The sequence below is a fragment of the Scyliorhinus canicula genome, chromosome 3 (genome assembly GCF_902713615.1).
Source record: "Scyliorhinus canicula chromosome 3, sScyCan1.1, whole genome shotgun sequence".
Lineage (NCBI taxonomy): Eukaryota > Metazoa > Chordata > Chondrichthyes > Carcharhiniformes > Scyliorhinidae > Scyliorhinus > Scyliorhinus canicula.
Window position 1 is genome coordinate 224896978 of NC_052148.1, and position 72089 is coordinate 224969066.

Here is a 72089-nt window from a genome sequence, read left to right on the forward strand (position 1 = left end):
GGGAGACCGCAAGCGGAGGTCTGCTGGATCCCAGGACTCAGCTGGATCCCAGCCAGATGCCGAGCTTCTGGACAAGGTTCTCCCAGAGCTAACACAGATGATAGAACATAGCCGTGACATTCAGAAGGGAATATTAGCTGCACTCCAGCAACTGCAAGGCCGTTTGGAGGAGTCCCAAAGGCTGTAGGCACAGGAGATGGTGCCGACAATGCGTGGCACCAGGATAACACTACTAGGTTGGTGACCGCAGTGGAAAACCTGGCGCTTGAGGTCCGCTCTTTGACTACTGATGACCAAGGTATGGCTCAGTCCGTGATGGCAATGGCTGAGGGCCCCAACATCATGCCCTGTTGCTGAGGTACATGTCCTAGACTCAGGTGGACATTGCCGAGGCACTGCAGAGCATGTCCCAGTCACACAGGACCATCACTGAGGGTGTCGATACCATGGTTCAAACAATGGCGAGCCTCCAAGACTGGCAGCACCTGATGACTCAGAGGCCTCTGGAGCTCACTCTTCTGTCCCATTGAGTCCCTCAGGGCACTATGGGAACTGTCAGGGAGGAGGAAGTGCTGGAGGTCAACCTGGGATATGAACAAGGAGTCAATGATGGTCTCCAGCTCTTCTGAATCCCCCCACCCCCACTCACCCTCACTGACATCAGCGCATCTCAAGGGCAGCGGGCAAAACAGGGTGGCATGGCGACGCCAGTGACACAGGTAAGTGGCAAGGGGCCCCTGGCTCCAGGCCCTCAAGAGGACATCCGACAAGAGCATCAAAGGCCACAGGGTGCGGAAAGCAGCAGGCTGCCTCCACCTCTGTTATGCACCCTGGGGACACACCTAAATGCAGCAGCGGACCACGAAAGATGAAGAAGGAGCAGGAGAACTGAGTGGGCAATGGGAGACAGTCACTATCTGTAGCTCGGGGAATGGAAATCTGTCTCAGTAAAATGTTTACTATTAAACATTTAACACCTGATACATATGAAGTCTCTGGCACGTTAATCTTCACAGCAGGCCTGCCTGCACCCCCACCCCCAGTTGCCTTCCACTCCACCCCTACCCCCCCACCCCACCTCCTGCCCGCCCAGCAGGCAGAGTGGTTTAAGATCTCAAGGCCCTCGATGAAGACCCCCTTCAGAGGATGGGGATGAGCACATTGTCAATGGAAAGACAGGGGTCAGATTTCACCAGAAACTGAGGAGCCCCAGAGCTTTCTTCACAGTGAGTGATCATCACTCTCCTGCCTTGTATGGTGACCCACTGACAGTGTCAACACAGGCCCATCACCCTGCAGTGATGTTACACAGACCCTTGGAGGGTGGAACAGGGTGGTCGGGGAAGAAACAGTGGGATGGGAGGGGGGGAAAGGGGTGAACAGCAGGGTGATTCGGGGGGAGGGAGGGAAATGAGGGGGAGGGGGCATGGGAGAGCAATGGAGGTGAGAGAGGTAATTGGGGGGATGGGGAAGAGATGGAAATGGGGGGAGTGGGCTGAGCTGACAGATACAGCCTCGTCCTAGTAGAATCTGGAGACAATGAGGGCCTCCCTGGTCTTGCTTGCATGTCAGACCCTTGCCACCACCACCAGTCCTCCATCCTATGGCTCCTCCTCAGGCTCGTCCTCCATCCCCCCTGGATCGCCTTCTCCTCCTCCTCAGATGAGGCCGCATGTCTCTCTTCCTGCTGCTCTCCTCGTCCTCCAGTCTGTTACCCCAGTGTCAGGTTATGGAGGGCACAGCAGACCACCACAAAGTGGGAGACCCTCTGGGGGTTCACTTGAAGACACCACCAAAGCGGCCCATGCATCGGAGCTGCATTTTCAGCAGGCCGATGCACCACTCAATGACAGTACGGGCAGTGTGGGTCTCATTATGTCGGGTCTCCACCTCAATCTTAGGCTTTCGCCCTGGTGTCATCAGCCATGACCTCGGTGGGTATCTCTTGTCCCACATGAAGACACTGGGGATCTCTGAGTGCCCCAGTATGTAGCTGTCATGTCCACTCCCTGGGGGCATGCAGGTGCATGATTCAGAGACAGTGGCCACACACGATCTGAACATTCAGGGAGTGGAACCCCTTCCTGTTAATATAGGGCACTCCCTGATGCCATGGTGCTCGCAAGGCGACATGTGTGCCAACGATCGCATCCCAACGATGGCAGCAAATCTTGAAGCACAGGCATCTAATGGACCTGGTTCAGCTGGATGATGTTATCATTGGATGGCCTGGGCATTCTGAACTTTCTAACCCACAGGCCACAGTCAGTAAAGATAGGCATCAACACCTCCTCCACGATCATCCGCAACGCAGGTGCCCCACAAGGTTGCGTCCTCAGCCCCCTACTATACTCCTTATACACCTATGACTGTGTGGCCAAATGCCCCTCCAACTCGATTTCAAAATTTGCTGATGACACCGCCGTAGTGGGTCGGATCTCAAACAATGACGAGACAGAGTACAGGAATGAGATAGAGAATCTGGTGAACTGGTGCAACGACAATAATCTCTCCCTCAATGTCAACAAAATGAAGAAGATTGTCATCGACTTCAGAAAGCATACAGGAGAACATACCCCTTTCTACATCAATGGGAACAAAGTAGAAAGGGTTGAGAACTTCAAGTTTGTAGGTGTCCAGATCACCAACAAAATGTCCTGGTCTTTCCATGCCAACAGTATAGTTAAGAAAGCCCACCAGCGACTCTACTTTCTCAGAAGACTAAGGAAATTTGGCATGTCAGCTACGACTCTCACCAACTTTTACAGATGCACCATAGAAAGCATTCTTTCTGGTTGTATCACAGCTTGGTGTGGAGCCTGCTCTGCCCAAGACCGCAGGAAACTACAGAAGGTCGTGAAACCGTCATGCAAACCAGCCTCCCATCCATTGACTCTATCTATAATTCCCACAGCCTCGGAAAGGCAGCCAACATAATTAAGGACCCCCACGCATCCCGGACATACTCTCTTCCACCGTCTTCCGTCAGGAAAAAGATACAAAAGTTTTAGGTCACATACCAACCGACTCAAGAGCAGTTTCTTCCCTGCTGCCATCAGACTTCTGAATGGGCCTACCTCGTATTAAGTTGATCTTTTCTCTACATCTTGCTATGACTGTAACATTATATTCTGTAGCCTCTCCTTCCTTCCCTATGTACAGTATGCATTGTCTGTGTAGCATGCAAGAAACAATACTTTTCACTGTATACTAATACATGTGACAATAATAAATCAAATCAAATCAAATCATACAGGGCATCCATAAGCTCCTGGATGCACCTGTGGGTGGAAAATTGATACTTGCCACACAGGTCCCCTCTCAAGCAGTGGAATGATGCAGTGGCACAAAAGTTCCAGGCTACAGTTCCGGCTACGGCTGCCAGGAGGTAGAATGGCCTCCTTCTGCATTGTAAATTCTATGATTCTAAGATTCTATGATTGTTGGCAGCTGCCTCTATGATGCTGATCCTCTGAGTGTTCAGGCACACTGTTCAGGCATCAGAGTTTGCTGGACATGTCATGCAATAATCATCCTCTCAGACATGGCATGTGTGCCCTCGAGGAGGCACTTGAGAGTGAGAATATTTTAGTTTATTGAACGTTAACAGTAACAAAGGTTTGAAAATCAACTATGTAACATTCCACATATCACACTAACCATTCAACAACAAGGGGACATCACCGTTCCATATTGGTACCAATACAAAGCTACATCAGTTCATTTTCACAGATAAACCCACAATATCCCCCCCTCACAGGTTCCTCACAGAAATGGAGGATAAGCCTGAGAATGTGTTATCATGTCCAGACATTTGCCGTAGAAATGATCTGTCCATCAATGTGTTACTTGTTCCATGTATCAGTGTCATTCTCCGTCCAGGATCCGTAGCTGTGCAGGTCCTCCCACACGACCCAATCTCACCGGAACCAAATCTTGGCATCCACATATCTCACTGGTGCATAAGGTGCAGTTGAACATCCTTCACTTCCAGCATGTTAAACCCACGGTGACGTGCCAGTTACAGGCTTCACTCATCACACCAGCAACAAAAGCATCAGCAATCTGTGAAAGCATTAATTCAGTGGTGTTAGCATGTGGCCCATTTGGAACAATGTCGCGCACCAGGTCCCACAGTTTCTTCTTGCTTCAAACCGGATTGCCTCATAGAACATAGCCTCCTGGACTCATACATCCCCCTGAACCTGTTGTTAAGAAAAAACCTGTTGCTAAGAAAAAATATGTCCTTCTTTCCGGCTCCAGAAAGGAAGGAAACAGTAACAGCAGCCTCCAGGCATCAGCAGGAGTAAGCAGCAAACACAACCTACAGCTGCGACGTGCTCCCACAGCTAACACAGCGATTTCCTCATTTAAATAGCCTTCAGCTGTGAAGCTAAAGGCTGCTTAAAGTCAAAGGGAGTTGTGGTGGTATGATCAGCATAGCTGCCTGCCATTGGTGCAGAACACCGGCTTACCATTGGCCCTGGTCGGTCATGTGCCTCTTGATCGATTGGTTGAGATCAGTCATGTGACAGCTCCCCGATTGGTCGAGAGGCTGAGTTAACCCCGCCTCCAGGGCGGGGTATAAATACCCAGTACTCCCGGCGGTCGTCCTTATACTGTAATCGACCGCAGGGCTAACATCTAGCTGATTAAAGCCATACTTTTGTACAGCAACTCGTCTCGCGTTCGAGTAGTTTGTTATTTATTGCAAGGCAGCCCCTGTGGAAATGGTGGGCAGGATGTTCTGGTACCCCAGCTGTGTGTTTCTTGGCGGCCCACCATTTGCTGGCATCAGGATTCTCTCTTCCTGTCGCTTGTCAATGGGATTTCCCATTAAAGTCACCCATACTGCTGGGAAACACATAGGCAGCGATGCACTGCCACCGGAAAAAGAGAATCCCAACAGCGGGAGAATTTTGACCAGTGTTTTTATTCCGATTTATCTTTCCGGAAAAATGTGTATCCACCATCTTGTTCTTTGAGTTGCCCTTCTGGCCCACCATGTCTCACTTAGGGCAGTGATATTTATATTGTGCTGGAGTTCCCAGGCTATGAGGGGGATCTCATAAAAACAATTCTAACAGAACTAGACAGGACAGGAAGGATGTTCCTGATGGTGGGGGTGTCCAGAACTAGGGGTCACAGTCTAAGGGTGTGGGATAAACTATTTAGGACTGAGGTGACAGAAATTTCTTTACAAGACAGTGGTGAGCCTGTGGAATTCACTGCTACAGAAAGCATTTGAGGCCAAAACATTGTGGGCGGGATTCTCTGACCTCCCAACCACATGTTTCTCAGCGGCGGGAGGTGGCCCGCTATTCAGTGGCGACGGGATTCTCTGCTTCCCCTGCTGTCAATGGGAGCTCCCACTGAAGCCTCCCATGCCACTGGGAAACCCATGGTAGGAATGCTCTGTCGGTGCAACCAGATTATCCCACCACCAGAAAACGGCCTGAAAATTATGGCTTGTATTTTTTCAAGAAGAAGTTAGATATAGCTCTTGGAGCTAAAGGGATCGAATGTTTGGGTGGGGTGGGGGGGGAGGGGGGGGGGGGGGGCGGTGCGGAAAGCAGGAACACGTTACTGAGTTGGATGATCAACCATGATTAGATTGAATGGCGGGAGCAGCCTCAAACAGCCGAATGGCGTACTCTGCTCCTGTTTTCTATGTCTTATTTTTTTTATTTGGAAATGTTTTTTGTTGAGTTTTCATATTTTATATCCAACAAATTATAAATTATCAGAAAAAAAAGAACAAGTATATTTACAAGCGACATCTTCATAACAATAACTGTGGCCGTGATCTCCCCCCCCCCCCCCCCCCCCCCCCCCCCACCTCCCCCCACCCTTTAACTGGCATATATAGTTTACACTTGCCCTATTTTTCTATGTTTCTATCGTTGGGGTGCAGTGTTCTGGTCTGTCATTGCTGGGGTTGTACATGAGAGCCCTGATGTTCCAGATCCCAAAATTCATTTTGAGGTGGTGAAAGATGCTTGTGCATGGATTCATTCAGCTCAGGGTGATCATTGCGTACCAGCGACCACATGGTCTTGATGGAGCAAGATCTTTGCTCAATGGCAGGGATAGCCAAGACGATTGAAGAGCAGATTCCGCTGTATGGAAAGGAGCTAACCTGCATACATAATGCCTCTATCATGGATGCCCACAGTCCAGCTAGCTTGTGACCCAACATCAAGAGAGATTATCTTAGTTTGAATTTGCCCTGCTGGGCCTCGGGATGGTAGCAGCTAACCCTCATTCACTCTCATCATTCACTCAACCCTCAGTAATTCACCTTCACTCATTTATTCTCATTCATTTGCCCTCACTCAACCCTCACTCAGCACTGACTCACTCACCCTCACTCACTCAACCTCCACGCACTCAATCCTCGTTCATTTGCCCTCTAATGCATCCTGCCATTCCTGCTTGCTGGTGGAATATTAGGTTTAGCCCCAGCTTCTCCCCACAGCTCCCCTGCTTGATCCAGCTCTCATCTGCATTTTCCTTCTTTCCTGTGCATTTCCCACTTGTCCCGCTGTTTCTCCAGCTCCCTCCTACTTCTGGTTCTCCTGCTTCTAGCTTCCTGTTCTCCCCAACCCCAGCTGTCTCTTCAATCTCATATAAAGTATCAATAAAGTTCAATCTAGCAGTGTCAGTCTACGAAATCTGATTCTGTTGTTAGTTGAATACAATGTGTTCATGTCTCGTGTCAGTCAAACGGAAAACATGTCGGACAAACAGTAGAGCTGTACAGGCGTGGTGTTGGCAGCAAACGCAACCATTAATAAATGTTTCTTATCTCAAGCTGGTGTCTCTCAGGTGACCATTGTATTGGTGCCCCCATTGTCCCAATAAATGGTCTTTGGCAATGTTAACATTGACACACAAATTCAGTGGGATTTCTTTCTGCGACCACTAAGTCTAAGTGGCCATTGTTCATCAGTTTCTGTAGATATTTAAACAATAGTAGCTGTTGGGAGAGTTCTGTTTTATTGTTAATGCCTTCTCAATGGAATATCCAAAAAAGCTGTTTACATTTAACTGTCCTGGCCAGACAAGTGAAGCTACTTCTAGCCTTAGGCCTTAGGCAGCACGGTAGCATTGTGGATAGCGCAATTGCTTCACAGCTCCAGAGTCCCAGGTTCGATTCCGGCTTGGGTCACTGTCTGTGCGGAGTCTGCACATCCTCCCCGTGTGTGCGTGGGTTTCCTCCGGGTGCTCCGGTTTCCTCCCACAGTCCAAAGATGTGCAGATTAGGTGGATTGGTCATGATAAATTGCCCTTAGTGACCAAAATTGCTCTTGATGTTGGGTGGAGTTACTGGGTTATGGGGATAGGTGGAGGTGTTGACCTTGGGTAGAGTGCTCTTTCCAAGAGCCGGTGCAGACTCGATGGGCCGATTGGCCTCCTTCTGCACTGTAAATTCTATGATAATCTATGATACGAAAATTATGGGGTGATGAATAATGAGGAGGATAGCCTTAGATTACAGGTGGATATAAATGGGCTGCCCAGATGGTTTGGTCAGATGCGCTAATCAGTGGCAGGTGGAATGCAATCCGGATAAGTCTAAGGTGATGCACTTGGGCAGAACAAACAAGACAAGTGAATACATGATGAAAGGCAGAATCATGGAAAGCACCGAGGATCCGAGGGACCTTGATGTGCATGTACACCGGCCCCTTAAGGTAGCAGAGTAGATGGATAAAGTGGTTAAGAAGGCATATGATGTGGAGATGCCGGCGTTGGACTGGGGTGGGCACAGTAAGAAGTCTTACAATACCAGGTTAAAGTCCAACAGGTTTGTTTTGAATCACTAGCTTTCCGAGTGCAGCTCCTTACTCAGGTGAATCATTCACCTGAGGAAGGAGCAATGCTCCGAAAGCTAGTGAACCGAAACAAGCCTGTTGGACTTTAACCTGTCGTTGGAAGACTTCTTACTAAGAAGGCATATGGCATGCTTGCTTTTATTTGCCAAAGCATAGAATTCAAGAGTAGGGAGGTAATGCTGGAATTGTATAAAACGTTGGTTAGGCCACAGCTGGAGAATTGTGTGCAGTTGTGGAATCCACATTATAGGAGGGATGTGATAGCACTGGAAAGGGTGCAGCGGATATTTACCAGAATGTTGCCAGGGCGGGAGAGTTTTATTTATGATAGAGAGATTGGATAGACTGGGGTTGTTTTCCTTGGAGCAGAGGACACTGAGAGGGGACTTGATTGAGATGTATAAAACTATGAGGGGCACAGATAGAGTAGACAGGAAGAAACTTTGCACTTGTTTTTTTTTTTATTCCCAGGGGGCATAGGTTTAGAGGGGATGTAAGGAAAAACCTTTTCACCCAGAGGGTGGTGGGAGTCTGGAACTCACTGCCTGCGATGCCAAGACTTGCGATGCCAAGACATACAAGGCTATGAACCAAATGTTGAAAATGGGATTAGAATAGTTAGGTGGTTGTTTTTGACTGGCATAGATGCGATGAGCCGAAGGGCCTTTTCTGTGCTGCAGACTTCTATGACCCTCTGCATATTTGTAGACAGGGACGTGACCCAACACCCTTGACTCCATCTTGTTACAATGCAGATTCTTCACGTTGTTTTAAAGAAAATCAAGTGTTCATTTTTTACACATCCATGGGGCTAAACAAAATAAGTGACAGCCACTTGCTGATTCATTCCCCAGGGCAATGTCTTGACCAATCAGTGTCCAGCGGCTTAGTTTAAAATTCAACTAACGCTTGGCAGTTATCGGTCAGTCAGCATCAACTGATCCATTCTCCAAGGCAACACCTCTACGAATCAGCGTCTACTTGCCAATCAATTAGCATTCTCTTCTCATATAGTATAAATTGGTGTTTTCCTCATATATTGGTATTCTAGCAATGTGTCAGGATGGCGGCCGGTGACTAGTGGTGTGCCTCGGGGACTTTCCTTTAAAACAGAGATGAGGAGGAATTTCTTCAGCCAGAGGGTGGTGAATCTGTGGAACTCTTTGCCACAAAAGACTGTGGAGCCCAAATCACTGAGTGTCTTTAAAACAGAGATAGATAGGTTCTTGATTAATAAGGGGATCATGGGTTATGGGGAGAAGGCAGGAGAATGGGGATGAGAAAAATATCAGCCATGATTGAATGGCGGAGCAGATTTGATGGTCCGAGTGGCCTAATTCTGCTCCTATGTCTTAAGGTCTTGTGGTCCTGATGAGTGCAAGATGAAAAGCTTTGACATGTCTCTCTATTGTCAGCAATACTCTAATTTAAGACTCCCAGTCTGAAGTAGTGTGAGTAGACTAACTTCAATAGTGTGTGCTGCAACTAGAACTAAGTTTTCGTGTGAACATAGCAAGAGTGGTGGAGGTCAAAGTTAAGAGTTCACACATATTTGCAAGATTAAGGAGTAATTAGTATCTGATGACTGGCAATGTATTGTCACATTGAGCTTACAAGTGAGGGAGTTAGCTATAAAGAAAGAACATTAAGAAGTCTTACAACACCAGGTTAAAGTCCAACAGGTTTGTTTGGAATCACTAGTTTTTGGAGCGCAGCTCCTTCATCGCTTACCTGAGGAAGGATTTGTGCTCTAAAAGTTAGTGATTCCAATAAAACCTGTTGGACTTTAACCTGGTGTTGTAAGACCTCTTACTGTGATCACCCCAGTCTAATGCCGACATCTCCACATTATAAAGGAAGAAGGTAGAGAAGATGCCAAACCTTCTCAAGGTAAATGGCCTTTGTCTACTCTCCTCCTCTACTGGTGTGAGCACCTTCCCCATATCAAGATCTCCGTGTGGTCTTGGCCTTTCTCCTCATTGTATGTTAGCATTTCCTTCACGAAGACTGGCAATAGATTAGTGCATGGTCTACTGAGGACAGTTGGAAATGAGTGAGACAACTTCGGCCATGTATGGTGACAGGAAGAAGCAGAAAGGGAAGTAATTGGGAGGGCACTAATATGTCTCTGAGTGTGCAATTGTAAGCAGAAGGCAGGTCAGTAAGTTGCCCTGTTGTGACTGGGGAGAGGAATGAGCAGCACGAGAGGGAAAGATTGTTAATGCTGCTGGAGCTAAAATGTGGTGGTGCAGAGACCTAGAGAGTTGAAAAGGGAACTTTTACCTTGGATAGATTTGTGAGCTCATTACATTTCTTCCTGTCTTTCTACTAGATCTTGAGAATATTGTTTATAGCATTTAATGGCTTTGTAATATCTATCCATTACTGTGGTAACATTGTGTTGGTTCCCAGTGTCCAACACAAGAAGACCTCCTGTCAGCTTCATTTGCTTAATTCGCATCTCTATGGCACCATTCAAAGATATGAGAAAATTGACAATAGATTCTGGAAAACATGTGTCAGTAACCAGCGTATTAAATGTGCATCGCCTCTTTAAGTTTCTGCATGCTTTCTTTAAATAGAAACAGCCCCATTGAATTTTCAGCCTCCCGATTAATGAGCTGCTTTTAAGAAGTACAGTTGATGCTGGCAGCTTGCTGATTTATTATTACAATATTCGACCCTGAAATTGGATCAGGCCTCCTGCCGGTACCATTGGGTGGGAAAAGTAAGTGCCTCACCCACTCCCCGTTCAATTTATGTGACATGAAAAACGATGCCTCTGTTTCCTTTGACTAGCGCCATAACATGATCCATATCTGTCCTAATTATCATCGCTGGGCCCTGAATTACTGACTCAGCTAAATGCTCGCAGCTCCAACAATGCACCACTTCTTCACTATTACTTTGAAATGTTAGACTGAGACACGCTGTCTCGCTAATCAAAGAACAAAAGCTAATTGACTTATTTTCCTATCACAATACTCTGCTGTTTATTAATGATTGTCAAAGAAAGTTGTGAAAATGATTCCAGATTGGAAGGTTCCTGAGATATTGTAGCAAGTGATATAGAGGGTCACTAATTAGGTTTTCTTCCAGACACAACATAAATCTAATTAGATTAATAACAAGACTCTTTGAAGAGCTGACTCACTGACAATATTACTGTTGTTCCTGTCATGTGAGAGTACCTTTAAGAAATGTACCTTTAAGAAATGGGTGTTTATCAGTGATGTTAGCGTGTGGGTGGAGCTATGCTGTCTGTCAGTTTTTGTTACTTTCGTTTTAGGCTGTTTGCTGCAGGGTGTGGTTTTTGTTTAGTTTTCAGAGCTGGATAGCTGCAGTCACAGCCAGAAGGTGTATTAGATTCTCTCTCTGGAATCTAAAGACTGTAAATCGATCTTTTGGTGATTCAAAACTAATAACTGCTCTCAGTAGTGACTTTAACCTGATGTGCTTCTGTTTAAAGGTTTTTGTAAGTCTTCTGGATATTAAAAGGACAGCTTACGGATTACTTAGTGTTGTATTCTTTGGGGGCTGTATTTGAATTGATGGTTGCTAAGATGATCACTGTATGTTTTAAAAAGGTTTACTTGAGTTCATAGAATAAACATTGTTTTGCTTTAAAAAATACTTTTCCATTTCTGCTGTACCATTCCTGTAGACTGGGCCGTGTGCTCCCCATACCACAATCTATTAAAAGTTGTGGGTCAGGTGAACTCCATGATACACTTTGGGGTTCTCTAAACCCTGGCCCATAACATTCCTATTAATTTTACGTCATATTGGTCATTGGTCAGAATGAGCAGGCAACAAGTCATTTTGGTCAGGGGAAGGGACAGTCAAGGTAGGGGGGGTGTCATTTGGGACTCAGGGGGTCAGTAGAATAGCTATTCAATAGTTCAAACTTGTTTTAATCTTTTAGCTTTTCCTGGGTAACTATATTGGTAAATGTGCCCAATCTAGCCAAAGTCTCCCACATGAAATCAGAGTTTTGGAGTGTTCCAGATGCAGCTTAAATGCCCAAAGGAAGTTGAAATTTCCTGGGAAATTCCTAATGCCCTCACATTGGGACTCGAAGGGGTACTCCAGCACATCTTCTGGGGTACATCTGGGGTAACACCATCCAGAGACCAGAAGACTTGGGCATGCTTTCATTTACACTCGTGCAAAGTTGTGAGCAATTTGTTTTTTTAAATAAATATGACAGCAAATGGTCCATTTTCCAAAATTCTGTTTCCCAAAATATATCTGTTTGACCATTCTGTTCTGCTATAGGGCAGGCCCTAACTCAGATTTTATAGATGAGTTTCTTCTCACTAGGGTATCTATATTAGCCAAGTTTAATTTTGCTGCCTTCCTCATTCTTTTTATATTCAGAACTCCTTCTGCTAGGTGGGCTGCCCTTATGATTTCAGGGGAACCCCCTCCCACAATATCTTGGCATAGATTTTCCCACTGGGTTAGATCATAGAATTTACAGTGCAGAAGGAGGCCATTCGGCCCATCGAGTCTGCACCGGCTCTTGGAAAGAGCACCCTACCCAAGGTTAACACCTCCACCCTATCCCCATAACCCAGTAACCCCACCCAACGCTAAGGGCAATTTTGGACTCTAAGGGCAATTTATCATGTCCAATCCACCTAACTTGCACATCTTTGGACTGTGGGAGGAATCCGGAGCAGCCAGAGGAAACCTACGCACACACGGGGAGGATGTGCAGACAGTGACCCAAGCCGGAATCGAACCTAGGACCCTGGAGCTGTGAAGCGATTGTGCTATCCACAATGCTACCGTGCTGCCCATATTCCCAACCAGCGTTTCAGAAGCCTTCTGCCTCAGAGGTAGAAATACTAACACTGAATCAGCAGCCATTCCTTCCAGTCATGATGTCAACCCCATAGTTAGAGACCAGATTGTATTCTACAAACATCAGGGTTGTTTGGACTGGGACTTGAACCTGTAACCTATTGAGTCGATGCCTCTACAAGTTGCAGCTAGGTCGCCATTCCCGACATTGGGTCCGGAAGCGGGAGTCACATCCGTTTGGATGGGGAGTGGTTGGCTCCACACTCTGCAGTGGGTACTGGCTCCATATTGAACGGCTTCCAGCTCTGCATCCACTGCTCACTGCCAGCCTGGTAAGCAGAAAATTGAAAGGAGACCTACATTGACAATGGGGTCACAAAGCAGCATATTCTGTCAGAGGCATGGCTACCTCATCTTGCTGAGAAGATCCACTATGTCATATTTGATCACCCACAAGTTCCTTTGGGAGTGGTCGTATTCCAGAGGCATTCATGTGCCACGCCCTGGACTGCTGGGGCTGCCACCATGATAGGTATTAGGCTTGTCTCCATGGGGAAACTAACAAGTCTTCATCCTTGCAGGAGAAGGGAGCATAAGGAGAATAGGCAAGGCAGGTGGAGGGATACCATAACTGTCCATCCTGATCCCATGGAACAGCAGATCTTGGAACACCCAGGCATAGCAACTGCTCTTTAACTGGTGGTGAGAGATAGTGAGTGCAGTACTGCATCTTGAGGCTCCCCTGCACACATCTCAATGAGCCTTGCCTGGGCTCCCCGGGATCCTTCATCTTACATCGCCTCACCATTAGAGGAGGCTTTATGGTCCACACAATCCTCCTTGTTCAAAACCTCCCACATCTGAAGCACCAGGTTGTGCGCCATCACAATACCCAAGGCCCTCACTAAGAAATACTGAAAGGCTCCATTGTAGTGATTAAGACAACTGGACTGCATCTTCAGGAGATCAATTGCCTCATTGCATTGCCCCATTGCAGGTGTTCCACCTCTCCTCTGCATCCGTGCAAATGTTCCTCACATTAGTAAGCAGCCATGTCCTCATTGAGTATCCTGGTCTCTGCGTATTCAACCCTGAAGGTGTACAGGGGTAGGAGAAGCTCCGGGACGATGGACTGCTGATGTATGCAGGCATCATGGATGCTTTCCAGGAACTGGGCACATACCTGAAGGATCCATCGATGTTGGTCACAGAGCAGCTGTACATTAAGAAAGTGGAAGCCCTTCCTCTTGATGAAGGACACTGATTGGTTTGTGGGAGCGTCGATGGCCATATATATGCAGTTGATGTCAACCTGCACCTGCTAATCCAGCAATGGTTCCAAACCTAATGGACCTCTCCAGTGACTGTCTGGATCAGTGCGGTAATGCACATTGTCACCATCCTTCTGGAGCAGGACATTGGTCACCACCTTGTTCCACTGACTTCCCAGTTGGTCTCTGAAAAATTCTGTAGCTTTAAAAGTTGAGAGCCACTGTAATCTTCAGCGTCACTGGCATTGAGCACCACCATCTCCCATGTGCCTGAGCTCGTCCTCCAGCATGGCGCTTAAATCAGTCCAATCTCCCGAAAAAGACGTATTCTTCGGTGACGCAGCCACTCTGACATCTGCAAGTTCAATCTCGGATGGTAGATCCTCTCATGAGGGAGCATCCTCTGCATGCAGGAGGCTGTTTGCATGCTTCTCACGTGTCCCCACCCCAAGGCTGGACATCTTCCCAACGCTGAGGTTACTGATTTTCCTCTACTGGTGCCCGGACTGGTACTGGACTTCTTGTTCTTTGCCACTGAAAGCAGGCACTCAAGCAGGTTTTTCAGTGCACCAAGCATGTGGTTATAAATGCCCATCAGCCATTTATTGCAGCCTGAGCATTGAAAGTCCTTATGAAAGAATCCTTTGTAGCAGAACCAGTGTGAAATCTTGTTGTCCATGACCTGGAACTTATGCTGTCTTTTACTCCCTGCTCCTGTGTACTTGTTCCCAAGTCTCACCATGTACCGATCCCGACTGTATTTTAGCTTCTACAATATGTGCAGTGTCAGTTTGTCAGCTGGTGGCTGTGAGCATAAGATCAAGCGACATTTCTTTTCATCTTCGATGCCTTTTGCCCTCTTCCTCCATTGAATGAAAGATAGTTCTCCAGTATCTGAAATGAAAAAGGGACATGTGCTGGATTGTGTTAAGGGGAGGGGAGAAAGGAAGAAGTTTGTACTGTCACTATCTCCAAATTCTAAGTCAGAAGCAATTGCGGGATGAGGAAGACATGGCCCAAGAGAGAGAGGGATAGGTTTGCAGATGTCCTCCTCATCGATCACTTCCGATTTGCCATTGGTCTTTGCTTCATTGATGTTCCTTTCCGCCTAAAGCTGTGCTATCTCCTCAATGGGATTTAAAACATATAGAACAGTTATCCTCCTCCTGCTGTCTCCTCTAATGCTCTACCTTCTCCTGCAACAAGTCTGAAGTGTGTCAATAAACACCCTGGGCGGGATTCTCTCAGCCCGGGGCCGAGCCGGAGAATCCCCGCGACTGGCGCGAATCGCACCACGCCACCCCAAAGCCGGGACGCAGAGCGGAGAATCGGCGCCATTGGCGCTGGCATGGTCAGCGCGGCGCTGGTTGATTCTCGGCCTGGGATGGGCCAAGCGGCCGTTACAAGAAACCCGAGTCCCGCCGGCAACGTTCTAACCTGCTCTTCGCCCGTGGGACCTCAGCGTGGAAGGGTCCGGGGCAGCCAGTGGGAGGAGGGGGGGGATCAACCCGAGGGGGCCCTCCGTTGTGGCCTGGCCCACTGGGGGCCTCCTTTTTTTCATGCCAGACCCTTTAGCCATATGCCATGTTGCGTTGGGACCGGAGCGGAGAAGGGAGCCACTGTGCATGCGCACGTTGGCGCCGGTGCCACTGCGTATGTACGGACCCCGCAACACCCAGTTGACGCTGGGATCAGCAGCTGGACTGTGCTGGGCCCCTGTAGGGGCCAGAATTGCTGATCCTGAAGCCATGTTGACGCCGTCGAGAAACGCGACGGTGTCAACACTTAGCCTCAGGATCAGAGAATCCCGCCCCCTGTAATATATTTGGATGATGTTTGAAGGGCTATAGGGAAAGACTGGGGGGTAGGACTTGGTGAGTTTTTCTTGCACAGAGCTAGCACAGACGCGACGGCCTGAATGATTTCCTTTTATGCTTTACTATTCCATGGTTCCATGGAGCTGCATTGGCTGAGCAGTCAGCATGGGTAAACTGTGAGTTGTGGGTGTGAAACTTACAGCAGTGCCAATCTGAGGTCAAGCAATCAAGAGCTAATTAACAGATATCATTGGAGATGGGAATGCAAAGAATTGTGCAGTGGACAGTGCTACTGGTACAGTTGATAGGATGGATCATTTGATGGGGAATTCACCCACCCTGAGAACTTGTGTTAAGATCGTTAAACTTATTCCTGCTTGGCATCGTTGCTCTTGCATTGATCTTCACTGCTATTTATTCCTGTTGGCTCCTGGACATGGATCCTCATGCCCACCCCTTGGGAGCATCGCTTGTTTTTACTTCAGCTTTTCCCATGATATGGGGCCACCACAGTGCTGGTTGATCACCTTCATATCAACCATCACTTTTGGATTTGATGAGTGGTTTTACAGCTGGATGCCCTTCCCGCCCCTAACCCTCTCTAAGTTATCTAAACTGGATACATGCTGGCTTGTTTGCAGTAGTGTGGTATCTGAAAATATTGATACACGCTTTCACACCAATCCACTAATGGGGAGACAGTGGCGTAGAGGTATTGTCACTGAAGTAGTAATCCAGACACCCAGGGTAATGCTTGGGACAACCAGGTTCAAATCTCACCATGGTAAAATAAAAAAATATGGAATTAAAAATCTAATGATGACTATGAAACCTGATTGTCATAAAAACCCATCTGGTTCACTAATGTCCTTCAGGGATTGAAATCTGCTGTCCTAACCTGGTCTGGCCTACATGTGACTCCAGACCCACACAGTGATTTGTTTGACTCTTAGCTGCCCCCCAACTGAAATGGCCTAGCAAGCCACTCAGTTCAAAGGCAATTAGGAATGGGCAACAGATGCCCATGCCCCAAGAACAAATTTTTAAAAACTAGTATCATTGTACAGATTCTGCTTTCAAATGACTCCAGCCACTTTGTGCTACCACGATGCCCCTCACCTTTAAGAAATGCAGGCTGTCTTTATGTAAATACCAGTCACTCACAATATTGAGCACCCTGCTGATGCATGCAGATAATGAAGCAGGTGCAGCACCAAATGCATCCAGCAGTCAAACAGAACAGTGCATTTGCGAATTTAACGGACTGTCTACAGCACAATAAACTTGGTGGATTATTTGTGTACTGTGAATATCATGCCTGTTTTGGAGTTAGCCAATTTCTCCTCCCATTATGGGCAGCACGGTAGCATGGTGGTTAGCATAAATGCTTCACAGCTCCAGGGTCCCAGGTTCGGTTCCCGGCTGGGTCACTGTCTGTGCGGAGTCTCTACGTCCTCCCCGTGTGCGTGGGTTTCCTCCGGGTGCTCCGGTTTCCTCCCACAGTCCAAAGATGTGCGGGTTAGGTGGATTGGCCATGCTAAATTGCCCGTAGTGTCCTAAAAAGTAAGGTTAGGGGGGGTTGTTGGGTTACGGGTATAGGGTGGATACGTGGGTTTGAGTAGGGTGATCATTGCTCGGCACAACATCGAGGGCCGAAGGGCCTGTTCTGTGCTGTACTGTTCTATGTTCTATGTTCTATTATACCCCAATGCACCAGCGTTCTCCTCATCCTTGGAGGTCCTGGTCAGCTTCATGAATCAATGGAATGGGGATCGGGCAGATTTTTTAGAAGTCAAGCAATCCACTCCATCAGGTTAAGCCAAGGCATTGGAGGTGAAAATTGTACTCTGACAGTCTTTGCCACACTTCTTATCCGATTCCCATGATAGACAGTAAAACTATTTTCATTTTCCAACTGCAGTAGTGCATCACCTAATCTGCAGAGCTTCACTACAGAAAGGGAGAATACGATGTCTGACGCAGATGTGTTATTTTTAAAGAAGCTGCAAATAGCTGCTATTTGCCCTAGCCAGAGAACACATGCATACATTGGCTTGATTGTCATCTGATTTTTATTTTTATTAATTCAATGTGATGGATGCTGGTATATTGTGATATAATGGGGAGACAAATTGGCTAACTCCCAAAACAGCCGTGAGGTTCACGGTACACAAATAACCCACACTGTTTAGTGTGTTACACACAGTTAATTTCATGCATATGTTGTTTTTTATGATTGCTGGACGCATTTAGAGCTACGCTTGCTTCATTACCTGCATGCATCAGCTGGATGCTCGATATGAGCATAATTGACAAGGCCAGAGCATACTGTCCATCCCTAATTTCCCCCAACTGAGTGGCTCGCTAGGCAACTTCACCGGACAGTCACACATCAACCACATTGCTGTGGATCTGGAGCAACATATAGACTGGGTGAGGATGGCGTATTTCCTAAAGAAGCTTAGTAAACCAACTTGATTTTTACAACAATCCTTTAATTAAAAGGTCATAATTACTGACATCAGCATTTTATTCCAAACTTGTTTATTAGCTGCATTTAAATGCCCCAACCACCAAGGTGAGATTTGAACTGCTGTATTTTGGATCATTAGTTCAGTATTATAACCAGTATGCTCGCATTCCCTAGCATTTGGGAGCCTTTATCATATCAATTGACAATAGTCTGCCCTGATTAGTGTAAAATGACTAGAGGACGAATAAGTCATTGCAACTCACAATAACGGCCAGTGCCACCAGCTAGAAATTGGGAGGCAGTCTGAAAATAGGCCCAGCGGAGCCTCAGCATCTGTTTCTTTCAAACTGGTTTTCCATGAACAGCTTTATTGTTTGCAAAACAAATTTTGCTGGCAGCCTCCGAAGCCATTATGTAAATGTTATTTAAATGAACATACCAGATTAGAGCCATTTACTTTTCCTCAGTTTTGTTGACCGTCCGTTAATGCCTCAGTCTCCCCTCAAAGGTTTTCTGCATTTTATTTGTTTGAAAACAGCTTTTACTGAGACAAAATTATTTAGCCTCAGTCACATGGTCCCATCTGGTGGTACTTATTAGAATTGCTCGTCCTTCAACACGACCCGCCTTCTCAACCTTGCCCCTTGCCAGGGGTGTGGTAATTCTCAAGTTAAACCACCTCCGGTGAGCTCGCCCCCTCACAGGGAAACAGCCTGTGGTCATCTGGGATTATGGCTACTTTACTTTACCTTTAATTCAAAATGCAGAAATGGCTGTCCATGATATCTGCATTTACTGTTCAAAGTGCAAATTGTCAAGCCCAGTCAGGATATCACATTCCAAGATATGGACTGTAGTCAATGTGATTTTACAAGGTGGTCAAAATGCTGCTCAAGATGGCCACTGAGGGCCAGATGACCTTTGGTGTGGTCTAAACATTTACGAGTAGAGCCCAAATTTAATGAAGGGGAAGTTGAATCCAACTTTTGTTTCCTTAAAATTACTAAAAGACTAAAATGGCCAAAAGAGCCTTCACCCTACTCTTACGGGGTGAATGTGGTGGACCCGTTCACAAAGCCTATTTTATGTTATCAGAAGAAAGCTCACTGGATTACATATACATGGAAGCTATCATTCTGAATATATATAAGTTAGTACCAGAAGCTTACCAGAAATTCTGAGACTCCCAAAAGTGACCTGCCCATATCTGCCTTGAATTTAAAGAGAGATTCTCCACCCCGCCGCGGCGTGCCCCGGGAATTCTCCGTCTTGCCAGCCGGCCAATGGGGTTTCCCATTGTGGGCAGCCCCACGCCGTTGGGAATTAACCGGGCTGCCGGCACATTGGAGATCCAGACAGTGGAGAATCCAGCCCATTGCTTTTGATCATTGGGTGAAATCTTTAAAATTTGTCCGCTCTTCTGAAAACATATGTCAAACCATTTTACTAGTGGAATTAAAAAACAGCTTCCCAATTAATATAAGGTCCCATATCAAAGAACAAAGAGCAACAATGGTGAAAGATGCTGCTAACAGTGTAAATGAGCTGACCCACAACAAACTCTGTTGTGCTGATATTGTAGCCATCTAAGATGGCCACCTGCAAAGGACCATGGGAATTATGGCCAACCCAGGACACAGACAGATACACAGCCTATGTGTATCTAAAACACAGGTAACCAGACCTGACCAAAACCCCCGCTTGTTTACATTTTAATGGCCCATTTTCCAAGGACAATAGGTCTCCAATCAAGCAACCAGTACAGCTACAGACTGACCGGCTCCACTCCCCTTACTCAGAAAGCACAACTGCCAAGGTCAATGACCGCTAAGGACCCACCCAGCTACCAAGGCACCCGCCCCTTTATTGGCCGAAATCGAAGAGTGATCAGAGCTCTGTTGAACTATTGGGTCCAAGGCTAAGGACCGCCCCAAAGAGCGCGAAATCCCAGAAGGATAAAAGAGAGCACGGCCATCTGTTCTGTCTCTCTTGGATGTGGCCTGTGCCACCCAATTGCAACAGGAACAGCCAGTTAAGTTCAAGACCAACGATCGCTACCTGATGGATGAGCCCAGCAGAGACAGAGCCACTTTCTTTGAACCAGCCAAGTGAAATCCAGATAAAGGCCTCAGCCATTTGCACAGTGCCGATCACCCTGAAGTTAAGTACAGGTTATTGTAGCTGATAGGTGTAGTTTACATGTTGAGATAACTCTTGTGTCTGTAAATAAACCATCTTTTGAACTAACTAACTGGTTGTGTGGTCATTTGATTGATATAAGGGAAGGCTTGTGGTTCACCAAGATAAATAAATAGAGCAACATTATTGACTACCTCTGACGGCTCTCGATTAGAAGTGACTTTGTCACTCCGAGAGAACCCACAAACTTTGAATCCAATTTCAAGAAAGAGAAAGAACCACAAGTGCAAGTCCCATATCGACCAAATAACCGAATTTCGGAAGTGTGTACTAACCCACATGCGTACCTAACAGGAAGAGTAAGGTAACTTGTTAGAATTGTGTGCAACTATCGAGGGATTGTGAGCCAGAAAATAGCTTAAGCCATACCTGCTGTTCAAATCGCCGCCTTATTCCCCTGTCCCAAATTAAGAGTATTGTAAGAGATAAGAGAAGTAATGGCCACTAAAGCAATGGAAAGATTGATGAATCCACAGGAACCCGAGGTCGCAACGACCAACAGAGCAGAGCAATGCCCCATATGGGAGGAAGAGTTAAGAAAATACTTAACGGGGAAAGGATGGTCGAATTTTTGCACTAATGATGAGTCAGGTCCAGGAACGATAGGACAGACATGGTGAGAGAACCTAAGCGAGGTCCACAAGAAAAATGTAGGGAAAGTCAGAAAGCCGATGGCAATGGTGTCCTGATTGGCACAGTTGGGAGGCACAGAGGAGGTTGTGAAGACGCTCCCTAGGCAGTTAATTGAGAAGGAAGAAAAGAACGAGGGAAACAGTAACAGAAGCGAGAAGATAATTGAGCAACTCCAGGAACAGTTAGCAGCTAAGGATAAGGAAATGGCCGATGTAAAATGCGCACATCAATCTTTTCTCGTTCACCTTAGTAGCTTCCAGACCCAGTATGATAAAGCCTACCAAGATACACAGCGCGCAGTCCTGGTAAAAGAGGAAACAGAACAACAGGTCGCCCAGCTAACTAGCAAATGGATAGATTTAAAAGCAGCTTTGAGAGTGCTCCACAGCTCCACTAAGGAACAGAGGCAGAGTATCCTTGACCATGCTAAATGCCGACAGAAGATAGAAAAGTTTTTCTTTTAATTTGTTTTTATTAAGGCTTTTTTCAAACAGAAATTTTACATAACCAACAACAGTAAAATAGAAGGAAAATATTGAACAAAACTAGGTGGCTGTTATCATTATACAAACATAGAATATACATTAAATGAGCAGTACCCCACCTAAGCACCCCCCCCCCTCGGATTGTTGCTGCTGCTGACGTTTTACCGCTCTCCTAGAAAGTCAAGAAACGGTTGCCCCCGCCGGGAGAACTTCAGCAAGGACCCTCTCAAGGCAAACTTTATTCACTCCAGGCTGAGAAACCCAGCCATGTCACTAACCCAGGTCTCCACAATCGGGGGTTTCGTGTCTCTCCACATTAACAAGATCCGTCTCCGGGCTACCAGGAAGGCAAAGGCCAAAACCTCGGCCTCTTTCACTTCCTGCACTCCCGGATCCTCCGACACCCCAAAGATCGCTATTGTTGGATTTGGCTTCACCCGTGTGTCCAATATCCTGGACATGACCCTCGCAAAGCCCTGCCAGAATTCTTTATGCGCCGGGCATGTCCAGAACATATGGACATGGTTCGTAGGACTCCCTGAACATCTCGCACATCTGTCCTCCACCCCGAAGAACTTACTCATCCTCGCCGTCGTCATGTGTGCCCGATGTACCATCTTAAACTGAGTTAAGCTGAGCCTGAAACATGATGAGGAGGAATTCACCCTGCCCAGGGCATCAGCCCACAGGCCCTCATCCAGCTCCATGCCCAGCTCCTCCTCCTACTTGCCCTTCAGTTCCTCCACTGGGGCTTCCTCCACCTCCTGCAGTTCTTGGTAGATATCTGACACCTTCCCGTCATCTACCCAGACGCCAGACACCACCCTATCCTGTATCGTACGAGGGGGTAGCAACGGAAATGTCCCCAACTGTTTTTTGAGAAAGTCACAGACTTGGAGTTATTTGAAGGCGTTTCCAGGGGGCAGACTGAATTTCTCCTCCAGCGCCTTTAAGCTGGGGTAAGTCCCATCTATGAACAGGTCCCCCATCCTTCTAATGCCTGCCCTGTCCCAGCTTTGAAACCCCCCCATCTATCTTGCCCGGAACAAATCTATGATTGTTCCATATCGGGGTTCAAACTGAGGCCCCCTCCTCCTTCCTGTGCCTTCTCCACTGACCCCAGATCCTCAGTGCCGCTGTCACCACCGGGCTTGTGGTGTATCGTGCCGGCGAGAATGGCAGCGGTGCCGTTACTAGTGCCCCTAGGCTGGTGCCTTTGAATGACGCCGCCTCTAGCCGCCCCCACGCCGACACCTCCTCCATTACCCACTTCCTAATCATGGCCACATTCGCCGCTACAGAAATTCGGAAGCGCCAATCCCCCCCCCCCCCGGACTGTGCTCGAAAAACAGTCTTTTAACTCGCGGGGTCTTGTTGGCCCCCACAAATCCTGTGATAATCCTGTTCACCCGCTTGAAGAAGGATTTAGGGATGAAGATGGGAAGGGACTGGAAAACGAACAGGAATCTGGGGAGGATTTTCACTGTCAGTACCCTTCCCACCAGGGAAAGCGGGAGATTGTCCCACCTTTTAAAGTCTCCCTCCATCTGCTCTACAAACCGAGATAGATTGAGCCTGTGAAGGGCATCCCAGTTCCTAGCCAACTGTATACCGAAGTAACGAAAGCTCCTCTCCACCATCTTGAGCGGGAGCTCTCTCAGTTTCTCCTCCTGACACCTAGCGTGGATTTCAAACAGCTCACTTTTCCCCACGTTCAACTTGTACCCCAAGAAGCTCCCAAAGTCCCTTAGGATCCGCATGACCTCCCCCACCCCCACTAGCGGGTCCGAAATATACAACAGCAGGTTTTCTGCATAAAGCAAAACCCGGTGCTCCCCCCCCCCCCCCCCCCCCCCCTCCCGGACCAGCCCCCTCCAGTTCCTTGAAGTCCTCAGCGCTATGGCCAATGGCTCAATCGCCAGGGCAAATAGTAGCGGGGATAGGGGGCATCCCTGCCTCGTCCCTCGGTGCAGCATGAAATACACCGAACTGCCGGTTCATGGACACACTTGCTACGGGGGCTTGATACAGTAGCTTGACCCACCCTATGAATCCCTCACCAAATCCAGACATACCTAGCGCTTCCCACAGGTACTCCCATTCCACCCGGTCAAAGGCTTTCTCTGCATCCATTGCAGCCACTACTTCTGCGTCCCCTCCTTCTGAGGGCATCATGATAATGTTTAGGAGCATCCTCACATTTGTGTTCAATTGCCTGCCCTTGACGAAGCCTGTCTGATCCTCCTCAATCCCTCCCAGGACACAGTCCTCTATTCTAGTAGCCAAAATTTTAGCCAACAGTTTGGCATCCACATTCAGGAGCGATATCGGCCTGTAGGACCCACATTGAAGCGATTCCTTCTCTCTCTTCAAAATGAGCAAGATCAAAGCCTGCAACATTGTCGGGGAGGAGGGTTCCTCTCTCCTTTGCCTCGTTAAAGGTTCTTAGCAGGAGTGGGCTCAGCAGCTCCGAGAATTTCTTGTAGAATTGTACAGGGTAGCCATCCAGTCCCGGGGCCTTTCCCGACTGCATACTATCCAGGCCCTTAACTATCTCCTCCAACTCAATCGGGGCCCCCAGTCCCTCTACCAGATCCTCGTCCAGCCTTGGGAACCTCAATGGTCCATAAATTGCTTCATCCCTTCCCCTCCCACCGGGGGTTCTGACTCATACAGCTTACAATAAACTCCTTGAAGACTTTGTTGATCTTCTCTGGGCCCGAGACCGTGTTACCTGCCGTATCCCTAACTCCCCCAATTTCCCTGGCCGCCTCTCTCCTGAGAAGTTGGTGTGCCAGCATCCTACTAGCTTTTGCCCCATACTCGTAGACTGCCCCTTTCACCTTCCTCAGCTGCGCCTCCGCCTTCCCTGTGGTCAACAGATCAAACTCCGCCTGCAGTCTCCGGCACTCCTTCAGCAGTCCCTCCTCGGGGTCTCCGCGTACTTCCTGTCAACTCTGAGTATCTTTGGGCAGCACGGTGGCGCAGTGGGTTAGCCCTGCAGCCTCACGCCGCCAAGGTCCCAGGTTCGATTCCGGCTTGGGTCACTGTCTGTGCGGAGTCTGCACATCCTCCCCGTGTGTGCGTGGGTTTTCTCCGGGTACTCCGGTTTCCTCCCACAGTCCAAAGATGTGCAGGTTAGGTGGATTGGCCATGATAAATTGCCCTTAGTGTCCAAAATTGCCCTTAGTGTTGGGTGGGGTTACTGGGTTCTGGGGATAGGGTGGGGTTACTGGGTTATGGGGATAGTGTGGAGTTGTTGACCTTTGGTAGGGTGCTCTTTCCAAGAGCCGGTGCAGACTCGATGGGCTGAATGGCCTCCTTCTGCACTGTAAATTCTATTCTATAATTCTATGTGCAGGCTAGGTGGATTGGCCATGCTAAATTGCCCCTTAATTGGAAAAAACTAATTGGGTACTCTAAATATTTAAAAAAACTCTGAGTATCTCTCCCACTAGCCTCTCCCTCTCCGCCCTCTCCCTCTTCTCTCTACGGGACCTAATAGAAATCAACTCCCCTCTGACAACTTCCTTCATAGCCTCCCAGACCGTAGTCACTGTTACCTCCCCTATATCGTTTGTTGTCACATAGTTTTGGAAGCTCCGCCTTATCCGCCCACAGACCTCTTCATCCACTAGCAGTCCCACGTCCAGTCTCCAGAGAGGGCACTACCCTCCCTCCGCCCCTAGTCGCAGGTCCACCCAGTGCGGGCCATGGTCTGAGACCGCAATGGCCGAATACTCAACCCCCTCCTCCTTCGGGATTAATGTCCTGCTCAACACAAAAAAGTCAATCCGAGAGTACACTTTGTGAACATGGGAGAAAAAGGAGAACTCCTTCGCCCTTGGCCTCGCGAATCTCCATGGGTCCACGCCCCCCCATCTGATCGATGATCTCCCTCAGGACTTTGGCCGTCGCCGGTTTCTTTCCCGACCGGACTTAGTCCGGTCCAATGCCGGATCTAGGACTATGTTGAAGTCCCCCTCCCCCCATGATCAAATTACTTGACTCCAAGTCCGGGATGCGCCAATTCCACGTCATCCCAGTTCGGGGCATAGACATTCACCAGCACCACCCGGGCCCCCTGTAGCTTGCCACTCACCATTATGTACCTGTCCTCCCCTTGTCCGCCACAATACTCCCTGCCTCGAATGCCACCCAGTTGCTAACCTGAATTGCCACCCCCCTGGTCTTCAAGTCCAGCCCCGAATGGAACACCTGGCCCACCCATCCCCTCCTTAACCTCGTTTGGTTTGCGAGTTTTAAGAGCGTCTCCTGTAGCATGGCCACGTCCGCCTTTAACCCCTTTAAGTGCGCGAACACACAGGCCCTCTTGACCGGCCCGTTTAGACCCCTCACATTCCATGTGATCAGCCTGGATAGGGTTTGACTCCCCACATGCCTGCGCTCCCCGCTCACTCAACCCTTCCCGCCGGAGGCCCCCCAACCTGACTCCCCTTCCATACCCGAAAGCTGGCTCCCCTTCAGTCAGCAATGCAGCGCCCCATCCCCCCCCCCAACCCCCCAATCTCAATCCCCCCTGTCAAGCACCCACTTAGCATTGATTTCCCCCCCATTACCTTCCGTAAATCAACTGACCCCGGCCGCTCCCGCCTCTAGCCCCAATCTTACTGTAGTCTCCTCCTTCAAGCCCCCCACCTCCCCTCCCCCACAGGGTAAGAGAGCAAGCGCCATCCACATTCTTCCCATGAAACATGAAACACAACCCGGGCGTTACCCCACCCCTTGAAAAAAAAAAGAAAAGCTGACAGCTTAAATTCTGCCACCAATCTTGCATCAGGCCAACACCCGGTTACACATCCCCCCCCCCCCAGGGCGTTTCACCCATGTGCAGCTGTCCTGTTAGTTCGAGTCCAGCTTTTCATGCTTAATAAATGTCCACGCCTCGTCCGGCGTATCAAAATAGTGGTGCCTGTCCTTGTACGTTACCCAAAGCGTCGCCGGATGTAGCGGACCGAACTTCACCCCTTTGTTCTGGAGGGCCGCCTTAGCCCGGTTGAATCCCGCACGTCTCTTAGCCAGTTCAGCTCCCAATTTCTGGTATATACGAATCTCACCGTTCTCCCACTTACTGCTCCGCTCCTTCTTTGCCCAACGCAAGACCCGCTCCCTGACTGTGAAGCGGTGGAACCTTATCACCATCGCCCTCGGTGGTTCGTTCACTCTCGGCTTCCTCGCGAGGACTCTGTGCGCCCCGTCCAGTTCCAAGGGCCGCGGGAAGGCCTCCGCGCCCATCAGCGTCCCCAGCATCGTGGTCACATACGTGCTCGCGTCCGCCCCCTCTGCATCTTCAGGGAGGCCGAGAATTTGCAGGTTTTGACTCCTAGACCTATATTCGAGGTCATCCAGTCTCTCCTGCCATCTCTTGTGCAGGGCCTCATGTGCCTCCATCCTGACCGCCAGGCCCAAGATCTCATCCTCATTGTCAGATACCTTTCTCTCCATCTCTTTGATTGCCTGCTCCTGTACCTTCTGAGCCTCCACCATCCTTTCCATGGAGGCCTTCATAGGGGCCAGCATCTCTGACTTCAGCTCTGCGAAGCAGCTTCTCAGAAACTCTTGCTGCTCTCTCGACCACTGGGCCCAAACTGCTTCGTCTGCACCGGCCGCCATTTTGACTTCACAGACCCGTTCAGCTCGCTTCCCCGCAATCGCTCTCTTGACGGCCCGACTCCTGGCCCCCTCCATGCAGCAGTGAGGAGAACCTCTCCAGCGTCTCTTGCCATGCCAGGAATCACCGCCGAAGTGCCTCTACCGCTCCGTTGAAGGGCCCAAATGTCCAATCCCAGCAGGAACTGCCGTGTGCGCGACCTAGTCGGACATGGCCGCTCAAAAGATAAAAATGTTACAGTCGCTACTCTCAGTACAGAATGGCTTCAGGTACATTTTCGGGCAAGAAATAGATGAGGAAGATGCTCCCGATTGGCAAGGTTTAAAGGAAAGAGCCCAAAAATACGTAGAGGACATGGGAAATCAAAATAAAACCTCCCACACCCCAAAAAGAAAAGCACCCGCAGCATCGACTGCACAGGCAGCACACACCCCCACTCACAATTCGACCCCCATGAATCTGGTTACCATAGAACCAGGTCATCGGCTCAGGAGGAGCCTGATATCGTTTACACCACCCCACTCTCCATAACCCAATTAAGAGACGCTTGCACGATAATTATTCCATTCCAGTCCACCGCAGATCTACCAAGCTTCTTTGAGGGGGTGTGTCAATAAAATGTCATGTATGGCCTAGATGAGAGGGAGGAAGTAAAGCTAATAGTTATGAGCCTTAGCCAGTCCGTAAGTCCAGCTTTGCCAGAACCCCAAAATGTAGCAGGAGGAACCCTACAGGAAATGAAAACAGCCATATTAGATGCCATCGGGTATAACAAAGGAGATCCAATCGAGGATTTAAATCACTGCAGGCAAAAGAAGGGTGAACACCCGATTGATGTTAAGTATAGGTTATTGTAGCTGATGGGTGCAGTTTAACTTGTAGTAGATATTGTGGGCAAGATTCTCCGCACTCCCGACGGTGCGGAGAATAGCGTGGCTCGTAAAATTTTACGGCCACGCTGTTCCGACGCCCTCCCGCTATTCTCCTCCTCCCCACGCCCAACTCCCGACACGAATCGCTGCCGCCGTTTTTTTACGGCCAGCACCGATTCACAGCTGATAGATGGGCCGAGTTCCCAGCCCTTTACAGCTGTTTTTACGAACGGCAAACACACCTGGTCTGGCCGTTCGTAAAAACGGCCGTAAACACTCGCATTTTATAACCATGGCGTCATCCGCGCATGCGCGGGTTGGAGTCTTCCAATCCGCGCATGCGCGGCTGACGTCATATGAAATTCGTTAAGCACGTGATGCCGGAGCTTACGGCGTCGGGCTGCTAGCCCCGACCGGGGACCAGAATCGGTTCCCGGTCGGGAAGGGGGGGGCTGGGTTTGCCGCCAGCCTTACGATTTCTCCCCATATGGGAGAATCTCGCCCTGTGTTTGCATGTTGAGATAACTGCCGTGTATGTAAACAAACCATCGTTTGAACTAACTAACTGGTTGTGTGGTCATTTGTTTGATATAAGGGAAGACTTGTGGTTCACCGAGATAAATAAATAGACAACAATATGCCTATGGCCTACATCATAGTTGGAATGTGTGTGACCTTCAACCAGCAGGTGGTGGGACAGACACACCATGTGGTTTCTAGACCAGGGTGATATGACCTGTGACTCTGATATAAGGGGAGCCACATCCGGTCTTCTTCAGAAGAAGATTGAGAGGGTAATAAGACATACATGTGAATGGTCAGTGTTGGGTGCAAGTTCCAGAGGAGCAGTTAGCAGACTCCATGAAAACGTGCTCTATAACAGATTGCTATCTTACCACATGAGACTCAATAAAAGATTCTGGTTTGGACAAGTCGAAGTGTTTGGTGAGTTCCTTCGTGAAGTACAAAGGACCAAACACAACATCTGTGATGCAGGAAAACCTTTTCCCAAATAACCTCCAGAAGTCCAGGAAGGACAGAAAATGGGACAATAATGGGAACTGGGATAGTAGTGAAAGGGCAGGAGGGGAAGGAGAATAAAGCTCAAAGGAGAAAGAGACTAGGTTTGAAAAGACAAACTATTCTCTAAGTTTTAAAAGTGGTCAAAAAGGGACTCATCCAACCTATTTCCACTGTGATAAGCCCAGTCATGTGAAGATTGGGATTCCATTCTCCTTTTAATTGTCGCAAGGGTGTGTCATGCCCAGTAAGGATCGACATTCAAGACGTCAGTCAAAGTGAGTTTCTGAAAATTGATTCTAAAAATTGATCAAAATACTTCCCAGGATGGCCTTGGGGTGTCAAGTGACCTTCTGTGACGTCTGGACAGACAAAGGATTTACTCATCTCTGAACAAGTTTCTGGGAAGTAATTAAAATGTCAATGACCTTGGGTGGAATTCCCCTGCCTTGTATTGACATTCAAATTGTGAAAACACATGTGAACTGACACCTCCTACTGACTGGGTATTCACTCATAATCTCTCATCCAAACTTCATTTCTCCAAGTTCCAAGTTTAACGAAAAGAGTTGTGCAGAAATCAATTAACCTTGGGCAGATATGAATAATCCATCCATTTCTTCATTGTGTAGCAATAACTGTGGACTTTTGTAATAAATATAGGAAATGTTAAAATAGATGATATTATATATGCTGTAATATTTTTTTAAAATCCTGGTTTAACAAACACGGAGGTGGTGTGTCTGCAAAATATGCAATTATGATACTGTAAAAGTGAGATAATCATTCTTTCTATCCATGTGTTTGTTTATAAAGAGATGCCGAATGAAACTCTGTTATGGTTGCTGGAGATTCCTTGGAAAGTAGATAATTTGAGATATTGGGCTGGATTCTCCACCTGATGCCGCCAGTAGCGGAGTTTCCGATATGACGGAGAATCCAGCGTCAGGGAGAAAATGGAATTTTGGCTGGGCGCTGATTCATTTCTGATGCTCCAGTCCAATGCTGGCATCGGGATCGAGGTTCGCGCTGCACGCCATATGGACTGGACACCATATTCTCCAGGCCCTCGTGATTCTCCGATCCGCTGGACCGGGAATCACATAGTCGCAAATTGGTGTTGGCCTTGACAACCGTGTATTTGACACAGTGTACCTTGTGGTCGGCCAAGGGGGAAACCTTTTCAGAGAGTTGCCCCCAAAGGCCCACAATGCAAGACCTGTAAAATCCAAGACCCACCAACAGTCCCACTCCCCCCTCCCCCCCTCCCCCCCTAGAAGGGCGACCCCTCTCAGGGTCCTCTCATAAGAGAGACCTCTGTCAGAAAGCCACCCAGAAGAGAGACTGCCGTCTGGAAGATGGAGAGCAGTCCAACGAGAGACAGTGAAAAAAATCACTGCTTTATACTCACCACTTGTCAATTCCTGGAAAGAGAAGACAAGACATCTGCGTTTCAACCACCTCAGATCTTTGGTTTTCCAGCCATTCATTCATTTCTATTTGACATTGATTTTACTAGGCTGTGATTGGTGCCTTCCACATGCCCCCAGCTGTTAGCATTGTTCCATTCATCTCCCTTCACATTTGAGTAACTTTGAAGTGGTCAGCAGTGAAACTAAAGGCAAAGTTTATAAACATGAAGCTTTGATTGGCAGCTCCAGGACTACTTCAGAATTAAGTGCTATTAGTTTCACAGCTGATCACTTCAAAGTCACCCATCCATGATGGGAGATGATTGAAAAGCACTTAACTCTGTTTGAGTCTCTGCAGTGATGGGAGGCTCTCTTTGTTTAGGGAATCTCTGGGGGTATCTTTATTCACAGGGTCTCTGTGGGAAGGTCTCTTTATTTAACGGGTCTCTGTGGGGGTCTCTATTTAAAGATTTTCTGTGGGGTTCCCTTCGGAGCTCTCTATAGGGGGTCATTTTACCTCTTTAATTAGGAAGTCTCTGTGGGGGGGTCTCTGATGGGGGCCTTGGGGGGTCTCTGGTCACCTCCGTACTGGGGAAGATGGGTGAACCTGAACATCCTAGTGGGGGTTGAATTGCGTTGTGTGGAGGGGGGGAGGGGGAGGGGGGGACCGAGCCACGGGATCTCACTCAAAGTGGCAACCCAAGAGTGGGATTCCGTAGGGAATCCCTCATGATCTGGGAATAACTTCCTGATTTGCGCTCCCAGCATGAGTGAAAATCAGGTGCGATTCAGCTCCAGTTGGTGAACATATTCTCGCAAACGGAGCATCCTGACTCTTGTATTTAGACTTGGGTATGCAAGCCATGGAATCTGTATTGGATAAAGATGGTGGGTGGTATTCTCCGCTCCCGATATAAATCGGGATGGCCGACGTGAGATCGGCCGAGGTTCACGACGGCCTCGGGGCCCGCTCCCCGCACCTAATTCACCCCCACCCGGAGGGCTAGGAGCGGGCCCCCGTCGTTCCCGTCTGTGACCTCGTCACGCCGGAAATGACGCGGGAAACGGCGCTTTTCTGACGTCATCCGCGCATGCGCGGGTTTCCAGTTCCAATCCGCGCATGCGCGGATGACATCAGCGCGCAGACGGCACGAACCCGCGCATGCATGGTGCCGTCTTTCTCCACCGCCGCCCGGCAAGACGTGGCGGCTTGATCTTGCCGGGCGGCGGAGGTGAAAGAGTGCGTCCGTTTTGGACACTGGCCCGACGATCGGTGGGCACCGATCGCGGGCCTGTCCCCTCCCGAGCACAGTCGCGGTGCTCCCGTCCAAATCGGGCCCCTAGATGCTCCAAACAGGCATCTGCCACCCGTTTCATGAATGCAGCGACCAGGTGTGGTTGCTGCCGTGGTGAAACAGGCGTGAAGGGCCGGCCGCTCGGCCCATCGGGCTCGGAGTATCGACGTTCGCCGTGAAAAACGGCGAGCGCCGATTTTTCCGAGGCGGGGGGGGAGAATCACTGGGGGGCGCTAGGGGGGCGTAAAAAATGTCAGGAGGCCCTCCCATAATTCTCCCACACCACTTGGGGAGCGGAGAATTCCGCCCGATATAATTAATGGGAGGAGCCAGATATGTATGTGGTTTTGCAGTTTGATATGGGCTTAGCAGTCTGGCAGGAGTTTTTAAGTTGTGCAGCAGTTTTTGCAAAATGCTGCCAAGTTGAGCAGGAGTCTGACAGATACAGAAGGGTTTGCAGGCTGTTGCTGAAAGGGTCTCTCTCTCCAAGCAGTCTTTCCAAGAAAGGTCTACACAATAGTACAGCAAGTATCCCTGTATTTGCTAACTTAATTTACCAGTGGCTTTTGATCTGTAATGGGCTTTGCTTAATTGGAGCAGGTATAAGTTAGTAGTTACAGTGTTTCCTTTTATTTTAAGAATTGTTTAGCTGTTAATTGAAAAGCTATTTTTTGTGATACTCGTGTTTAATCCTGTGTTAATAATAAAGTTTATTTTAATCTCACATATCCCTATTTGTCAGTGGAATCACTCCTGGAGTGAAGTATCCTTTCCTCACAATTTTAGAAGTTGAAAACCTGTTGGTGTCTCTCATCCGGTTGCTTGATGTAGATTGAGATTTGGTCCGATACCGTAACACACCCAAGCCATTCTGGGTGTGCTTGAAGCTGTCTTCAGATCATAAATCTTTTACTCCAACTGCCCGAGAGACGCCAGTCCGTCTGGAAACCATCCGGACAAGAGGGACCATTCCTCCAACCAAGAGAAGAAATCCTTGCCTAACAATCACATAACTTAGTGTTTTCCAAACTTTTTTTCCCAGGACTAATTTTTGCCAACTGGCCAACCTTCGGACCCATATTGGCCGACCATTGGGATTCCCCTTATTCAAATTGCTTTCGCATTAAAAGCCAAAGCCTTTAGGTTTGCCTTTTTGTCTTTTTCAATCATCCTGACTTTTCTTTGTGCTGTGGCCCTATTTGCCTCTCACCCTTGGAAACCCTGGCTACTGTTTTTGCAAAGGTGAGTAGATGGAGTTAAAATACAGAAGAGTCACAATCTCATTAAATGACAGAGCAGACATGAGGAACAATAGTTTATTTCAGTTCCTACATTCCAATCTTCCTAATCCTGGACTGAACAGGTTTTCAATTTCTCACCCAGTCTGTACATGATGCCTGTTAAAGTTAATTCCTCCACCCCCTCTTCATAAATAAAAGCTAAATCTGGAAGGAGCTGAAATGACGTGTCATCCTTTTGTTGAAACCATTATTCTCTCACTAATGACGCTCTCTGGTCCTGACCTAGAATTCCCCATACACAACTCAGCTCCCAGCAAATGCTGAGAATAATTAAAGTTTCCTATCCGAGCTGCATTTCCTGGATAAATACCAGCCATTGCTCGGGGAGATAGCCCCACTGCTCGTGTGTCTTTAGCACAGCACCATGGGATCACTTACGCCAGAATGAGAGGATGGACTTGTGACTGGAATCAAACCCCAAAATCCTGTCGCAATTACTTTTCAAATAAACCTGTCGGCTGCATGAAACCACCAGGATGCACATCTGAGGTGGAGACAGCTAGAGCTTAGCACATCCCGTGGCCCTCGTTGCCCCTGACGGGTGTCCTCTGGGGGCTCTGGGGCTAGAGGGCCCCGGCGAACTTGTCGACGGCACATGCAGAGCCGTGCCGCCCTCTCCCGTTTGCCGACGTCGAGACGCGGCCTCATCTGGGGGGTGAGTTCAGGGGAGCTGGTGACCACCGTCCCTACTCCAAGGGATGGTTCCAGTGGCACCCAACGCTTCTCCTCCCACTCGGTGCCCAGAGGGACCCAGGGTTCACCTTGGGATGGAGAGGCAGCTAGTACGAGCTCTGGCAGCCTCTGCATCATCCGACTCTGCGCGATGGTGGCTCCACAATGTCTGCGCCATCGTGTCAATGCCTTCGGCCATGCTCCTCAGTTATTGGGCCATAGTCTGCAGTGCATCGGCAATGCCCACCTACGGCTGAGACAAGCTCCGCAGAACCCCGTCCATTCCCAACTGAGAGCGGGACATGCCTCGCAGAACCTCATTGAGCTCAGCCTGGTACTGGGTGACATACCCCAGCAAATCGGGCATTCTGCCGAGGCCCTCAGCCATGACAGTCACTGACTGTCCGGCGCCTTGGACACCTTCACTAATGGTGCTGACGTCATGCACCAGACTCTCCACTGCGGTCACCACCCTCACAGTGTTGACCTCAGTGCCACACATTTCCGGCGCTATCTCCTCTCTCTGTAGCCTCTGGGACTCCTCCAATTGTCTATGGTCCTGCTGGAATGCCGCTGACAACTCCCTCTGAATGCCGTGGCCGATCCCTAACATCTCTATCAGCTCCAGGTAACCCTATTCCAGAGGCTCAGCATCTGGCTGAGACCCAGCTGGGTCCAGAGATCCAGCAGACATCCAACTGCTGCCTTGCCTGGGGGTCCTGCCTCCACCTGATGTACATCAGCAACTGAGTGGTGCTCACCAGATTGTGCCCCAGAAGCCTGTCCACCGAGGTGTGTTTATCTGCGCTGGTGGAGGGTGGAGAAGACAGCTATGATGTCACGATCATGGCATCCCCGGAGCTCTCCTCCAAGGTGTTTTCATGAGAGGCGGGGGGGGGGGGGGGGGGGGGCACTTGAGATGGGCCGTGCTATCGGCTGGAGGACCTGCGGGAGAATGGACGTGTGGTCAGTGGGAGGGATGGGTCAGTCAGTAAGGCAATAACAACTCACGTGTAACATGTCCTCCGGGTGGGGCCCGGTGGATCCTCACCTCTGTGATGTCTGCTGACCTCCGCATTGGTGACCGCTCTGTCCTCGCCCACCCCCCTCATCTCCGGAGCCTGTTCTTCGAAGATGGTGAGGTTTCATATGTCCGGCACCCCTCCGCCAGTCTGGGCCATCTCTCAGTGATTGTGGAAGAACTTCTCCTGAGGAGACAGAGAGAGGGCATCGTTAGCCGCATGTGTGGTTCACAGTGGTGGGAGGGGAGGTTGAAGGGAGAGGGGGGGGAATCAAGCGGAATTTGGGGCTGAATGGAGGGTTCGGGGGTGGATGATCACATGGGGGTGGAAAGGTCTCGGGGAGGAGGGCATTGGTGCCAACTCACCCATGCTGCCCGGTGTAGGCAGTTAACCTTCTTGCGACACTGGACGCCATTCCTCCTGGTCACACTCCCTGAGCTCACGGCCGCCACAACCTCGTCTCACTCTGCCCTGTGGCTCACCCTCCTGGACCCTGGGTGGAACAGCCCATCTCTCCTGTCCTCCACCAAATTGAGAAGCCTCCCCAGGTCAGCAACCCTGATTCTTGGGGCCGGTCTTCTCGGCGCCATGGCTGCAAGCTGAGTGGGGTTGGCTGTGCAAGTGCTGTTTAAGTGCTGCTTAACTTTGTTAGCTGGGGGCTGGCGAGCCCGGTCCCAGCAAATCGGCTGACGAGCTTTCATTTGCGGCGAGAAGCCAGTGGGGCCTCGTTAAGTGAGCCAATTAATGTTGCAGTGCGTGCCGGCCTCGCTGGGCCAAGCACCGGGAGGTTCGTGGCAATTTGCACTCGCTACCACACATGGAAATCTTTCTGGAGAATTGTGGGGTGGGAGTGTAGGGTTAAGGTGTGGTGTCAGCGCCCCTGGCCAGTACCCCCTCCAGCCTCCACCACCCACCCTAAGTCGGTACACCAGGAGGCAATGAGAGCGTCCCGTGCACGTGAGTCCTGGGCAAATGTTGTGCGGTCTCCCATGCCTGCCTGTGCCCCATGTACTGCCCACCCCCACACTCATCCTCATCTGCATCCTCCTTGTCGGACGAGGCCTGCACTTCCTCCTTCTCCTCTAACACATCTGCTGTGCGATGTTGTTGTGGATGCACCATGTGGGCGACCCTTTCAGCATAATTCTGGAGGTCTCTCCAGAGTGGCCCAGACACCTTAACAGTGGCTTCAGGAGGCTGATGGACTGCTCAATCACAATCCTGGTTGCTGTTTGGGCTTCATTCTAGTGGGTCTCCACGTCAGTTTGTGGCCTCCGGATAGGCGTCATCAGCCACGACCGCAGTGGATAACCCCTGTCACCCAGCAAACAAGCCCCCAGCCGGCAGGGAGTAGGTGTCTCTCGAACATGTCAGGAATTGTCGACTGTGCCAGGATGAAGGAGTCGTGCACACTACCCGGGTATCGGGTACGAGCGTGTGTGATACGCAGCTGATGGTCACAAATCAGCTGCACATATATTTTGATTTGTCTGGAGTGGCCTATCATCTGCAGGTGCCCGTAGGGGGACATGCATCCCGTCGGTCACCCCCTGAACCCTGGGCATCTCGTCAATGGCTGAGAAACCCGCTGCCCAGGCATCCTGGTGGGTTCGGTCCACATCAAAGTGGATGTATTGAGGCACCTGGGCATATAGGGCCTCCGTGATTGCACAGATGCACCTGTGCACTGAGGTTTGTTAGATTCAGGACAGGTCCCCACTCGGCGCCTGGAAGGAGCCCGTGGCATAGAGATTCAGGGCGACCATCTTCTTGACAGCCACCAGGAGCAGGTGTCCTCCTCCATACCCCCGCGATGCCAGGTGTGCCATCATCTGGCCATCTGTCTCCCTTCTCAGCCGGAGTCTTCGACAGTATGCCCGGTCCGGCAGCACCCCGAATGACAGACGCTGCCGGTACACACGAGGCCTCATGCGGTGCCTCCTTGGCATATCCTCCTCCTTGTACTATTGGACAGCTGGCTCTTCATTCTGGATGGCTGCCTCCTGTTCTGCTGCTGCCTGCTCCACTGCTGCCAGCTCCGCTGTTGCAGCTTACTCCTCCTCCTGTAGTAACACCAGCTCGCACAGCCAAAGGGCACCTCCCAGGATGACTGGGAGGAAGGCCACCATTGCTGGTTGAATTCTAATTCATGGGGTGAAAGACCAACATGTTAGCATGGTGCGTACCTCCGTAGCCAACCAAGGAAACGGGCTACATTGTGGCCCGGCTTGGCACTACTGGCTCCACCTCCTCATTTCCCTCTGTGCCCACATCCCCACACCCTGGCCCATTGCTGGCCCCGTGGGGGCCTTTGGACACTTGGCAGCTTAGCACCGTGGGGCCCCTGGCTCTGGCGCTCGTCCCTGATGCCAGGAGTACCATTGGCTGGCAATGTGCAAAAGTGATAATTGTGGATAGGAAGCAGTACCATAGTAGATATGGGCAGACGAAGGAACAACAGGGAGTACATAGAAAGTTTTAGAATGCATGTATGTAGACTCACAAAGCATGCTGAATAAAGTCAGTGAGCTACCAGCACAAGTAGCCTATGTGGGAACATGATGTGATAGAAAAAATGGAAACAATCCTTAAAAATGTCAAGTGTCAATAAAATGATGGAGAAGGACATAGCGGGGTCGGGGGCATGAGATGGTAATACTGATTATGGAAGACATTGTAGTGTTGCTAAGGGAGGATGTCCTTCAGGGGGCAAGTACAGAATCAATTTGGCTAGAGTGGAGAAACTAGATAGGTCCCTCACTGCCTCAGTCATGTCCCTCTGGCACTATGCAATGTCCCTTTGGCACTATGCAATGTCCCTCTGGCACTATGTAATGTCCCTCTGGCACTATGCAATGTCCCTCTGGCACTATGTAATGTCCCTCTGGCACTATGTAATGTCCCTCTGGCACAATGCAATGTCCCTCTGGCACTATGCAATTTCTCTCTGAGTCTGTGCCATGTCCTCTGTACTTCTGATATGTCCCTCTGTGACTGGCCAAGGCCTGTCAGCGCTCGGCCAATGCTCTTGATTACCTCAGTCAGGGCCCTTTGTGACTGGGTCAAGCTCTGGACTACTGCAACAATGTCCACGTGGGCCAGGACATGGTTGCCTGTGACTGGGGTCCCCTGTTCTGTGCCTTAGCCATTGACCGCACAGTGTGCCCCAAGCCTTTGATGTCTTGACCCATAGCTCTGATGTCTGGCCCAAATTCTTCTACTGCGGATGCCACCCGTTCACTGTTGGCCTGGGTACCATGATCTCCTGCACCTGAAGACAGTTGGATTTCTCCAGCTGTATCTGTAGGTGCTGGAAAGTAGCTGACACCACCTCCTATAAATCCTGGCTTTGTGTCTGCATCGGCACAGTTTTGGAATCATACCTTCCAGAAGCACGATATCTGTCCAGATTACAGCTGTTTCCTGGGATAGGGCAGCCCCCGGATCGTCCGCCCCTTCGGAGCCCCTAATGAGCTGCAGCATGTGTGAAGTGTGGACCAAAGGATGACTCAAGAGCCTCTTCACTAAACTCCCCACCGAGGTGATCGTCTCTCGGTGGGGATCATCTCTTGTCTCTGCAATGGTGGAGGGTGCAGGTGACAGCAGTGACGGGAAATCGGTGTCATCCCCGGACTGATGTTTCGGGCTGTGCTGAGGAGTGGCTGGAGGGCAGTGACACTGGAAGGCCCAGCCTGGTCTGCTGGTGATCTTGCGAGAAAAAAGACAACAGACATGTTGAGATCTTGGAAAGCAATGCTCTGTGGGAGAGGGCTGACTCACTTGCTATTGGGACATCAGCTTTGCATTGGGAGCACACTTGATTGCCGTAGGCGGACCTCCACTTCCAAGAATTCTCTCTCACCTGCCTCATCTGCATTGGAGGCGAGTTCTACGATGAGTGTGTAGATGGTGGCATTTGTGTGCAAGGCACCTGGCCAAAGCGGACAATACAAGCATTGGGGTTTTGTAAAGGGTGGTTGTATGGGAGTTTCAGGCAGCTGGGTTTTGGCTGCCCTCTAGGGAATTAGGAGGTGGTGAGGAGTGAGGGACAGGAGTGATGCCAGGGACAAAGATGTGGTGACTTACACAAACTGCTCTAAGGAGGTTGTTCATCTTTTTTCAGCACAGGGCACCAGTCCTTTTTGTGAGGCTGGCAGCACTGACCGCCTCTGCCACCTCTTCCAAGGTGCTATTTACAATGGTGGCCTTCAGTCTCCTTACCTCCCTGGGGAAGAGGGTGTCCCGCCTCTCCTTCACCACGTCCAGCATTCTCTTCAGCTCACTCTCTTAGCGCTGGTTTTCTTGGAGTCACCTTCCTGGCTGGAATGAGAGTGTATGGGGAGTGGAGTGTTTATAAGCAGCTCCAGCTTGTCAGGCTATCTACGCCAGTTCTGGCCCCAGCGAATCAGATGCCAGCAGGAATGGGAATTGCTCTGGATTCATGTGGGCAGAGTGCTGGCTATTTGCATGTCATGACTCACTTCCCAAATAGGGCTCCCAAGGGGAATACGAAGCACACGCAATTCAGTCCTGGCAGCCAAATTTATGGCATGATTCAGCGACCTCGTTGCGCCTGACTTAGAACATAGAACAGTACAGCACAGAACAGGCCCTTCGGCCCTCGATGTTGTGCCGAGCAATGGTCACCCTACTCAAACCCGTGTATCCACCCTATGCCCGTAACCCAACAACCCCCCCCCCCCTAACCTTACTTTTTAGGACACTACGGGCAATTTAGCATGGCCAATCCACCTAACCCGCACATCTTTGGACTGTGGGAGGAAACCGGAGCACCCGGAGGAAACCCACGCACACACGGGGAGGACGTGCAGACTCCACACAGACAGTGACCCAGCTGGGAACTGAGCCTGGGACCCTGGAGCTGTGAAGCATTTATGCTAACCACCATGCTACCGTGCTACTTGTTGTCGGAATGATCTTCTGAGAGGCCTCTTGTGCGATTTGCGACTCTTGAAATGCCTTACAAGATTTAATGAAATCTCGCAACACGTCACAATCTTGATTTCGCCCTCAGTGGGCATGATCTAGATCTGCATAATTGAATGACCCATTAGACGAATTTAACTATTCATTTGCAGGGTTCTCCCAGAGCCCGGGACCTAACAGCCACACGCCTGGGAGTCATGCCAGGGTGCTGTTTAGTGCAGGTTTCCACAAATGTGGACCAGTCGTAATGGCACCTGGTGAGGGGGTGGGCGGGGGGGGCTCCCAGGCAAATAGAGACCCATGGGTGGTTGGGGGCAGGGCAGGGTGGCACCCTGGTCCTCCCTCTAGCACTTTGGCACCGCCAAGCTGGCTGGGGCATTGCCTGGTATCGGGCTGGCCGTCCCGGGTTCCTGAGTGCCAGTTTGGCACTGCTTGGGCTCAGGCCTAAGGTGGACCTATCAGGTGAAGGGATGTGAGGGGGTGTTCCCGGGGGTCTCCCTGAGATTTAGGGAGATCAAAAAGGGGGTGGGGGTGATTTAAAGGAGGGGAAGATTAGGGCAGCTAGACAAAATGGCGCTCCTATCCGCGCAGAGCCGTTCCTGCTGGGGTCGCCTGGAGGAAATTACCCAAGTGCTGCCTCACTGGAGGGAAACACTTCGACGCCAAACAAAACGGTAAAGTGCCGTTGAATAGCAAGCGGGGTGTTTTTCGGCACTCGTGCCTCCGAGAAACACCCACCAAACTTATCCAAAACCGGCAGCAGATTTTTTTTCCCGTTGAATCTTAGTCTCCCAAACAGAGAATCCGGCCCATATCTTTCTCAATCTCTTCTGGCCCAATTCATGTCCTCTTTGGATTGGCTTGGTGATATTATCATTGGGAGCCAGGAGTACAGGTAAATACATCACCTGCTCAGCCTGACCTTTTCAAGGTCGGTAAGCACCAGTTCATGGGCTCCTAAGATGTCTGCCTCTTTTGCAGCCTTGTGGAGTCTGTGGACCATGTATATGTTAAATGTTGCAGCCCTTTTTAGTTTTGTTGCTCTACTAATAATGTTGGTGAACCACAAGCCTTCCCTTATATCAATCAAATTACTACACAACCGGGCGGCACGGTGGCACAGTGGTTAGCATTGCTGCCTACGGCGCTGAGGACCCAGGTTCGAATCCCGGCCCTGGGTCACTGTCCGTGAGGAGTTTGCACATTCTCCCCGTGTCTGCGTGGGTTTCGCCCCCACAACCCAAAGATGTGCAGGGTAGGTGGATTGGCTACGCTAAATTGCCCCTTAATTGAAAAAATAATTGGGTACGCTAAATTTATATAAAAAAAAAATTACTACACAACCAGTTAGTTAGTCCAAAAGATGTTTATTTACATACACAAGAGTTATCTCGACAGGCAAACACAATATATACTACGAGTTAAACTACACCTATCAGCTACGATAACCTATACATAACTTCAGGGCGACCGGCACTGTGCAAATGGATAAGGCCTTTATCTGGATTTCACTTGGCTGGTTCGAATAAAGTGGCTCTGTCTCTGCTGGGCTCATCCGTCAAGTAGTGATCGTTGGTCTTGAACTTAGCTAGCTGTTCCTGCTCCAATTGGGTTAGGTACAGGCCGGATCCAAAAGAGATAGAACACATGGCTGTGTCCTCTTTTATCCCTCTGGGATTTCGCGCTCTTTGGGGCGGTTCTTAACCTTGGACCCAATAGTTCAACAGGGCTCTGATCACTGTCTTCGATTTTGGCCAATAAAGGGGCGGGTGCCTTGGTGGCTGGGCGGGTCCTCAGTGGTCATTGACCTTGGCAGTTGGGCTTCCTGAGTAAAGGGAGTGGCGCCGATCAGTCTGTGGCTGTACCGGTTGCTTGATTGGAGTTCAATTGACCTGGGAAAATGGGCCATTAAAATGCAAACGAGCGGGGGTTTCGATCAGGTCTGGTTACCTGTGTTTCAGATACACATAGGCTCTGTGTCTGCCCGAGTCCTGGGTTGGCCATAATTCCCATGGTCCTTTGCAGGAGGCCATCTTAGATGGCTACAGGTTCTTATCAAACCTTTTACTAACGTATTGTTAGCACTTCAGTCCCACGTTCCTGATTCATGGGCACCTGGTGTAGAGATCAGCGGGAAGGAGGAGCACCTCCTTGTGAACCTGCTCCTGGGCTAGGCAGTGGGCGATCAAGGGAGTCACCCAGCCCGACTGTCCGACTCTCTTCCGCGGATTCATTCGTGGCTGGGTCCCTGAAGAGCGGGCAAGCACTGTCCACTGGCATCATCGAGGTCGTCCATGCCCGGTGGGCACCAGAGGGTCTAGGGTACTTTGCATTTACATTTTAATTTGATGCTTTAAAGTTTCAGTTATCTTTGTTTTTGTTTGGCCAGTGCTCCTTTGAGGAGCGGCCCCTTTTGACTTGTCCCTTAAGTTATTTAGTTTAATTGAACTTCAAAAGAGTTCAAGGCAGGTAAGTGACCTTGCTGATTTTAACTGCTCAAGAGCCCCTTTGCCATTGGGTAAGGTTAAAATCGCCTCAATGTTTTGAATATATTAATGCCATTGTTTTTTCAATATCTTGGACGGGATTTACTGGCTGTACACGCCAACGGATATTCCGGTCCCACGCCGGCGCACGGATTTCCCGGCGATGAGGGGTGTTGTCAATGGGAAATCCCCTTGACAATGGCGGGACAGGTCGATCCAGCTGGCTGGCTGTCTCCCCCGCCGAAAAACGTTCGGCAAGCGGGTGGGAAAATCCCATCCCTTGGGCGGTACTCTCCGCTCATGGGAACAGGTCCTGGGCATGACCTATTCTGGGCCGGGATTCTCCCCTACCCAGCAGGGCGGGGGGTCCCGGCGTACCGGAGTGGCGAGAACCACACCGGCGTCAGGCCTCCCCAAAGGTACGGAATTCTCCGCACCTTTAGGGGCTAGGCCCGCGCCGGAGTGGCTCCCTCTCCGCCGACTGTCGGCAACGGCCTTTGGCGCCCCGCTGACCGGCGTCAGGGCTGGCACAAAGGCCTTCGCTGGTAGGCGTGAGTCTGCGCATGCGCCAGAGCGTCAGTGACCGCTGACATCACCCTGGCGCATACGTGGTGAAGGGGGTCTCGATTGCGGGCCAGGCCACTGTGGGGGCACCCCCCTGGGGTCAGATCACCCCGCACCCCCCCGACGACCCCAGGACCCGCTCACGCCGCCTGCTCCCGCCGGCACCAGAGGTGGTCTAAACCATGTCGGCGGGAGAGGCCTGACAGCAGCGGGACTTCGGTGCATCGCGGGCCGGAGAATCGCTGCGGGGGGCCCGCAATCTGGCGCGGGGGGCCCAACGACCGGTGCGGGGGGCCCGCCGACCGGCGCGGCGTGATTCCTGCCCCCGCCGATTCCCGGGTGGCGGAGAATTCCGGCCATGGCGGGGGCGCGATTTCGCCAGCCCCGGGCGATTCTACGACCCTGCGGGGAGTCGGGGAATTCCGCCCCTGGTTCCCACAGGTGGCCAGCACGGCGCTGGAGTGATTCACGCCACTCCAGCGTCCCTACATGATGACAAATGGGTGCCGCGCGAACCCGCGCATGCGCAGTTGGGGCAGCTCAATCCTGCGCATGCGCAGTTGGGCTGCGCCATCCTGCACATGCGCGGGGAACTTCTTCCGCGCACCGGCCCCTCACCAACAGGGCGCCAGTGTTCTGGGGCCGGCCGCGGAAGGAGGTAGGCCCGGGGGGAGAGAAGCCGGTGCGTCGATTGGTGGGCCCTGATCGCAGGCCATCCCCATCGGAGGCCCCCCCCCCCCCCCCGGTGAAGGAGCCCTCCTCCCCCCTTCACAGGCTGCCCCCCCCACCCCCAGCATTCCCGCACAGTTCCCGCCGGCAGTGACCAGAGGTGGACGATGCCGGCGAGACCCTGTCGTGTTGGAGCGGCCGCTCGGCCCATCCGGGCCGGAGAATCGCCGCTCACCGTTTGCGGCAATTCTCCGAGCGGCCTGGCGGGATTCGCGAGGCGCTGGTTTCGGGGGGTGGGAGAATCAGGTGCGGGGGTCGGGGTGGCGTGGCGTGACTCACGCGGAGCCCTGGCGATTTTCCCACCCGGCGTGGGGGGGAGAATACCACCCCTTGTCTTTGATGATATCCAAACCCTGCAGGCAATAAGCAAATTTTCACTGCCCGTGTAAATTACCACAGAAGTTCAATGCCTTACAGGAGTGAGCGTATCGAGTTTTCTAGCTGATCTTAGGCTTTACAAAGCGCAGCAATTTGAGAAAAACTAGCTGCCATGGCCTTCAGGGGAGCCTTGAAGATTTGGCTGCAGACGAAAGGAAAGAAGAGCGGATGGATCAAAGCGTTCTGATCTTCTCATAACTGACAGCAAAAAATGGCTGCAGGAATAATATGCAGGAATTGAGTTTCCATAGCAATGAGATGAGTCATGACCATGCAAAACAGGCTTTTCAGTATGTTGAAGAATAGCTTTACCAGGGCTGGCGGGGTGGGGTGGGCCAGTGTGGGGTGGGCCAGAGCGGGGTGGCGGTGGGGGGCGGGGGGGGGGTTGGCAGGGAGGAATAAATATTGAATTCAGATCTTGCCGGGGGTTCTGAAATGGGCAGAAAAGGATTAAAAAGATTTAGATATATATTTATAAATATATATGAATTAAGGCATCTCCCTGAACATCTGCTCCAGCTGCCATATGACTGGACTGTGGCCAAGGAATTCAGTCACCTTATGGAATGGACCACTAATTTAAATGAAATATGGGGGCTTAATGAGCCTTCATAGCCACCGAAGGAACAGTGCAGATAAAAGGTTGCGGCTCCAGGACTTTACAGCAGCAGATCACACATACCTCCAGAGAGAGGTCCTGAAATGACTATGGCTGTCTCTATATTCTTTGATCGGGGGACGTAATACCTGAGGATTGCATCCTTGAATAGTGTCATTCTCCTCGGTGAGGATGGTAGAGTGGCAGACACATGCACATTCTGAATTGCCCTGTCATACCCAGGTTCAAAGATCCTCTGGTGAGCTGACCCTGTGAGAGGCTCAGAAATCAGTACCGCACCTGATCTGATTTAACAAAAATACTTTTTTTAAAGGATTCAAAAAGTGTTTTCAAATGGCTGGATTCACTGCATGAAGTTTCCAGACCCTTTCTGCTCACAGTACTCATCGCTTTTCCCTGGATCAAGTGATCTTGGCAGTTGAGCCACCCATTTCTCTTTGCCTAACATAGCCAGGCTGTATTTGCACTGAAAAGACAGAAATCAGATCTGCCTTGCCACTTGTTCTCGCTCTGTCATATGCAAACTAAACTAATAATGGCCAGCGGGTGAATCACAAGGTGCCAAAGGGGAAAACTCGGGAGGGAGAGGAGAGTGGTGGTGGTTGCAGGAATAATTTCAAAGATCCACCACAGGTAGGGCTGATAAGTAGGCCCCAAACCCACTCTAGCCATGACAGAGATTGGACCCTGTGCTGTTGGGACCAATCAAATCCAAGTTGCTACTGCAACATGCACATTTAAATGTACCTTGTAGCCCTATGGATAGTGATGGGAGAGGCCCCAATCTCTTTCCACCACATGGCACGCCAGGAATCTCTCCTACCCTTACTGCCTGACATTGGCATGTGCTGGAAGGATTTACATGTTGATACTCAACCTGCTTGATGGCATGTACAGGAGTGGCTTCTCTGAACAAAAGGAACCAGCAAACAGAAAAAAAAAAGCAACAACAACAGGCAGGCCACCAGACTCTGCAGCCTCTCAACTACAGACGACCTTCTGCAATGATGGAACACACGCTACTTACAGGGCCAATGCGCACTACAGGTAATCTACATTCCAACTGGAAAATGTATAAACAACAGTTTGAGATGCATTTGTTAGCTATGGACTTACATACAATCGCTGATGACAGAAAAATTGCAAATTTGGTCAAAATGGGTGGCCAGCAGGTGTTAAATACATATAACTCTTTCACATTTGCTGATGCTGCAGACAAAACCAAGTATAATGTGGTAATTGCGAAATTTGATGAACACTGGAAGTCTCAATCCAGTGAGATCCTTGAAAGGTACACCCTGCATAGCAGACTCCAAAACCACGGGGAGACTATCTCCCACTTTGTGACAGACCTACGCTTGCTGGCACAAGGCTGCAACTTCGGTGATTTGGCAAACTCACTCATTAGAGATCAGCTCATCTTTGGTCTTGCTGATACAAATCTGAGAGATTCTCTGTTACTACAAAGCGATTTAACACTCAAAACTACCCTAGATAAATGTTTGTTACATGAGCAGAAAAAGCAGCAGGTACACGAGTTATTTGAAAAGCATTAATTGAAAGACACTCACCACGAGGCAGATATAAAGATGGTGGCTTCCCCTCACAGGTCGTCTCTTCCGTTCTCCGGCCCGTCTGCGCATGCGCACCGTCCTGAAAGACGCGATCCCGGAAGTGATCGGCACGCGCATGCGCACTACTCGCAATACCGGCCCTGGAATGAAAACCGCACTGCGCATGCGCGAACGCAACATGCGCATGACGTCATGACGTGTTATTTTTGCGGCTCCTCCCACTTAAAAGGGCAATGTCCAGCTCAAGGAAAAAAGTGCAGAAAGTGTTTAAAAATGAATCACTTCGCCTCCCAATGTCAGTCTACAGCAAAATTTCACTCCTCAATGCCACGGCACGGAAACATGAAGGTCCGCACAGTTGATGTCATGAACACTCAGGCACCCGATGACAATTATTCCGACCATGAGGAATTCAACTCCTGGGAGCACAAGTACAGCATTGGGATTATTAATGCCACAGCGGAACCACAGGACCTGACGACAAAACCTCGTTACGTGCATGCCATCAATTCGGCAAGCGAATGGACTGCCATGGTGCACGTAAATAACTTCCCCATCACCTTCAAACTGGACACGGGAGCCTCAGCAAACTTGCTGACGAGCAAAGATCTCGCATCCGTCCCAGGGACGCACGAGGTGTTACCTGCAGCATGCAAGCTCACTGACTACAACGGCAACCAGATTGTCTCAAAGGGATCATGCCACCTACGAGTTGCCAACCAAACAGTCATGACAGAACTCCGCTTTGAAATTGCAGAGGACAAAAAGTCCTCACTGCTCGGTGCTCAAGCCTGCAAGGATTTGCGGCTGATTCAGCGGATTTTCATGAACACGGCTGCAGCATCACGAATTGCCGAGGACATACAACTGCTACTCAGCGACTACCCTGACGTCTTCTCGGGCATCGGCACACTGCCCTATACGTACAAGATCCTGCTCAAACAGAATGCCATACCGGTCATTCATGCCCCACGGAGGGTGCCGGCTCCATTGCGGGACAAGTTAAAAGCCGAACTTCAGCGTCTCCAAACTCGAGGTGTCATCTCAAGCGTCACACAGCCGACTGACTGGGTCAGCTCGCTGGTGTGCGTCAAGAAGCCGTCGGGTGCACTCCGGATCTGTCTAGATCCCAAGGACCTCAATAAGAACATTCGCAGGGAACACTACCCTATTCCCAAGCATGAGGAGATCACGAGCGAAATGGCACAAGCTCGAAACTTCACCAAACTGGATGCATCACAGGGGTTCTGGCAAATGCAGCTCGATGAGTCCAGCCGCCTGCTGTGCACCTTCAACACGCCGTTTGGAAGGTACTGCTACAATCGGATGCCCTTCGGCATCATATCGGCATCCGAAATATTTCACAGGGTTATGGAGCAGATGGTAGAAGGCATCGAAGGCGTCCGTGTCTATGTGGATGACATCATAATATGGTCCACGACAGAGGAAGACCATATTGCGAGGGTGAAGCAAGTCTTCCAGCGGATCCACCAGTATGGACTGAAGCTCAACCAAGCCAAGTGCACTTTCGCACAGTCTTCTCTGACCTTCCTGGGCGACACTATATCCGAGCATGGGGTGACGCCGGACGCTGAGAAGATCGCTGCGATTCAGGGCATGCAGCGACCACAGGACAAGAAAGCGGTTTTAAGGTTCCTCGGATTCGTCAACTTCCTTGGTAAATTCATATCGAACTTGGCAGCACGGACAACGGCGTTGAGGAACGTGACAAGGAAGGACACGGAGTTTGCCTGGACCCAAGATCACCAAGATGAATGGGATGATCTGAGACACCAGTTAATGGCAGCTCCAACGCTCGCATTTTTTGACCCGGCAAAGCCTACCAAGATCTCCACTGACGCCAGTCAATATGGAATTGGTGCTGTGCTCCTACAACAGAACGACCAGGCGGACTGGGTCCCAGTGGCTTACGCCTCACGGGCAATGACTGTCACAGAGTGCAGGTATGCACAGATAGAAAAGGAGTGCCTAGGGCTAATCACAGGGGTGACCAAATTCCACCACTATGTGTACGGTCTCCCCACTTTTCTCGTGGAAACGGATCATAGGCCGCTGGTCAATATCATCGACAAGGACCTAAATGATATGACACCGCGCCTACAACGCATGATGATGAAGTTGCGAAGGTACGACTTCACGCTGGTCTACACCCCTGGCAAGGACCTTGTGATAGCTGACACACTATCACGAGCCATGGACGCTGACAACCCGCCACCGGCTACCATCAATGATGTGGAAGCTCATGCACAGTGGTGCAAGGAGGCGCTCCCGGCAACGGACGAAAGGCTGCAGCAAATTCGTCAGGCAACACAGGAGGACGCTACCCTCCTCCAAGTCTTACACAACCTGCAACATGGCTGGCCAAAGGGGCGGTGCCCACAGTTCCAAAATGTTAGGACTGAACTATCCGTGGTCGATGGCATCATACTGCAAAACGACAGGATCGTCATTCCTACGGCTCTCCGGGCGGACATCCTTCACAGGATTCATGAGGGGCACCTTGGTGCCGAAAAGTGCAAAAGGAGAGCGCGACAATCTGTTTACTGGCCAGGGATTAACGAGGACATTACAAACATGGTGCTCACGTGTGACACGTGCCAAAGACATCGACCGGCGCAATGCAAGGAGCCACTGCAGCAGCATGAGATGGCCACGTTACCATGGGACAAAGTGGGCATTGACTTGTTCCACTCCATGGCCCGCAACTATGTTCTGATCATTGACTATTACTCCAACTTTCCGGAAGTCCTGCAACTCCCGGATCTCACAGCCGCAGCCGTCATCAAGGCCTGCAGAGAAACTTTCTCCAGGCATGGCATCCCACGGACGGTCATGTCCGACAATGGTCCTTGCTTTGCCAGCTGGGAGTGGACGGACTTCGCCAAGCACTACAATTTCCAGCATATAACGTCGAGTCCACACTTTCCGCAATCAAATGGCAGGGTGGAGAAAGGTGTCCACATAGTTAAACAACTCATCAGCAAGGCTGAGGACTCGAAATCCGACGTACACCTGGCCCTCTTGTCGTACCGATCGTCACCTTTGAGCTCGGGACTATCACCAGCTCAGATGCTTTTCAACAGGGACGTACGGACAACATTACCAGCGCTACAATTCACCAATCCTGATCACTCGCCTGTCCTGGATAAAATGCGTCACCAACGTCAAGTGCAAAAGCAGCACTATGACCAGCAGGCCAAGGTACTGCAACCGTTGGCCAGCAACGACACGGTGAGGTTGCGAAACCCGGCTGGAGGATGGTCCAAAATGGCCGTGGTCCTTCGCCAAACATCGCCGCGGTCCTACATCGTTCGGTTGGACGCTGGGACAATGGTTCGACGAAATCGGAGAGACCTTCTCAAAGTCACACCTCGACCACGGGTCTTTCCGACTCTTGATCGGCAGGACACGCTGGATCTACGGGACGCTGTCATACATCATCCTGACACTCCAGCAGCAGATGTCCACATGGACACAGACGACCCTGGATCTCCATGCCCACTCAGGAGGTCCACTCGGATCAGACGTGCACCTGACCGTCTGAACCTGTAAACATGGACTGACACATACATGGCCCTGCCCTGTTGTATATATATGTATATAAACCTAACTGTTACATTTGTGTTTTGTTACAGCTCTGCAGCTAAGAAAGAAAAAAAAAAAAGAGAGTGAAAAAGGGGGATGTGGTGATCCTCGCCTGTGTGTGTACAAGTACCACCAGGGGGCAGCGCGGGGACAAATAGGAGGAACGCCGAAGCTCCGCCTTCGGCCAGTTGGAGCTAGAGGGTGGAAGAGACGAGGTGTGGAACTCAACTGTGGAGATGCAAGTCTTTTGGGCCTAGTTGCAGACAAGTAAAACAGTATATTTTCAAGTGCAATTCTGTAGTTTATTGTGGGGCACAATAAAGCATCAGTTAACCTAGAGACGACTTCGAGCATTCTTTTAAGAAGTCAAACACACCACAGGTAGGGCTGATAAGTAGGCCCCAAACCCACTCTAGCCATGACAGTGATTGGACCCTGTGCTGTTGGGACCAATCAAATCCAAGTTGCTACGGCAGCATGCACATTTAAATGTACCTTGTAGCCCTATGGATAGTGATGGGAGAGGCCCCAATCTCTTTCCACCACATGGCACACCAGGAATCTCTCCTACCCTTACTGCCTGACATTGGCATGTGCTGGAAGGATTTACATGTTGATACTCAACCTGCTTGATGGCATTATGAACACACCTTCCTTGGCCATCAAGACCTGGAGTACAATGTGAGCTCAGAGCTTCTGGTTCAGAGTCAGTGACGTTACCAACTACACCAGGAGACCGCCAAGGATGCTATGTTAAACCTGAATTCTAGAGTGTAAGTGGGGAGAGGAGGGGGGCTTTGCTTGTTTATAGGAATAGTCCAGGTGAGGGGGGATGTGGGGGTGGAGGGGGGTATGGGTGGGAGTCTTTGTAAAAAGTGTTTGTTTATACTAGGGATAGTCTCGGTGGGGAGGGTGGTGGTGTGGGGGTTGGGGGAGGGGGGAATACAGGTGAGAGTCTTTGTAAAAAGTGTTTGTTTATGGAATTTTTGTGAAAAATGTCTGCTGCGGCTCACGTCTTTTATATTCTTTCGTATGAAATGTTAAAAAAGTAATAAAAATCGTTTCCCCAAAAAAACCTGAATGCAGCACTGACCTCGCTCGAGTTCAGCATGCCATCTGAAAGACATCTTTGACAGTGCAATGTTCCCTCAGTGCTGAAGTGACAACCTAGATTATGTACTGAAGTCTCTTGAGTGGACCGTAAACCAACAACCTTCTGACTCAGAGGAGTGTAGGTTAGGTGTCGGTTCATAATGAAGGTGTATGAGGGCCTTTTTATGCATGTATTTATGCTGGCCAGATGTGAATTTGGCTTCTGTAGCATAACTTTATGGAATTGCAATACATCACTCCTACCTGTGAAGATTAATGGGCATTTCAAATCCAGAGATTTCACAGGAGGGTGAGAGAATGAGTTCAGTGGTGTAATATTGTGTTTCCATGGAAATAAATTGGCCTGGAGGAAGAGAGGTAGCTCTGCAAATTATGTGTGGTGCAAAATGCTTCAGCTTCATCGTGTTGACTCCCAGCTCAGACACCTGAAACAAAGAGTTACCATGGAAACAGATTTTCCTTTCTATTTTAAATAAACCAGTGATACCGGATTAGCTCAGACAAGGGGGTTGGGGGGGGGGGGGGGGGGTGGAAGTGCCCCTCAACCTTAAAACAAAATGTAAACAAAGTTCAATCAAACTAAAATGAATGCATAATTCTAAATCGCAATGTAGTTAATTCTGTCTGCTGGATATTCTGTAACCCGAGGAGGCGAGCAGTCACAAGAAGCTCAAGGCACTCCAGCAGCACTTCATCTTTCTACTTTGTTTTCTTAAATTGCTCCCCTTGTCACATCTTTCTATTCATTCTTTCACTGTTCCCAGGGCTTTGGCTAACTGACCTGAACTATACATTTAAAATGTGGCGCCTTATGGTAACAAAGTTCATCACTGCCATCTGTCCATGATTCCATAAGACCATAAAACATTGGAGTAGAATTAAATAATTCAGCCCATCGAGCCTGCTCCGCCATTCAATCACCCACATTCTCCTGCCTTCTCCCCATAACCCCTGACCCCCCCTTATTAATCAAGAACCTATCTATCTCTGTCTCAAAGTCACTCAGTAACTTGGTTTCCACAGCCTTCTAGGGCAAACAGTTCCACAGATTCACCACCCTCTGGCTGAAGAAATTCTCCCTCATCTCTGTTTTGAAGGATCGTCTCTTTAGTCTGAGGCTGTGGCCTCGGGTTCTAGTTTTTCCTAATAGTGGAAACATCCTCTCCACATCAACTCTATCCAGGCCTCACAGTATCCTGTAACTTTCAGTAAGTTCTCCTCTCATCCTTCTCAACTCCGAGTACAGACCCAGAGTCCTTCTCATATGACAAGCTCTTCATTCCAGGGATCATTCTTCTGAATCTCCTCTTGAACCTTTCCAAGGCCGGCACATCCTTCCTTCGATACAGGGCCCAAAACTGCTCACAATACTCCAAGTGGGGTCTGACCAGAGCCTCATACAGACTCAGAAGTAAACCCCAGGTCTTGTATTCGAGCCCTCGCAACACGAATGCTAACATTGCATTTGCTTTCCTAACTGCCGACTGATCCTGCATGTTAACCTGAAGAGAATCTGGAAGTAGGACTCCGAAGTCCCTTTGAGCTTCTGATTTCCTAAGCCTTTTCCCATTTAGAAAATAGTCCATGCCTCGATTCTTCCTACCAAAGTGCATAACCTCACACTTTCCCACATTGTATTCCATCTGCCACTTTTTTGCCCTCTCTCCTAGCCTGTCCAAATCCTTCTGCAGCCCCCGTCTTCCTCAATACTACCTGTCCCTCTGCATATCTTTGTATCATCTGCAAACTAAGCGGTTCCTTCTTCCAGATCGTTAATGTATATTGTGAAAAGTTGTGGTCCCAGCACTGACCCCTGAGGCACACCATTAGTCACCGGCTGCCCCTAAAAAAGACCCTTTTATCCCCAGTCTCTGCCTTCTGCCAGTCAGCCAGAAGGCGACACTTATTTGATTCTGAAGCGTCCTCTTTACTCACATTCGGCACAGGATGCATCATGGAAAATAATCAACACCAAATATAATGATTTATTGGCTAGATTCCCTTTTCAAATCCCTTTTGAAATTCAAACTAGTTTCTGTAATTTACAGCGGCACTGATAGTGGGCACCCTCTAAGTGCCCTCGGCCCGACATCCTGCAGAAGATGGCAGGTGTGACCAATCAATTCCCTAGACATGCTTATTTTTCAATGACACTGTTTCTTGGACATCTGCAGGTATGTTAGGTGCCATCGGTGGACCCTGAGTCTGACATTTCGAAAAAATATGCGAGGTGCCTCCAATGGCTCTCTGTGGTTTATCCTCTGCGTGAAGAGGAGATTCTGCAACGCCTTTATCTTTGTGGTTCTGCTCCTGCCTTTTGTGAGCCATGCATGTCCATTGAGGTCTTCTTCTCTTCTCCATAAGCGAATAAAATGACTGTGAGATCACCAAGTTCCAGGTTCCGGAACAATCTTTTCACTGCAGTATCAAAGAGTGAGACTCTACCGGAAACGTAGTATATTTTTTCGAAATGTCAGACTCAGACTGAATACTGACATGTAGCTCTCCAGTTGCACAGACCAGGTATCAATCCAGATCGTGAGCCTCTTTAAAAAAAAAATTAGTGGGTGTGGTTTGCGTCATAATTCTGACAAGCCCGGGCCAGATAGAGCCGGCACCCGGTCCACAGAGGTCAGGGCACCCTTTGATCAAAACTTTACTCTTTCTCCCTGTCCCACACAGTCATTGGGGCCTCCCCACCCCAAATAATCATCGGGGGCTCCCCCTACTACTACAGAGGAAGTATTACCAGCATTCCCCCCCACCCCCGTCAGTTCCCGCTCCCCCCTGTGCCTGCAACTGCACTCCCTCACTGTCTGCTCTCCACCCCCACCACAAATAAATGGAATGCCCCAGGACTACCAAGAGGGCCCGCACCTGACTTTGCCCCGGCACAGATTGGCACTGCCATGGTGGCACTTCCAGGATGACAGAGGCAATCTGGCAGTGCCAACTTGGAAGTGCCAATCTGTGCCAGGGCAACACCATGGGGCAGTACCAGTGAACTACCCAAACATGTCCCTCTCCACCCGGGGCCATGCTTACCTTTGCGCCCCAGAGGGATCCCCTCGACCAAATTCTGTCTTTTAAAAGCTGTTGTAAACATCGCCAACATGATGTTATGTACATAAATTTAGTGAGGGGGGATGATATGGCGGGGAGGCCTGTTAATAATATTATCGTTTATGAGAATCCATTTAAATGAGATTCCTGGTTTTTTGTGGACGTGAGCCTCGTGACATCGCCGGCGAGAGGCAGGAAAATCAGTTAACGTGATCTCTCTGAAGAGAATCGCCTTTCCCTATTCGCTGTGGGTTTTCCACTTGCGATAGTGACGGCAATAGTCCCCGTGATGGTTAGCATTTGTCTCCAAAGGACCACTCTTCAGCCATTTACTGTCTGATGTTGCCTCTCAAAGCCCACTCAAGTATGACAACATTGATGCCCAGTTGTTACTTCATGTTCTGCTTTGGCAACACCCCACACCACTCCTGCCCCACACCACATGACCGAGTGGCCACAGCTTTGGCCAGTCTACTGCTTCCTGTCTTCTCATCTCAGTCGCAGGCATTGTCCAACTCTTCACTTTGACTTGCGGTCAACCTGGTCTACGAAGTGTATTTGTCAACATGCAATTCAGCACACAACCAAGGATTAGGAGCACTCTCCTTGAGCAGGGTGCCAGTTTCAACTCTCTAAGGTGATATAGTTGCTTTCCTAGTCAGGCAATTGTACAAGCAGTGGCAGTCATTGATTTAGAAAGTCCGTGCACCAAGGTTTAAATGCTGATCAGAAATCAGAGGCAATCACAATCATAAATGATGCTTGAGTGAGCATAAATGTGTCACTAGTTTGACTCCAAGCATGTCAATTGATTTAGAGCTGATCCCCCCACGCACTGCCCCAAGCCTGAGGCCCAGCAACAGAAGGCATCCTCATGTTTTTCACACTTTACAGTCAGCCCGCCCCCCCCCCCCCCCCCCCCCCAGATCTCCATCGGGTCAAACCCCCAGTACCCTGGAGTCATAGCCCCCAGTGTCATCCAACTGGGCTCCTGGAATCAACACCACTATCCCGCCTGACAAGGCCACCAAGTACCCTGGAGTCAAAACCCAAGGATCTCACTTTGAGTCAATCCTCGGTACTTCTGAGTCAAGCCTGGTTTCCCCAAGTCAGGATGGGGGAAAGGGATGATCATGGAAAGCTTTCACATCGACGTACAACACAGCTTTGCACTTCTGGCCATATTTTCCGCTCTTGTTGCCGAACCCGCCCAACATGAATGGGAGCTGAAAGGCCCGGCCATAGAAAACCAATGCCAACATGATCCAACAGCTCAGGAAACAGCAATTGATTATCTCCATCTGTACTTAAAAATCTCAATCTTGTTCTGAATCATGGGCGAGATTCTCCGACGCCGTGTTGCAGAATCCCCAGGGAGGGCGGGGATCACCCTGCGCCGGTCAGGGGCCATTGGCAGCGGCCCCCCCGGCAGTTCTCCGGGCCCCGATGGGCTGAGCAGCCGTCCGTATTTGTCCAGTCTCAGCGGCGTGAAAGGGACATGGTCCGTCACGGCAGGACCTGGCTTGTCAGCCATCTAGCGGGGTCCTCGGGGGGGGGGGGGGGGTGAAGGGGGATCTGGCTCCAGGGCGGGACCCCACGGTGGCCTGGCCTGCGATCGGTGCCCACCGATCTGCGGGCGGGCCTGTACTGTGGAGCACTCTTTCCCACTGCACCGGCCTCTGTAGATCTCCGCCATGGCCGGCGTGGAGAAGAACCCCCCAGAACACGCTGGCAGTTCTGCGCAAGCGCCAGAACATGACGGCGGTTCTGCGCATGCACGGGACCACAGCAGCCTCTCGCCGCCGGTTGGCGCGGCGCCAATCCCCCCGGGCGCCGGCCTAGCCCTCGAAATACGGAGGATTCCGCAACTTCCGGGGGGCCCGGCGCCGGAGTGGTTCGTACCGTTATTGCCGCTGGCGTCGGGCCATCCCGCCCCAGATATTCAAACTATTCTTTGTTCTCCAACAGGATTAATTGCTATGGCTGGGAATTTATTTGACAGCCCAATGAGACATAATAGCCTTTCATTTTATGTTGCCTTGAATGAGCATTATGTATACTCGTATATATTCCAGTTCACAGCCCAAGTTAAAGACTTTGATTTCATCTGCATTATCTATTCCCCTGAGAATTTTTCATTTTTGCATTTCCTTCTCCAATAAAATGAGTTCAGACCTCTCAAGGGTAGCTCCGATGTTTCAGATTACTTTGTCAGTTTTTTCTGATTATTCTTAACTGACTTTCACTGACTTTAACAAACTGGCAATAATACACCTCTGTAACTCTCAATGATTAAAGAGCAGCGAAAGCCGACGCTGGCATAAATACCACACTGCAAAGGATAAGTTTATAAATTTGTGAATAAATAATTCAGTACTTCATTGCTCTTTGTGCCTCAGTCATGCCTGAGATTTCCAAATAACTAAATAGAAAATGTATCACGTACACAGACTTTCTAGCATTTCTATTTACCTGATTAAATATTGGGTAGCTCTACCCTATAATGGATAAATATGGTGGACTGAATTTCACACAGATTCTCACAATCTACGGGTATAACCCTGATGAGAGGGCAATGGGTCAATTGAAAGATCTGATAATCGAAATTTGTGCCAAAACCATTTACTGATTATGTACAGAGGGAGTGATGCACCAATAAACCCAGAAGTGGCCAGAAGTATAACTGGAGATAACAGTTGTCTCAAAGATACTCAATCACATTTGGTCAGTGCTGCGACAATAAGATTCACGCAAACCACCGGAAAGAGCATAGAGTCCATTGGATCCCGACAGTCGGAAGGAAGCCATTTGGCCCATCATGTCTGCACCGACCCTCCAAAGGAGCACCCTACCTCGGCCGACTCCCCTACCCTAATCCCATAACCTCGCACATTGATCATGGACAATCCACCCATCTGGCACATCTTTGGGAACTAAGGGGAAATTTTAGCATAGCCAACCCACCTACCCTGCACATCTTTGGACTGTGGGAGGAAACCGGAGCACCCAGAGGAAACCCACACAGACACGGGGAAAATGTGCAAACTCCATGCGGACAGTCAACCAAGACCAGAATTGAACGCGGGTCCCTGGCACCGTGAACCACTGTACCACTGTGTATGAAGCAAACCATTGACATTCTGAAACAATGATAATGCTACCTGGACTGTAGGGGAGCCCTACAATATTTACTGGAGTGTCTCTCTGAGCTGATCTGCCGCATCCTCCATAAATCTTGCAGGGATAAATACGCAGCTTTTGCCTGGTCTCCCCCGACTCAAGTGCTGGTAACCCGCGAGCCTACCAGGTAACCTACCAGGCCTTCAGAGTCCACTCAGGAGGAAAAGAAGGAGGTTGTAGAGGGCGAAGAGGAGGAGGAGGAAGTGTCATATACTTGGGAGTTTTTTGCATATTTTATATATCTCAGAGTGATTGTGATGAAACTGGTTTCTATGAGTGCATCATATTTAATTACAGGAGTTTAAAAATATCTCTGCAATTCTAAAATGTCTGCACTCATGCTTACAGCTCAGCTATCAAGTCTTTCTGTGCTGTCTGTCTACTTTAGATCTGAGTCATCACCCATGCTGAACCAATCGAGCACATTGAGCATAGATCAGAGTGACATAGACAAGAGTCACATAGTCGAAGGCAGAACAATTGAGTACTACAGGAAGAAAGTGAAGGATAGAGTATTCCAGGGCCCCTTTGCTCCGAACACGATTTCTGTGACCAGATAGTCGTGTTCCAGTTTTCCTAAGGTGCCATCCCAACATTATTTGCTCCTGTTCTCACTGCAGTTGACTTGTGGACAGATGACTGACCACGTGCTGATCTGAACACTATGCTGCCCTGTAACATAGTGATTGAAGTCCTGCCTGCCATCCTGATCCTGCCATGCTCTAGGCCCACTTCCTGGATCTCATCAGTTTGCAGGGTAGGTTCTAAGTAAGGCCCCTACAACTCACAGGAAGCCAGCTGTTGGTGCTCAGGAATACGAGGTGATTTTGAAGCAGGATACTCACAGCAGTAATATGAAGAGGAAAAGGGGTCATCAAAGGGTCCAGAAATTCCAAAAAGTCTTTGGATTTCCTTTCATGAAGACCTTGGGCTTGAGTGAGATCTTTAAACAATGTGTTTTGGGTTCTTATGAAGCGAGAGACAGCCACAACTAGGCCCTCAATCACCAAGCATTGAAAAATGCGCTTTCCAGCTGATATCTCAAGATCTACTGTTACCCTTCTGCTGACACTCTCTGCAGTTGGTGCCTGTAGGGGATGGAGGCAGAATGATGAGGCAATAAAACTGTTATTGGGCAAAGAATCACATTCTCTATGAGAGAGAGTGCAAGATGGTCCATGAAATAACTGATCACGGAAAAAATCTGCACCTGGGCCTGGATAGTCTCTTAAATCTGGCTTCAACTTCATGACTTCCCTGGGCATCAAGACCACACTTCCATGCAAGACCATCTTGGTTAATCCATAGACTCAGGTTCTTTCTCTAATCTAATGCACCTTTTTGGTTTGTGACTGGAAAGTGGCTGGAAAAATGCATCTGGATTTAGATCTTAACTTGTTACAAATGTTAAATTTATCGGATTATGGGGGTGATTTTTCAACCTCGTCATGCCCAGCGCAACTCTCGCCGTTTCAAGAAAATTCAGCGCAGGGCCAAAAACGGGATTCGCGCTGGGTGCAAAATAGTTTGCAATCTTCCCGGGCCTATCCTCCTCCTGTGAACAGGATCTCACCCAGAAGGGGAGTGAGATGCTGATTTAAATTAATGAATTTCAATCTCATTGACCAGATTGAAGTCAGATCTTCTGACCTCACACAATTTTCCCTCCCACAAGCAGGATTCAGCTGTGTGCCAATTACTACTGGTCCTTATAAACGTGGACTAGGCACAATGGACTCCGGGAGGGAGGAAGGAAGTGAGTATCCATATCCACTTACCTCCAGTGCGCCCAAGGGTACAACTTGGGGGTTGAGGGAGGTGGGAGGGTGGGGTGGTGGTCCTTAAAGGGAGCTGAGAGTTGAAGGGGGGATCAGACTCCCTTCCAGGTCAATGGTCTCCCCTGGGATGAGGGTAGTGATGGGTGTCTAATGCCTTGAAGCCTGCTTTCATTCATGTTTAACATCTTGCAACAGGGCAAAGCACAGCTGCAACCTATCTGTGGTTTACTTGAAAGCTTCCTCGAATGCACACGTAAAGCTCACCTGGGGGGGGACCGGCAGCCATTTTAGCCTTTTTATAGCTGGGTACATGGCACTGCCTCCGACACCCTGGCAGTGCCATGAAGTGGGGCCTGAAGGGAGCAGTGCCTAAAGGGGTGACGTCTGAAATGGGTAAGGCTAGACGGGGCCAATAGGAAGACTCATTGGGTGGGTCCGGTTCCTGTGATCCTTTGTGGGGAGGGGGTTTATGCCAGCAATCCTTGGGTGGTGGGGGGAAGGGAGTAAATGGCAGAGATCCTTGAGAGGGGGCAGGTGATACCAGTCATCCTTGGGGGGAGGGAGGGTTATGCCAGCTATCCTTAGGGCAGAGAGGGGGTTGATGCTGGCAATCACTGATATGGGGGAGTCCCAGTGTCCATGGTGGAGGGAGGGGGAGGGACCTTTAACTTAATTTTGAGATCAGGGTTGTCATAATATATACCATATATCATGGTGCAGACACACACTGATGGACACACACAGGGACCATCAACATGTACAAACACCGCAGCCAATCACCAGTTAGAATACACACACTATAAAGGCAGAGGGCACCATGGTTCCTGCTCATTCTGGGTGCTGCCTCTCAGTGTAACAAAAACTCATCCAGCCCAGCACCGACTCACAACATGTGCTGAGAGAATCAACTGGTTCGGACAAGGCTTAGGTCTCTAGTTTAAGTTAGCATTATTTAGACCCACAGTCCTCGTGTGTTAGTTAGTTAGGAGTAGTTAATAAAATTGAGTTCAACCTTCATCAGTGTTAGAAGTGTCTGTTCATCTCTCAAGCCTACACTAGCCAACATATCAAGGGTGTCCTTTAAAATCGGTGCCCCTCACAATGCCAGCACAAATCATCCCCCCCCCCCCCCCCCCCCCCCCCCGCAAATGTGAGATCTCGTTGGGAAACCCGACCAACTGACTGAATCTGACATTTTGCCTAGTTTTGTGAAAATTCCGCCCTATGTTTTGGAACTGTATATTTGGTTTATATGGTTATCATACAATGAGACTGCATCTTTAAATGTTAGTTAAATGAAAGGAGTAGTGTGACCTAGGCTAGAGTCTACCTAACAGTAAACCTGTGTGCTTCAATTGTTAGATCAAAAGGAGATGCCTCCTGTTATTCAAAGGGAGATGCTAAAATGTACCACCTGGGAGCAATGACAGATGTTTCTATAATCCACAATGGGAAGATCCCAAGTCTCTGAAAACCCAGTCAGGTGTAATCGATAGCAGGTTGTAAAGATTTATGCTGGAACATTTCCCTTTATTGCTCAGGTGAAAGCAGTGCTTCAGTTCAGAGATAGCCGATTGACATTTCTACTTGGATGCAAGTCTAGTGTATTTCCTGTTGCCATGGAGAGGAGGGTAGTGGAAATCAATTTGAGATCTTGTCGCAGGTTTCTCTATAAACGCCGAGACACGACAGACAGCCATAGATTTTGGCCAAGGCCTAGCCTGTAACTTAAGTAAAGCAAAAGCTGTCTCTTTATTCGTTAGGTGGAATGCAGGGGGGAGCTTGCATTCACTTTGAAGGTGGAGTTCATGAGGAGTTGGAACCAGGTTGGGGGGGGGGGGGGGGGGGGTAAGGGGGATGGTTGCCTCGCTGAAGCTAAAAGGTGATTCTCCAGGGAAACCTGCCATGGTGAACGATGTATTGCAAAAGGTAAAGAAACCCTTCGGAGCTGTGAGACGTTCTGGATTGGTTCCAGGAAGTTGGTCGTCTATTTAAGGAACATTGTGAATTGTGAATTGTCCTTAAAAGCCGAAAGGGGCAAACTTTGTTGAATAGTTTAAGAGTCGTCGACAAAAAGTGATAGTGTTTGAGTAATAGTGTTTTGGCTGTACTCATTGATACAGTAAAAGTTCTCTTAAAATGTGAAATCTTGAAGCGTCATCATTTAAACTAACAACTGGAAGTTCAAATTTCTAAACCATTAATAATAATGATCTTCATCATTAGTAGGCTTACATTAACACTGTAATGTCTTTATGGAAATCATGACAACTCAAATTTGTCTTCCAAATTCATGGATTTCTCTGGACATCAAGACTACCCTTCTGCACTGGACCACAAAGGCAACACTAGACTACTCAGCTTCTGCCTCCAATCTGCTGCCCAGTTGATATATTTGAATAACTTTGATCATTTTACAACCTCCCCCACCACTGCTATGACTGAGGGCCTTGTAGCTTATGCTGAACCTCTGGCTGGCTGTTGATTAAATTGCCTTTTTCAGCTTTAGCCTGTTCCTGGTCAGAGACCCATTCCTCTGGGCCAAAGTACTACCTCCACCCCTTCCAGATTTTAACGTGATTTCCAACTTTGCCTTCATCATTCTGCGAGGAAACTGATTCTGTGCACCTCCTGGGTCTTCATTCCCTCAAAAATCTATCCCGACCTGCAGAAGTAATATTATCCCAAAATGGGCCGTTTAACTTTGGAATCACTTTTATAATCTACCTTGTCATGTGAGAGTGCCTTTAAGAATGGGATGTTTAAGAAATGTACCTTTTAGAAATGAAGCTGATCATATTACTGAAGTGATGTCATGGGGGGGGAGCTGAGCTCACCTCTGCTTTTTGGGAGTTTTAGTTTCAGTTTGAAGAAAGCTTGGGTGTGGCTGTGAGCTGCATTGCTGGTGATCTCTGCCATGAAGGACTATCTCTTAATCCTTTGGTGAAATCGGAATTGTAAAAAGGTCTCAGTATTGAATATAAATCTAATGTGCTTCTGTTTGAAGGATTTGTTGTCTTTTGGATGTGTAAAGGAACAATTTGCAGGATTGGGGAGTGTTGTATTATTTTCGGGGTTATCTTTGAAGTAAGGGGTGTTAAGAGATCCAATGTTTATTTCGAAGGTTAATTTGAGTTCATGGAATAAACATTGTTTTGTTTTAAAAACCACGTGTCCATAATTGTAATACTACACCTGGGGAACAAGCCGTGTACTTCAAAAGCAACACTCCATTAAAGGTGGGGGTTGGTTGAACTCCATGATACATTTTGGGGTTCTGAAACACCTCTCCCATGACAACCTATTTCCATTTACTTTCAGATTTTTATAAATCTTAATCACTGTTATCTAGGTAGGCTTACATGCCTTGATTGTTTTCTGTTTCATGTGCATTTTAGTTGCCATGCCAGACTCACTATCCCTAATTTCCCTTGTGTGCTATGGTTTGGCCACCTTGCCTGTTTTATTTTTGTGCCAGACAGGAATGAACAATTGAAGTCACCCATGCGCTCTTTGAATGTTTGCCTTTGACTAACTACCATTTCACTTTAAATAACGTTCTCCAATTCATCATAGCCAACTCGCGACTCATGCCATCGTAGTTTCCTTTAATTAGATTCAGGACCCTAGTCTCAGAATCAACTACATCACTCTCCATCTTGATGAAGAATTGTATCATATTATGGTTGTTCAACCCCAAGGTATCGCGCACAACTAGATTGCCAATTATTCTTTTCTTATTACACAATACTCAGTCTAGGATGGTCCAGAAAACCATCCCGTACACAATTGAGGAATTCCTCCTCTACGGTATTGTTACTAATCTGAGTGCCCAATCTCTCTGCAGATTAATTACCCATAAGTACAGATGTTTCTTTATCGCATGGATCTCTAATTACCTATTTAATGCCATTCCCAACATCACCACTATAGTTTGGAGTCTATACGCAACCACCACAAATCCTTTTTTCGCCCTTAAGGTTTCTCAGCTCTACCCATAAATATTCCACATCATCGGAGCTAATGGATGGGATTCTCCATTGGCCACCATTGGAATCAGGAAAGGCTATTGGGCAGAGAATCATTTTTGATGTCAAAATCATGGCGGACGCTGGGTTCTCCCGCAAATCGCAATTCTCCTGTGCCTCAACCGTGGCGTCAACACGTTTCACTCTGCAAATACAATAAACGCCGTTGGCATATCATTCGCAGGCCTGACCCGGTATTCTCCGGGGCCTCTGCGATTCTCCGTCTCCACTGGGGGGGATGACGTTCACCTGTGCTTTCAAAAATCATGAAACAGGTGCTGTGGCTGCTGAGGGGGAGACGGGGGGGGGGGGTTTACGGAAAGTGTCCAACGTTGGGCCACTCAACGTTGCCAGGGAAGCGGCGGTAGCTGGGGGTAGCCAGGAGGTGGACTGTGGGGTCGGGGGGATGGGCATGGAACACCATTGCCGTAGCGGGCAAGACAGCCATGCAGCTGGGATCGCCGTTGATTTCCCACTGTGAACTTAGGGCCACAGATCGTATGGGGATTCCTCAGGCCACCCCCTAGGTGCCCTCTGGCCCCAGCTGACCCATCAATGTATCGGATGGGCATGCTCCAGTGAACCCGTGCCATCTTGTTGGCTGGGATGACTGTGTATGGGGAGTGAAGTAGGTATGTGCAGCTGCAGCTTGTCAGCCTCCTGACTGCCAATCCGTCAACACTATTTTTCTTTGGAATCGGTTGTGTTCCACATGGTGACGGTGCTAGCCCCTCAGCGGTTGCTGAATCGGTCCAGGTGGGGCATCAATTTTGCTGTCATCGAAGTCCAGGAACCCTGCCCCGGCGTCAATACGTAGCCTCAGGAATAGAGAATCTGGCCCAATATCTTTCCTCACTGTTGCTTTAATTTGCTCTTTAACCAGCAATGCATCTTCACTGCCCTTTCCTTTTTGCCTGTCCTTCCTAAATACTGAACATTCCTGGTTGCTCAGTTCTAACATCCCTAGTCACCCTGCAACCATGTCTCCGTAATCCCAACTATATCATACTCAGTTACATCTATTTACCTGATAATTTTTTTTTTATCCACTCTTAGGATCTGGGCGTCGCTGGATGGGCCAGAATTTATTATCCATCCCTGAGGGCATTTAAGAATCAACCACATTCATCCAGTTTATTGCGACTGCTCCGCACATTATTGTACAAAGCCTTAAGGCATGTATTTTCATCATTCCTTGTCCCATTCCCAATGGGCGCGATTCTCCGCACTCACGACGGGGCGGAGAGTAGCGGGCGGCGCAAATTTTTACGGCGACGCTGGTCCGACACCCTCCCGCTATTCCCCCCCCCCCCCCCCCCCCCCACACACGCCCGCCCCCCGACACGAATTGCTGCTCACCGTTTTTTTACAGCGAGCAGCGATTCTGCCCTGGCCGATGGGCCGATTTCCAAGGCCTTTACAGCCGTTTTCACGATTTTTAATACACCTGCTATACCAGTTCGGGAAAACGGCCGCAAAGTGCCGTTCTGCACAACCATGCCACCGATTGGGTGGCATGGGCCCGCGATCGGTGGGCACCAATCGCGGGCAGCGGGTCCGATTCCCGCGCACGCTTTCTCCCTCCGCCGCCCCGCAGGATAAGTCCGCGGGGCGGCTGAGGGGCATTACGGACCGCGTATGCGCGGGTCTGACGCATATGCGCGGATGACGTCATCCGCGCATGCGCGGGTTGGAGTCGTCCAATCCGCGCATGCGTGGCTGACGTCGTCATATGCGTCAGCCGTCGCTAACTTTGGCGCGCGGGCTTAGCGAAATTCGTTAAGCCCACGATGCCGGAGTTCACGGGGCCGCGATGCTAGACCCGACCAGGGAGCAGAATCGGTCCCGGGAGGGGGCGCGGAGGCTGCCGTGAAACACGGCCGGTTCCGTGGCAGCCTTCACGACTCTCGCCTTTGCGGAGAATCGCGCCCAATATTTTTCACAATGGGCCTATTTGGTTATGGGCCTTAGTTCCTCTGCTTATCACTTTTCTATTTCCCCTTCTGTCTTTTATTCACATCTGTCTTTCCCCCTCCTCCTTAGATTCCCATCCCCCTGCCATTTTAGTTCAAAACCACCTCAACCACTCTAGCAAATGGTCCCCTTGGGACATCAGTCCTGGTCTGCCCAGGTGTAACCATCCAGTTTGTATCGGTTCCATCTCACCCAGAACTGGGTGCAATGTCCCAGGAATTTGACACCCTCCCCCTTGCACCAGCTCTTCAGCCATGTATTCATTTTTAAAAAATAAATTTAGAGTACCCAATTATTTTTTCCAATTAAGGGTCAATTTAGCGTGGTCAATCCACCTATCCTACACATCTTTGGGTTGTGGGGGTGAAACCCACGCAGACACGGGGAGAATGTGCAAACTCCTCACGGACAGTGACCCAGGGCCGGGATTCGAACCCGGGTCCTCAGCGCCATCAGCAGCAATGCTAACCACTGTGCCACCGTGCTGCCCGCAGCCATGTATTCATGAGATATATCCTGCTATTTGTACTCTGACCAACACACTGCACTGGGAATAATCCTGAGATCACGACCTTTGAAGTCTTACTTGTCAATTACTTCCTAATTCCCTATATTCTGTTTTTCGGAAGTCATCCTTTTTTTTTACCTATGTTGTTTGTAGCAATGTGTACCATGACCACTGGCTGTGCACCCTTCCCCTCCAGAATGTCGTGCAGCTGCTTTGAGACATCCTTGACCCTAGCACTATGGAGGCAACATACCATCCGTGAGTCTTATTTTCAGCCACTGAAATGCCTATCTATTCCCCTTACATTTGAATCTCCTGTAGCTATTGCATTCCCTACCCTTTGCTCCGATCCCATAGAGTAGAGCCAACCATGGTGCAATGAATTTGGCTGCCACCACTTTCCCCTGAGAGGCCATTCCTGCCAACAATATTGAAAGTGGTATATTTGTTTTGCAGGGGAATGGCTTCCTGGAGCTGCAGCTGGAAACACCTCCTGGACACATGCTGACCCCAGACACTGGAAATGTTCGCGGCTTCCCACATAGAGCACGGGGGGCACACCACGGCTTTGAACTCTCCTGCGAGGATTTACCCCATTAAATTAAACCTTATGGAAGATATTTCAAATCAAGTAATATCAAATACCCTGGTCCTCATTATTACAGAATATAGCCATAACAAACTATTAATTCCATAATAAAGACCTTACAATCTATAAACAATAAAAGTAATAAATGCTTGCCCAACCGTACTCACCCAATCAGCTGTTTCCTCTTGCCCTACGTTACGTATGAATCCTGGCTTCACCTCAGGAGCTCCAAACTCCAATCTAACACTCAGGTTACTCTCTGTATTCACACGCTATTTTCAATCCCTTCTCGCAGTCTCCTCTCGGTACAGCTGATTGGTATGATTAAAAAATTCTCTTAACACAATCTGTTTCCTCCCTCAGAATCTCCATCAGAAGAGTTTGCAACCTCAGTGATTTCCAATTCCATTTCAACTAATCATGATTTCTGTCCTCTGATTTCATTGCCCTCTTAACCTCCCTTAATCTTTCCCTCCATATAAGCTCCCCAACCCATATGCATGGCCGCTACCTGACCTTGCCATCTCACATGGCCTCCCTACCCCCATCCTGTCAATCACTGATAAGGCCTTGTACCACTCTCCACCCACATTCCCCTTGTATGTCACAACCCCCTCCTTCTGTGGCTGCCCCGGTAAAGACTACCTGCCAATTCATTAACAACGGCACTTTCAACAACTGCCTTTGGATCACCATTCACCATTTTTGAAACCACCGATTTACTCACCTGCATCCTCACCTCGACCTTTGACACTCCAGTCCCCCCCACCCCACCCAAACTATTCTCTTTCTCAGCCTGATCATTCTCTTTGATAGCCCTCATCACCGCTCTCTTAATTCTAAAATGTGAAGACTTCGTCCGATTTGAACAGCTGGTTTCACCATCCATCACCAGACCAACTGGGCCACATAAATGACTATTGGGCACTGTTTTCATCAACTGAAATGGTTCAATATTCCAGGATGATGCTGGAATGCAGAGATAAGTCCCGCCTTCTCTTATTTACTGCATTCTTCTTAAACACCTTCCCGTTCCTCCTACACCCTCACCTTCAATACGACTAAGATCATCCAATCAACTGCCAGCTGCCATCCTCTAAAGCTCCACCTGCCGCCCCTCCCACTCCAACTACCTTCTCCTAACTCACATTTGTTTCTCCATTTTGCTTTCTATCTTGGTTCGTGGCCTGTCTGAGCTCATCTTGTGCTTGAGGCCCATCCGACCTGTTCCCACTAAACTGCTCACCACCCAACCTCTCCTCCTGGCCTCCATGGTAACTGTTTTTTTTACCAGTTTTCATTCACTTCTGATTAAGCAATGCCTCCATTTTAAATTTTCACCCTTGTTTTCAAGTTTCTTTATGACCTCGCACCTTCCTAGCCCTATAACCTCTTCCAACTTCATAACCATGTTAGCTATCTCCACCCATCCAACTCTGGCCGCTTGAGCATTGCTTCATCATTGGTGGCTATGCTTTCAGGCCTACTTGAGCCCTGAGCTCTGTAATTCTCACCCTAATCCCCACCATTTCTCTCTACCTCTCTTTCCTCCTTGAAGATAATCCTTAAAACCTTGAACAACTCTTTGACCAAGCTTTGTGTCATCTGACTTAACATCTCCGCCTGTGGCTCAATGTCAAATGTTACTTTATAATATTGCTGTGCAGCACCATTGGATGGTTTATTACATTAAGTGTAATATATGTATATGGTTGTTGTTGTAGGTGGTGCTGCTATTACCCATATACCTTGATTTAGTGCCTGTTTTTTGATAGTATAGCAGAAGAATTGAGCTTGTCATGACTGGATATCTTGCGATGGCAGAGCTCTATCACGGCTTCAATTACTTTCTGTCAGCTTTTCAGAGGATTGCTCTGCAATCACTCTTAGGTGGCTGCGCTGGGATAATGGACTCGATACATCAAGTGCTGGATGTACCTCCAATCCCAACACTAGCAGCCCTCTGTTACACTTACTCATATCCCTGAGTTGATTTCATTGCAAGTGTGGCATTGAATATCCAATACCCATTATGGCCCAGGTAGCCTTTGTTGCAATTATGTTGGGTGACAGATTATCCCCTTGAACATCCAGACAGTCTGCAAACCTTGTTGCATGACCTCCTTGAAATGAAGCTGAGGGACCAATTATATGTTTGAAATGGGAACCTTGGAAAAAGGTTTGCTTTGGATTTAAACATTAATTATAGCAATTTGGGGTAAAATTAATTATTCCTGAAAACCACCATGCACATTCCATCCAATGTGTGCAGCAGGCAAACTTGGTCATGTCTGCTCATTGCCAGCTGCAGCATACAGCCAGCATTAAAAAAAGGGCTGCACAGGGGGATCAAGTGTGTGCAAGGCGCCTTGTGCCACTTAAAGTCTGCTCCTCTTAAAGGGGAGGCACATTTTGGCTGCATGAGGTGCTCGGAGTGGCCGGGAGAGAGTTACTGAACAAAAAAGAATTTGCTTTCTAACACTCTTGTGAAGTTACATTTTAATATGTTAAAGGGACGACATAGATACAAGTTGTTACTATTGAACAAACTCTGAATAATGATGTAACAGGGCAGAGAACATGCGCCACGGTTTGAAGCATAAAATGGTTACAACACAGAAGGAGGCCAAACAGCCCCCTGTATCTCTTCCGACTCTCTGCAAGAACAATTCAGTCTGACTCACTGCCCTCCCTTCCTTTCCCCATTGATCGGCATTTTGTTTTCTTTTCAGATATTATCCAATTCTCCTTTATAAACCCCAAGAGAATCTACCTTCACTCTCAGGTAGTGCATTCCAGCTTCTAACCACTTGCTGTGTAAAAACGATTTTCCTCATGTCCCCGATGCTTCATTTGCCAATCACTTTAACTTGGTGTCCTCTGCTTCTTGACCCTTTCTCTTCCTGATGATTCACTTATTTCCCCTTTCTTTATTTTTGCTTTTACCACTTTGATGGATGGATGCTTAATGGACATGTATCCTTAAGCCAAACAGAAGAGAGAAGGAGGCATTCAAGCAGTTACAACATAGTATATGGTGCTGTTAGCTTTGGACAACACGACCCTGACCTTTCAGGACCCGAAAGATGGAGTGGGGCTCGATTCAATTGGTTGGCTGGTGGCCAATGAATTGGCCGAAAGGCCGTATTCTGCCTGGTAAGAGGTGGTAATTGAGTCCTACTCTAGTGGAATGATTTTCAGAGACCAAGCAACTCAGTTTGAATCCTGGACACTCAAGGGAAAGGACCTTCTCTCTATCTCCAGAAAGGCTGTGAGTTGATGTATTTCTGAAACTGCTGAGACCTGAATGAATCTACAGTGAAACCATTACAGGTTGCAAACAGAGACCTGGATCTGAAAGGTTACTTTGAAGGAAGATCTACTTGAAGACAAGCATCTGAAACAAAGGCTCTTTTTCCTTTTACTCACTATTTTCACCCCTCTCCTTCCTCTGAACTTCTCTGTCTTCTGTGTGTGTAGAGGGTGGGAGTGGGGGGGAGGAGGAGGGTGTGACAAGCTCTTCATTCCAGGGATCATTCTTGTGAACCTCCTCTGGACTCTTTCCAAGGCCAGCATATCCTTCCTTCGATACGGGGCCCAAAACAGCTCCCAATACTCCAAATAAGGTCTGAACAGAACCTGATACAGCCTCAGAAGAACATCCCTGGCCTTGTATTCTAACCTTCTCAATATGAATGCCAACATTGCACTTGCCTTCCTAACAGTCGACTGAACCTGCACATTAACCTTAAAAGAATCTTGAACTCGGACTCCTAAGTCCCTTTGTGCTTCTGATTTCTGAAGCCTTTTCCCATTTGGAAAATAGTCTATGTCTCCATTCTTCTGGCCAAAGTGCATGATCTCACACTTTCCACATTGTACTCCATCTGTCACTTCTTTGCCCACTCTCCTAGCCTGTCCATGTCCTTCGACACCACTCCTGCTGCCTCAATACTACCTGTCCCTCTGTATATCTTTGTAATATATTTAGAAAATATCTTTGTATTTTCCTTTATTTTACCTGCCAACCTTTTTTATGCCCCCCTCTTCATTCTCCTAATTTTTTTTTTAAGTAACCCTCTGCAATTTCTAGACTCCTCTAGGGCTTCCGTTGTTTTTGAGCCTTCAGTATCTGCCGTTAGCCTCCCCTTTTTCTCTTAACCAAGCCTAGATATCCCTTTACATCCAGGGTTCTCTGGCCTTGTTGCGCCCACCCCTCATTTTACAGGAACATTTTGGCCCTGTGCTCTCCCTCTCTCTATTTCCTTTTTGAAAGAATCCCACTGCTCTGATGCAGGTTTTCCTACAAGTCGCTGCTCCCAGTTGCCTTTTACCAGATCCTGTCTTATCCGTGTCGCGTCTTTTCGTCCGACGTCACTTCGTCCAACGACACTTCGTCCACGTCTTTTGGTCCAACGTCTTTTTGTCCGCCCGTCTTTTGGTCCAACGTCACTTCGTCCAATTATCCAATTACAAATTAACTCCGTATAAAACCATTTAATTGATAAAATGCAAGTACAATACAGCAAGTGAATTTAATTGCTAAAATGCAAGTAATTGATAAAATGCAAGTAAAATGCAAGTTGAAAAATGCAGTTTAAAAATCTAAAAATGCAGTTAAAAAATCTAAAAGTTTACTAATTACTTAAAATTCCCGAATTAAGAAAGAGAACGGTAATATCTATCCTTTAACGAGGCTCGTTAAAGGAAAGAGAACGATAATAACTATCCTTTAACGAGGCTCGTTAAAGGAAAGAGACCGGTAATAAAAATCCTTTATTGCATATTATACCTTGCTATGTGCATTGGAGAAGATTTCTATTTACAAAAAGTTAATGTGGGGAGTGGAGTGGAGTGCTACTAAGCAAGTTACAAAAAGTCAAGTTACAAAAAGTCTTTTACAAAAAAAATCATCCGACAAAAAAACGTAACAAGTCACAAAAAGTCTTTCACGAAAAAAATCATCGGACAAAAAGACGTTGGACCAAAAGACGGGCGGACAAAAAGACGTTGGACCAAAAGACGTGGACGAAGTGTCGTTGGACGAAGTGACGTCGGACGAAAAGACATAGCACTGTCTTATCCTATCAAAATTTTCCTCCCCCCAATTAAGGACTTTTATTTCCGGTCGTTTTTTGTCCCTTTCCATCTTTACACCTGTGCTCAAGTCCTCTTGCAATAAAGGCCAGCATACATAATTACTTGCAGTACCTGTTATCTTTTAGCGTCTTATGCAAAAGGACACCGAGTCCCTTTTGAATGTCAACACTTGCCAATCTCTCCCATTTCAGAAATATTCTGCATCTCTATTCCTCCCACAAAAGTGGATAACCTCACACTTATCAACATTTTATTTCACCTGCCATGTTCTTGCCCACTCATACAGCCCTTGAAGTCTCTTTGCAGTATTCTCACAACACACATTCCCACATAGTTCTGTGTCATCCACAAACATGGAAATATTACAGCTAGTCCCTGTTATCTTCTGGTGCTTGGCCTGTAGGAATCACACACAAGTTCTTGACTGGTTAAATGTTTATTATTAAATAGATGCTTGGGTTAACAATGAGAAATATATTTAAAAAACTACTAACTATAATAAATTGTCCAAGAGCTACTACAAATATGACGATCCACGATGACGACTATCTCCAAACTCCTCGAAGTATCAGAGTCACGTGGTTGTTCTCTACTGCCACCTGCTGGTTGGAGGTCGTCTACATTACCATTTACATGATTGCTTATGCATATCATCACATCCCCTTTCTTTTGGAAATGTAAACTATTTACATACATTATTTCAGTTTACTATACAATACACATGATATGCATAATGCTTTTGATTATTCACATGTTTACTGTCCATCACAAATTCAATCTGTTCGACTTTCTTCTATGTCATGTCGACCTTCGAAGCATTGTGAGTTTGCTTGATTTTCATTTGTTGGTGTAGATGATTCTTGCTGTTTTTCTTGATTTGGTGCATTTTCACCTTATTCTGGCTCTCTAAGCTGAGGTATCTCTTGTTCAACTGTCCTTGGATTGCTTAAAATATCATCTTGTGCTTCCATAGCAAAGGGTTGATGAACCTTCAGCAAAGCTCCCCTATTTCTCCTTAAAACTGTCCCGTCATTGGTGATGATGATATATAACTGAGGACCTGACTATTGCAGTACCTTAGCACACTTCAACCATTCGTTTC

The 72089-nt window shown here is 48.9% G+C and overlaps 1 long non-coding RNA gene across 1 annotated transcript; it reads right to left on the bottom strand.

Annotated features, from left to right (window-relative positions):
• Nucleotides 1-3578: 3578 nt before the first annotated feature.
• LOC119963322 lies at nt 3579-18681 on the bottom strand. Its single transcript, XR_005460079.1, has 2 exons — nt 18648-18681; nt 3579-4065 (listed from the first exon to the last, which is right to left on the bottom strand). It is a non-coding gene; the product is annotated as an uncharacterized LOC119963322 (long non-coding RNA).
• Between the last annotated feature and the right edge of the window lie 53408 nt (nt 18682-72089).